The sequence below is a fragment of the Plutella xylostella genome, chromosome 28, assembly GCF_932276165.1.
Source record: "Plutella xylostella chromosome 28, ilPluXylo3.1, whole genome shotgun sequence".
Taxonomy (NCBI): Eukaryota; Metazoa; Arthropoda; class Insecta; order Lepidoptera; family Plutellidae; genus Plutella; species Plutella xylostella.
This window is the reverse complement of record NC_064008.1, coordinates 2,687,133-2,749,594: the sequence shown is the minus strand read 5'-3', so window position 1 is coordinate 2,749,594 and position 62,462 is coordinate 2,687,133. Positions and strand designations below refer to the sequence as shown.

The window sequence follows — 62,462 nt, the reverse complement described above, 5'->3', positions numbered from 1 at the left end:
TTTGTCAGCCCTACAACCGGTCATGCCGTCATGGCCATACAGCCCCCAGCCCCATACAGGGCAGGATGGCCCGACAAGTGTACGTCACACACACACACACACACACACGAAGTTAAAAAAACACTCACATATGGAATGTACAATGGTACAGTCCGGTGCATGATATAACTAGGGTGGCTTTGTAGAGTGTGTGGTAGTTCATAATAATGGAGTACTTATTTATAAATAAGATGTTAAAAAACTTCTCTACAGTTTACTACTGCTCTAAGCCTCAAGAAGACAAAACCTGAAATTGACTATATAGATCCAGAAGAGCTAATATGGCTGGATCTATAGTTCGTTCCGTTTGAAGCTATCTCGTTAAGATACCTTAAATATGGTATGTACCTACGAATAATTCCAAATATAACACTAAAAGTGAATCATATTTTTTTTTACTATTTATTTATTTTATTTATTTATTTACTTTCTAGTACGCAATAACTTTTATACATATAGGTACGAAGTACCTGCCCGACGATCAAGTTTAAAAAACTCTACATTCTAGTCATTCAATAGTGGAACTATCTGTACTTCTCTACGACTATCCCTGTGTGCAGGGGGGTCACTCTATATCACGAAACACAAACTTTTATAACACTGCTGTGCGAGCTACGACTCTATCTCGTTGTATTAAACGTGCCGATTGAGTGACAATTCTCGTTCGATTTTCGTCAGTATAAAGTAACCCCCCTAGTCACACATTCACTGCAGTCCACATGGGGTCGAAAAAAATTGACATCGCATAAATTAGGAACCTGTCCCACCGGCAGGGGTAGCATTTTGACATTTTAAGCCACCGGTTTTTTTGCCAACGTCTACTAAAGTGTCGTTTTGAGAATCTGGAGCGTGGGAGAGTGAGCAGCTCACTATAGTTATTTACTTAGCAGTATAGGTGACAATTCACTGAGTCTATAGCTATAGATTGGCTAAAGTCTATACTTAATTTTATCTCAGGCACTAAATTGACATGTGCAAATGTCAAATTAAATAAAATCGTATGAAAGTAACTACCAATTATCGATAGATAGACTTATTGAAACTGTTAGTATCTGAGATAAAAGAATAGACTTTAATATTTCACGTCTTTACTTAATTTTGGCGAATTCCGCTATCGATTTAAAACAGATTCAGAGTTCAATAATACCTTACCATATTTAACATAAAAAAAAACTTACTGACTCTAATTGGTACCTATTTGTAATCGTTTCGATTATAAATCGATAAAAATAACGACTAGTAACGTCCCCAAATTAGTTATCGCTTAAAATTCATATCGTCAATTAGATAATGGTTGGTTAGGGCACGGCTATGGTATAATTTTGTAAGTATTTAAGTAGGAATTCGAAACTTCAGTTACATTGTTGTTCAAACTAGGTAATTACAGTATTTTACTATCATTTTTTGTTACTCGTTTCAAAAGTTTTCAGCCTCGGAACATGAAAATAAGTTCATAATGTAGTTTAAGTTATGACTACCTACCTATTTCTTAAATCATGATTAGATTCATGAAAAATAACTACAGTAAACTTTACTCTATGAAGAGCTTTCCCAAGTAATGTACTGTAAGTACCTACCTACCTTATATTATGTATTGCATTACACGTCGCACACTGGGCAGTCAGTGATTGAAAGTTTATAAGCAGATAAATCTGACTGTCAAAACTTTTCACCATAGAAGAAGAAGAAGAATTAAGAATACTAAACATTCACCAGCCAGTCACCAAAAACTAAAATAAGAATAAGTTTTTTTTAAAGCGGTAGTCAACGACGCTAATCAATCAAGAAGGATTCACGCTGCGTCGAAGCCTCAGAAGAATAACCGATGTCATTCTTTCGGCGGCTGCAATAATATCTTTATGGTCACATCTATATTATCTATGGCTAGTTCTCTGAAGGAGGTAGTTAACGGATCCTGGAAATCCTTTGTGAATACTTTTACAACGCATTTGGTAACATTAGGAGGAACTATGGTTAGTCCATTCGATAATGTGATATATATCGCCTCTATCGTATACGGAATAAGAGTCTGTAGTTGTTGTTAATGAACGAAATAATATGTAGAGGTAAATTTAGTGAATATAAGTGATGTAGAGAGTTAAAGGAATTTGGTATGTTTTGTAACAATAATATAATAATACGTATTATTGTCTCATTAGCTGGAATTCTATCATACTCGGTTGGTATTTTCCTAAAATTTGATGTAAGTACGTGATACATGAAGGTCTATTGGAAGGATATTGCTGGCATAAAATTAAAACCATAATAATATATGTATATTATTGGAATGTTTATGGAAGAGAAATCAGTTAAGTATCTTAAAGTAAAAATAACAAAACTGTGCAATTACCACAACTGAACATTAGCAACCCTTAAGCAGCGTCATTCGCTTGTCAGATCTGACGTAACTTGTATGGATCCGACGCTGCTTATGGATTGATAATTGCTAATATGTCGGTGGTGGTTGGTACGGTATCTGTACTTATTACGTAATTCATACCAAATATTCCGTTGATTAATTAATTATGTTAAAGTATGACACAATCGCTTGCTGGAATTATGAATATGCATAGTGGGACCAGTTCAAACTAGAGATGCCACGAATATTCGGCAAGTATTCGGTATTCGGCCTATTCGGCCAGTTTTTTCAGTATTCGGTTTTCGGACGAATAGTAAGTAGTATTCGGCCGAATACCGAATAAGTACTTAAAAAAGTAGCAAATATCTTACAAAAGGGAATAAAAAAAAACAATTTAATCGAAACATTTAACTATCAAACAATACTTAATTGCGAAAACCTGAATACAACATCGCGCTTGCGAAGATTGCGCTTCTCTTCATAAAATATACAATACCTGCTACTGAGACACAGGTATTTTTTAACAAAATATATAATGTTTGGTATTAACTGATTCGAGTTGGTTGGATCTGCCGTAAGATTAAGAAGAACACTCTTTAAATAAAACTTCAACTTATTGAATTATACTGGATCACCTGCCGAATATTCGGTATTCGGCTGAGAGCGCCGGCCGAATATTCGGTATTCGGTATTCGGCCAAATCACTATTCGTGGCATCACTAGTTCAAACTATTGTGATTGGGATCAATCGCATAGAGGTACTTATGTCATTCATTAAGAACTATATATATAGAGCATCTACTATATTATTGTATTTTTGACGTTCCCTTGTCTGATAAGTAATGTTGGTTTTCCTTTGCAGTCATCAAATATGTATGGGATTTCGAATGTCAAAAAACCAATAATAAGATAGATAGAGTATAGTTACTATGATTCTGTGGTAATGTCTGCTATGTAAGTACAGTGGGCTGCAAGGAAACCTGACCTGAGTAGCAATATCACTCTCAGGTTTCTGTGTAAGACACTGTAAGTACATACCTAATGAATGTGCATAAGTTTTTAGCTCCCGAAGAATAAAGAAGTACTTTACCTAGGAAGGTTATAGTTATAAATTATTTAATATAAGTAAGTTTAATATAAAACTTTATAAGTAAGTAGTGTAAATTACTAATAATTTAACTTAAACTACGTATGCAGTAATAGCTCCTAGATTAGAATAAGTTAGATTTGATTTTTTACCAACACACACAATGTAATGTGAACGGTATACACTATACACAATACACATTGGCCAAGTTATGTTTTGGTGTCTATGAAAAAAGTTACACTTAAGTACTTACTTACCTACCTTTTACGAGCTGCTAACATTTTTGAAAAGAGATCCCCGACTCACGAATACTCTTTTCTTTATTGACAAGAAAAAAGTTCGTGTATCGTGCGATACAGATTTCTCTGGCTGTAAAGTAAAAAGGTTTGAGCAGAAAAAAAGAAAAAAAAACGATAAGACATGGCGGGTCCGCCTCGACGGCCGAGACGTCTCAGACAAAGCTGCACAAGATAAAACGTATCGCGAGATATTTCTTAAGATAAGGTTACAGGTTTATGTCAGGTAAGCTCGGGAAAGTTTAGTGACACGCACATGTCGCACATACCTACCTACAACAAAAAAGGACAAAATCCAAGAATATGTCGAGTTTTTAACATCAACATTTTTAAAGCCAGTACCTAGAGTCCTAGACCTAGTGTTATTTTGAAAAGAAAAACACGAGTTATAGGTAAAAACTGACCTTTCTTAAGATTTGAGAAAAAGTAGGTAAGTACTTTAGTACCTACTATAACTTTTTTTGCTGGCGGTGCCGAGGCATGTTGTGTAAGACGAAATAATGACAGAGACGGCCCTGTACATTATACCTAGTACATAGACCTCATAGTATTATAATCCATAAAGTATAAATATCTTAAGATAAATTTATTGTTTTCTTACCGTGTGTAGCATGTCTACCTGGCGGCGATCATGTTGCATTCCGTACCTGTAGATCTTACCCAACCAGTTTATTGAAGCAAAATCGTCTCTATTCCTCTCATAACAAGACTTACCCGTTATAACTTAGTATGAATATTTTTACGACGACACGCAACAATTAGAAATAGGTTTTATTACATCGCCGTTAAAGTTTAAAGTGGTTTTTCAATAATATTGTAGTTTATAATGTTCGGCGTCTTTAAATGGTCTGTTATTTTTTCATCTTTAAATGTTTTTAATTAAGTTCAGAAGATGATGGCAGCAGTGCAGTTGGTATCTGCAGAATAGCAACCACTTTTTACCTAGGTAGGTACGTAGGTAGGCAGCTTAAATACGGAAATATATAAGTATATACCCTTTTTGCAATACCCTGTATACTTTGCAGTGAAATCTAAAAATATTTTTCGTTTTTAATTAAGTATTTCTTAATTTAGATTTTCTATTAATTTAGGTAATAAGTAAGTAAGTATTAATTTTTCTTACTCATCATCGCAGTATAGCGGCTTAGCTATGCTGCACAGTTGCACACCTCTGGTGGAAAAGCACCCTAAAAGAGGTAGCAGCTATCCATAGGACTAGTATAAATTACTCTTTATTTTGCACCATGAACGAAAATGAAATGGTACCTACACCTACGAAAAGGCAGACTTACGACAACTTTTGCATGGAAGAGACAAATTATACAAATAAAAAACATAATAAAAAAACAATTTATACATAGGATAAGATAAGTAGTCTAAGTCTACCTACCTAACCAACTTATAAACATGCAAACTTTCCCATTTTATAAGCATTAGGACCACAATACAGATGTAGATATCCATACCTGTTCTTTTTATACCGGTCATTTCCAAGGCTGAAGTCGGCAACTGCAAAGGGTCTTATTCTTGTATTTATTGTCCGAAAGGGACATCGCTTATGAATATGGATGCGGTAACGGTTTCGACTAAAAACGGCCCCTTCTGGAGGGTTACTCTATACTGACGAAAAACGGACTAACGGGGGCTGTCGTGCAATCGGCACGTTTCATACACCGAGATAGAGTCGTGGTTCGCACAGAAGCGCCTCGAAACTTCGTTTTTTGTAGTATAGAGTGACCCCCCTGGACGGTCAATGTGGGTCTTGTGGCTCTACGAATTTCGTAGTGCAGGTCACTCTATATCGACGAAAGAACGAACAAAAATAATATAGGAAATATGCATGTATTTTTTTATATTCTTATTCGATAGTTTAACATCGCATTATTATAAGTAATAAAAAAATAATTATATCTATACCTAATTTAATTTATATTTAAATTGTTTTAAGTAAGTATTTAATGTAACTTAAAATTAAGGACTGATTTGAATATTTATTTATTTAAAAAAAGTATTTATAACTACTTATGGTAAAATGTTTTTTTAATTGGGTTGGGTCCATTCGTTTTGCAGCGTACTCTACCAAACAAACAATCAAATATTTCCTCTTTGTAATATAAGTAGAAGTAGTAGTCATAGTAGTCTTGCTATTTATTAGTTAGATTATAGGTTCATGGGCATTCATATTGTCCTGGTACTCAGCTGGCCACGTATCTAGGTACTTCTGTAACCTTGTGGGTCAAGTGGTTAGTCGGTATCGAAGGTTGCAGGTTCGGTTTCCGTATAGGTATTATTATACTTACTTACTTTATTTTACATATACGTAAGTAGGTACTTATAATGTTTAAGCAGTTTTTAGAGATAGTTTGACTGTTTGGTTTGTTATTATTACTATACACTGCCGGGCAATGAAATAGTTCCACTCACAAAACACCGACAACAAAAAACCCCAAATTTTTCAAACATTTAAGTTAAAATTTTAACAAAATATCACCCTTTTTGTTGAGAATATCCTGATGCTCTGTTTAATGTATCTCAATGTTGCAGAAGGCGTCATTTTCCGTTTAGGAGTAATTTTGTGCTTTTCTCAGTGGAACCTTTTCATTGCCCGTGAGTGTATTATTATAAACTACAGATTGTGATGCGTCCATATAGCGTAAGATGCCGAAAGGTGGCGCTTACCTTAGAACTCCACTCGTAGGCAGCATGCTTGTAATGGCGTTTTTGCTTTACAACCGCCAAGGTCTCACAACCGACGTACGCCCTCGGCGTTGTCAAGAGCATTGAGCAACTATGACTCTTGTTGTAGGTTTGATTCATCTCGGCACAAATGTGTCATGGCCAAACCTTAAAGAAATTATTATGGTACGTAGATACCTACAGATTTCGTTATTTTATAAAAAACGTGCTGTAGCTTGAAATAAATGGTTAATTATTATTTAAATATAAATAATAGTGTCAACTATAGCATACTAACTAAATAAGTAATGTTGAGTTTTATGAACTACTAGCTATTCCCGCGCGCTTCGCTTCGCCCTAAAAAGTTTTCCCGTGGGGATTCCTGGATAAAAGTAGCCTATGTTCTTTCCCAGGGTCTAGACCGTATGTATACCAAATTTCATTCAAATGCGTTCATTAGTTTTGGCGTGAAAGAGAAACAGACAGACACAGTTACTTGCGCATTTAACCCATATATGCCCAGAGGGTCGCTAACGACCCACTTGAGTTTTTTGCATATTTGCACTTAGAATCTGAATCTTAATCATATCCCAAAGTAAAACAACTTGATAAAAAAACTAGTTATGGGCATATATGGGTAAGTACCTATACTATAATATTAGTTAGGAGTTTTGTCCTAACTGCTGATAGGTATAGGCAGCAGTTAAGGTAGGTTACTTACTTAAATATTTAAATTAATTTGTTAACAGTTAATAACCATAATTCAACTAAATACTTAAACTTTGTTAACACAATGACATATTTTACTTACTTACACAATATAGAAAAGTAAAACTGAGAGCAAAAACTTTACGATTTTCGGCAAAATCAAAGGAACAAAAGTAAAAAAAACGAAGAATACTAACTCATTAAACTACAAAATGCCGCTAAATGTTAGCATTAAAACAATAAAATAAAACAAAAACTTAACAACTAGCCTAACAGTTAGGTTTTACGATAATTTTATTATTGTTTGTGAAAATATTATTACTTACCCCGGTTTGTTACAGGGTGTTTGTCAGATACAGGGTGATTGTTTTGGAAATTGTTTAATTGCTTCGAACAATAACTGAAAGTAAACTCAAAGCTATGCCGACACTTTGAAAAAAAAACAAAATAGCTGTAAACATTACTTGTTAACGAATTGCCGACAAAGACTTCCGTATCAAAGATGATCTTACTTTATTTGTTTGTCTCTATAGGTTAGTACCTAGGCACATAGATTTAAAGTTTCATGTAAAACATCAAAGCAAAAAAGTAGTACTTACCTACCCACACTCAGCTGAAGATAATATTATTATTATAACCATTTTCTTGGCTTTATTAAGTAGAGGTATATGGAGGAGGATACCTATGCAGTATCTAACAAAGTTTTATATTTATTATTTAATACTTTATTGCACAAATAAGTTTACAAAAGGTGGACTTGGGATTTAGGTACTATACTTAGATAAAAAAAACTTGAATATTTTACGCATTAAAAAAGGTATTTTAAATATTAACGCTCGTTATCGTCTTCTCAGTTTTGCCTTTGCCCATGAAAGACTGCGAAAATTTCTCAATTTTGCCCAAAGTACTCAAATCCTAATCCTAATCCTAACTAATATTATAAATGCGAAAGTAACTGTGTCTGTCTGTCTTTCTGTCTGTCTGTCTGTCTGTTACTCTTTCACGCCAAAACTACTGGAGCGATTTGAATGAAATTTGGTATACATATGGTCTAGACTCTGAGAAAGAACATAGGCTACTTTTTATCCCGGAATTCCCAAGGGAATACTTTTTAACTCGCGGGAACAGCTAGTGCTTTATAAAATTGTACTTTGAAACTTCCCATAACTAGGTACTTAAACACATTCTGTGCTAGCACAAAAACTTTAAACACTGTTTAACAAGTGTTTAAAACAAAATTTGACAGATTTTGTAGGCGTTTGACAGCGCTAAACATCTGTTAAATACTGTCTAAGTTTTTTTGGTAAGACCCATTCTATTCATTGGCCGTTTCTCAAGTAACTAGCCGTCTTCTACAACCAGGCCAGTGGTAATTTTCATGCGAGTGTAATATTATAATCGTGTACCTACTTTGTGAATAAGAAATTCATTTATTATGTAAATTGTATGCGAGTTCATTGTCTTAGTAGTCTTATTGAAATTTTATGTGAGAAGATTCATCGTACTTACTTACTGTATTGTGAAAACCGTGTCAATGATGTTTTTGGTTGCCCCAATTAAAGAAAGTTGCACTTTTTTTACTAAATGTATAGTAAGCAAAAGAGATGCGTACCAGCGAAAACAATTTAATATAAACCGTCGCTGAGTAGGTTTAAGCCACGCGAAAAATACTCAATCAAAATAACTAGTTTGTACCAATTTGTTGTCTACTAAGTAAGAAAGAGGAAACATTTTCAATATAAAATAATTTCGGAATTTCAAGCTTTTTTTTATACGATTGTACTCCATGACTGTATATTTGTTTTTTTTTGCCAATATGACTTTCCCCATTCATAATTTGTAATTGGCACTAAATAACTATACAACTTTATGGCCATAATGATTCCTAAAACCTTTCTTTTTGGTGTGGTGCAGGTATAACAATTTTTTTTTTTTTTTTTATAATCCGATTAAAGCACTTATAAATAAAGTTGGATACTTGAATTAAGTAAGTACTAGGTACAGCAATTTTGATGTAATTTCATATAACTTAAATAAGTCATTGGGTCCATAATCAAACTATAACATTCAATTCACTGGATGGACCCATTCTGATGGTATCGTTTCTAACTAAAACAGATTATTTACCTGACTCAGTGATGCTTTAGCTCTGGTTTCTACCTTTTTCAATGGTTCTTAGAACTGTAATTTTCCTTATTATAGTCGTCTCTTTCGTGCACGTGGTTCTTACATATTTTTGTTTCTCTCTTAACAATTTCTGTTGCTACCTGAGCATCCTACCTTGAATTTATATTTGTATTTTAAAGTTAGTCAATGTTTATTGAGTAACATGACATGCATTTGGCACCCAATATTTTCATTATATTTTTTAAACATGTAGGTGTATCAAGTTATACTTAGGTGTTATAAATATGAATAATTGTGATATTGTTTTGATTTCAATTGTTTTATTCAATTATTATATTTATTAATTACATCTCTATTGGAAGTATCCATGAGCTAGATATTCATAATAATGCAATACCAAGCTCATTAATGAACAAGTAGGTATTATAAGGAGGGGGTGTAAATGAAATTACTTTGTTTGATCATTTGTAACTAAACAATGACTTTTAATACATTCCTATAATACATTTTCGTTTTGTACAAAAACAACGTATCATTCAAGTATACAACGTTCCGTTCCCTCATTCGACCTGTGTGCTTCACAATCACAATAAAAAACACTAAGCAGTATAAAAATAACTAAATTATAATATCAAAACTACGTATAAACGAGATCCATGTAAAATTGGGAGTTTCTTAACAAAAATCAATTACAATTAGAACGACTAAAATTGAGATATTTGCTACATAACCAATAATATCTAATGCTTGGGTATTGAAACTAAGTACCTATCTATAATTAACAATCAATGTCTTGTGAGATATCCAATGATATCATATTAAAATAACAGAAATCATAAACGGCTTCCCTCTGGCTTTTGTGTTTATAAGCGCAGAAATTAAACATTCTTCGAAAACATACACTGCAAGGATAGTTACATGATAATTATAATTATTACAATATTTTTCGTGCGACAATAATTATTATTTCTTCAACATAAAAATACACTATATTTTCATTCTTGTCTTTTATCACTTCGTATACAGATAAGATTAATTGCCTTATCATTAATCTGCCTCCTAAAATTTGGCGTTTGCCTAAAAAATTCGTTAAAAACCTATCAACAATCCACTTTGCCACTAAAAGCACATCAGATCGAACCGAAAACATCAATTTGAAGAATAACTAAATGCCTATCTAAGTAATTAATTAATGGAGCAATCTCTAAGCGAAAAACCAGACCTAGTTTATTAAAATACAATTTCAAAATATGGCAATTCTGTCCACGCTCAAACACGTCATTAGGACGTTACAACACAAACTTGAATACCAACTTCCCGAGTATTGCTTACTGAATATAAAATGAACATTAAATAAGGTCTGGCTTTACATTTGCGACTAGGCTTTGGGGTGACTTTTATCCAAACTTAACTGTAAAAATATAAACCAAAACTCAATCTGACAATCTGGAATTCCAACAGAAACTGCAATCCATCAAACATGACACTTTATAACAGAACAATCATCAAAAAGCGACCCCGTATCCTATAGTTTAGATATAAGTTGGTTAATTGTTACACAGTCAAGCAAAGGTCCAGAGTATACAACCTTGAGTCAGCTCCTTCACTCTGTATTCAACATGGCCGCCCGCGCACACACACGCACTCTGACACACACTAGTGGAGCTTGTGTGGTCACCGCACATGCCACAGACCGAGGTTGAGCACACTGAGCCGCGGCAACTTCACGATATGGTCCAAGCCCTGGGGCGTGATGCTAGTGCAGCCGTACAAATCTATAGCCTTCAGATTGAGGAGGCCCTCTCCCAAAGCGCGCAGTCCTCTATCAGTGACGCGGGTACATTGGCCTATATTTAGAGTTTCTAATTGAGATAACCTTGCTACTCTTTCCAAGCCCTCGTCGGTGAGTCGACATGCGCTGAGAGATAAGGATCGCAGCCCGGAGAGGCCAAGAGTCGCGTGCGATAACGCCTCGTCCCCCACTTTGTCACAGAACGACACATCGAGTGCCCTCAATCTGCCGCTCTCGGCTAAATGCGCTACTCCATTGTCTGAAACTCCATCGCATGCCCTTAAATTTACATCTTCTAAAAGTGGAAGCCTCGCCAGATGTCTCAAACCGGCGTCAGTGACTGCAACGCAGAATGACAAGTTGATAGAGTGTAGTTTTGGAAGCCCAGTAGCGGCGTGCCGGAGTGCTTCGTCTGTTAACCTTTGGCAATCTTGTAGTCCTAAATGTTCTAATTCTGGGGTGCCTCTCGCCTCTCCCCCGCCGCACAGGTGCGCTATACCTGCATCATTCACGTGCCAGCATGATCTCAAATTCAGTCTGCGGAGTTTTCTTAGCCCCCACGCTATGAGCAATAAACCAGTGTCTGTTACATTGCAGCAACCTCCCAATTCCAACTCCTCCAAGTTTTTCAAGGATTGAGCTATCCTACCGAGGGAAGAGTCCGTGACTTGTTTACATAATGATAAATCTAAGCGTCTTAAAGCTGGAAGCTCCGCGGCGAATGCACTCGCGAGAGCGGCGTCGGTGACACTGTAGCATCCACTTAATGATAATGACTCTAATCCTGGAAGAGCGGCAACGGCGTCCCTCAGTCCTCTGCGGAGAGACAAAACCTGCAGTCTCCGTACCCCTCGTCTCGCTAGCGACGCGAACAAGACTGGAGCTGGTCTTCTGAGATGCAAGGCAGCTTCAACTCCTCTCCAGACGGATCTTCTGTCGGCAGCGTCTCTCCAAGAGCGGCAGACCTGGGCCGCGCGTCCTCGGTCCCTCACTGGCAGTCGTTCGAAGATCAGCGCCAGTATCTCTGGGTAGAGGCGGGAGACATGCGTCCCCTCGGGCTCCGGCGGCGGCTCGGGCACCTGCGAGACAGCTGGCAAGTGCGGCCGGTGCAGTCTGTAGGGCGCCGAGCGATGTTTCCTCCTCGCCGAGCCGGGCAGCTCCGTGAGACCCAGCCGGTCGTCGCGCCACGCGTGCACCTCCTCCGTCCAAGCACTCATGACGACACTGCACTATAACATGTCACGAACAGTCCAGGGCGCGGCATACGGGTCAGGACCGGTTCTCGGTGAAACTCGTATGTTTGCGAGCGCGAGTGGCGAACGTCCGTCGCGTGTGGTGTCTCCTCGTGTACTGACGAGAGTGCCCGCCCGCCCCGCCCCCCGCTCGCATGCCGGCCGCCGATTGGTCGCGGTCGCCAGCACGTGACGCGCGTCGTATCGATTCGGAGGCTCTGCGGCGGCATTTTTAAGTTGTCAGACCGAGAACCCGCCTTTGCCCCGCATTCCCCTCGCCGCCCCGGTCATAGAAGAGTAAGTGCAGAAGCTGCATAAAATCAGATTATTTATGTATGTATGTTACATCTTGGTTGATGTTGTTGTGGTTAGAATATAAATTATACGTATAATATCAATTGCAGACACGACTGGAAAAAATTAAAATGGGAAAAAAAGGATTTACATAGAAACACTGCGGGTCAGGGGCACGGTAGATTTTACTGTGGGGTGTAAAAAATTTTTGACCAATTTCAAAAAGTCTTACAACAGAAGTTGTTCAGAATGACTCTTAATTTTTTTGAGGTGTCAGATATTACTCAGGTACTTTACCTATATCTAGAAGGACGAAACGCCCATGCATATTCTCTGTGAATGTGAGGCCATCATTCACATGATAAACAGAATCTTGGCCAGCTACAAATTAGCCCCCATAGATGTCAGGTCTCACCCTACCGGTAAGATCGTCAGGATTATAAAAGGACTGGACCTGGATAGTGAGATTTGACTAGGCAAGGGGAGTCACAATAGATCTTTTAGATCGCAGTGGCGAATGGGCACTGGTTGCCCTCCCCTTTTCTACAACTATAACTGTATATTTTTGCAATAGTGTGTCTGTAGTTATATGAATACATTAGGTTTGCATTAATATTCATATGTTTTGATTGTGAGTGCAGTTTAGTAGTTTTTTATTTGAATTAATCTCCTGGGCTACACTATGGTATAATTTATACTTTTAAGTTTATAGTTATGTCATTCAAAATAATTCAATATTTTTTTTCCATGAGCTCTCAGAGCTAGTAATCACATAGGCAGTATTCCCCATTCAAATCTGTACCTACTCTTTGGCGCCAGTGATAAGGCGGCAAAACAACTCAGCGCGGCGTATTTTCGTTCCCGCTGCACTTGCCGAAGACTTCGACCAACACACCAAGACCTCCCCCTGCCCCCGCAGCTCAACTAACGCAAGCCGCGAAGAAGAAACCGCCACAACTGACAGATGTCAAACTATTCTGGTTGTTTGATAACAGCACGAACTATTACAAGGGCGACCGGTCGTCGGCATTCCGAGTATGAAATTTAAATTCAGAAGCATTCTACTTCGCGTCTGGGAAATTAGAAACTGTCGTTAGAAAACGGATGAATTTCGAATTTTGTTCTCTTTTGTTTATCATTTAAGTACTTATATTTTTTAATCTGGCTACTAAAAGTGTGAATTTCAATAGATAGGTAGGTAGGTACTTACTAAATAATTACTAAACGCCAACCTCCAGTAGTGGAGAGGCACTATAAGAAGAAGATAAGTACTAAATAAAAATAATATTTATGGATCTATGACATTATTACCACATTTTAGATTGTAGGTCTCAGGTTAGGTGGGTAGCCTACTTTATGATATAACTAAATTTAAAATAAGATACAAAAGGTATTTTAAAATATTTTTTGAAAAAAATTATTTAACTCGTAGATAGGGCAGATCTGGGCATAATTGGGAACCAACATTTTAAAAGTGCAGAAATTAAAATTATACAGTTGTAACTTTGGTAGGTAGGTATTATTTACCCAATAAGGTAGATAGATACATAGTCTACATAGATAAATAATAATGTACCTACCCGTACCTGCCTAAATTATTAAATCTAAATTTTACACTAAACAGAACTAGGGAACAAGAGCGCAAAATAGGGCAATTTTGGAATGGTTAACGACTTCAAGAATTTTTCATGAAATGCAGTTTCAAAACTAGGGAAGAAAGGTAGGAATCTACCTACTAGCCAAGAAAGAAAGGATAACCTACAAAATCGCCTTTTAAAATAAAATAAAAAATCGTCTTTCGGATACGGGAGGGTCACTCTATACTGACGAAAAACGAACGAACAAGAGATGTCGTGCAATCGGCACGTTTAATACAAAGTCGTGGCTCGCACAGGATCACCGAAACCATAGGATAATATTAGTCTAAGCCGAAACATAGTTTTTCGTCATAATAATATATAGAGTGACCCCCTGGATGCGGCTGCTGCGAAAGTCTGAAGCTGGTCGTGACTACGAGTACTCGTGACGTGAGTTCGTATGGTGGTTTTTGGATTGCTTTCTATTTTTTACAGGCGGCATACATAGGTACAAATACAAATGATATAAGCCTAATAAGTTTAGTCTGCTTGAGTTGGTAAAAAAATAAACTAAAATCTTTAGCTTACAAAATTTGCAAAATTCCAAGTCTAAGTACTTTTTTTTCTACACTATGTTGGTACATAATATTTTTATCTCCACTGTGTCCCTATTTTAATTATTCTGTTATTTATATTTGTGATGAAAATACTTTAACTCCATCTGTTGTCCAGTAGAATATTACTAGTGAACGCCATCTAGTATCGAGTAGCTAAAACAATGAATATTACTCACCACATTAAACTTTGTTCTCTGATAGTACATACAATATTGAACAGATGGCGCTGTTATGTAAATAATACATCTTGGTACAAGTTAGTCGATGTCAGATGTTTTCAAGCTGCCCGAAGGCTAGACTATCTTCTATTCAAGTTTATATCAAACTTAGTTCCTATAATACTTAAAACATTATGTTTGGTGATCGCCAGGATAGCGTCTTTTGAAGTATCACCCGTGATAAACATTATCACGGTATATCTCTACTCTGCATCTCACTGGAGAATTGGAGATGATCTCCATATCACAGGAAGGGAGCTTTTGGTACTTACCTGCTGGGCTAGCACGGGGCGCAAGATGTGACAAAAGTTTTGCATCGCGCTCACTCACATCGCGTGGGAGCCACTTTATAGACCGAACATTATTTTTCTCCTATATTTTAAGAGCCCAATACAAACAAATACATTGTCAAATGTTTATTTAATATGTAGGCAGGTAGGTAGGCACTAATATGGTAAGTAGTACTTATTAGAGTTAGAGGAATCTCAGTTAAAATGTTTTGTACTTTCAAGAGCTTCTTTATATTATTATAATATTATTTAGGTTCTTACCTACCTACTTACTTACTTACCTACCTTCGACATGACATGACTGCATTAAACTACAGGTAGGTATAAATGTTAAGACTGGGATGCTCAAGGGATCTACTAAGTCCTAACTCAATTACTTTTAGTAACCGTAGGCCGCCGATTGTACTATTTCTTTTCTATGTTTGTGAAACTGTTTCTGTTTGTGTGCAATAAAGAGTATTTTATCTTTACCTCAATAACACTATTATTGAAACACCCTGTATAGCGGTCTACTCTACTCAGTAACTCAAGACTCCCAAGCAATCTAACGGTACTTAAAACTAAATCAAAACCTAACTAAACAAGTCCTAACTGCCTAATGGAAATGTACCCCCTTATTCATAGAGAAGTTACAAAACGTTTTAACTAATACACTGTTTTGTCCCTCTCCGACAAAGAACAATTTGTTCTTTGACAGAGAGGGACAAAACAGTTTATTAGTTAAAACGTATTGTAACTTTTCTATGAATAAGGGGGTTAGACTTTAATTGCTATATTACACGCGATATCTATGCAAATTAAAACTACTTCTATGTTGGTCTGTCACCGAGGCAGGAGCTACGAAACAACAAGCTATTCCAGCATATACTTAAGTACAGGAGATGGAGGTTGAAATTAGGAAATGTTTCCGATATCTACGAGTATATCCTAATATTCCTAATACCACGAATCTCACTAACTTTCCATAGTCGGCGATGTAGCTTAGGAATCTACTCCCGAAACTTTGATGTCTGGGTTCGAATTCCGTTCCGTTTCGTGTGATAAGCACTTGTCTTTGCCTTGTATCTTATTGTCGTGTATCTATAATAATTTATGTATTTGTGTAGATATATCACCTCATAGGGGATATCTCGCACACGGCCATCAAATTGTTGTAGATGTTATGATATGAACATATCCACAGGATGTCCATAAGCTCAATACTTCTTCGTAGTTTAGGTTTACACTGTGTTTAAGTGATCAGAGCCCTTAGCACGAACTTTCGTCGAGGACGTGAAGTAAATCTGACACGATGAATTTTGTAGGGAAATATGAACAGCGCCCCTGGCGGGCAGTAGCAGAACTAAAATCGGCAGCAGGAACTTTTCGTCGTGTAGTAACGTGTATGGTAACGTGAAGTATTTTGCGGTTTGTATAGGAAATGGTAGCATGAATTTGATTTTGACATATCGTATCGTGAGTTTACTCGAAGATTTTCTCACTGCAAATTATTCAGTGACAACTATTTAAAATGGAAGTTAGAGCATTTATTTCTTTTGGTTTTCGTATTTTTTATTCATTACTAATATGCTACGACCACGTAGATACCCTACTAAACTAAACTAGTATTTATTACACGCAGCAAGAGACGTAGATGAGGAGGGTAACCCAGAGGCAAAATTTACAAAAAATCAATGGGAAATGTAGGGTTGTGATGTGTGTGATTGAAAATCGATGGCGCTGTTTGGAGCAAGATCATTATACAACTGTTCAGTGTGCAAAATCTATTAAGTACAGCGTGCCGTATGTTGCATTACGTGGCCCTCGATTTTGGCGTGTCTGACCGTGATGACGTGGTGATTGAAGCTCGTGATGAATACCTACTAGACTGGAAGTGCCGAGAATCCATCGTGACGGATGAGATCCATGGCATCCATGGCACCAATAGCAGTAAGAAGTAGCAACACAGTACACAAACACCTATACTTACTCACGTTTTGCTTTGTAAGCTATAATTCGTAAAATTCTAATGTACCTAACTGTAGTTATGTGTAATTGTATTAATAAATACCATTATTGCTACTGTCTAGATGTGTTTGAACTCTACCCTCTCTAGAATAGTTAAGGACAGTTAGTTATTGACTATAAACTTTAGTGCCAATTTCTCCATAGTCGGTTATCTAACTGACAGGGATTGATTTATGAATTATAAGTCATATCCATATAAAATTCACGAAAGATGTGTCAAAAATCAACCACTACTCCCTGGTTATGCTCAAAGCGACTACGGAGAAATTGGCACTTAACCTAACTAAAGGTAATAAGTCTCTTGGTAGGCAGGATTAATAGACTTCATTAATGATAAATCATCAACTTTCTGGGCCCACTTACTAATGTGTATACAGTTCTGGATAAATGAAATTACCACAAAATAAATAAAATATTTACATTCTGTTTAACAGTTTTTTATTCTTTATATTACAAAAAAACATATTTATCTTAGTAGGTAGTATCATGTAACATTTGCAAACATCAGCATAGTATAACAAAATGTATGATTTATCTTTTCTCCTAAATGTATTCTTCACCGAGCAATCAAAATGCACACTTATAATTTATGCCTTCACGGGGGTGCACTTGCAGGCGGTGGCCTGGTCCGTGATGCTGGGTACAGGATACGCTGGTATAGCTGGATTGGGCTGGCTCCTCGTACCAGGCACATGTTCCATGCTGATTCTATATCTCATCACATCAATTATATAGCATTCACCGGCAGCTTTCAATCTGACATATCCATTTTAGGGCTGAACCATCAACCATTCACTGTGCCCCCTTAGGCAATTTGGGAGCATTTTCTCTTTGTATTATTCTTATAATCACTCGATACCTGCAAAACAAATGATAATTGCATCATTAAGAATATAACTACTAACTATTTCAAAGAAACATGAGTACTGCCGATGCTTTATCTCAAGGTAACTAGTTAATGCTTTTTAAAGAGTACCTAGGTATTAGGAAATCATTGAGAGACGAGGGGATAATCTGTCATGACAACCTTTTATGTTTAATGTTTAATGTTATGTTTCATGTTTAATTTTCTCCTTTGCTTATCACTCCTTGTCCTCTCCGTCCCTTCGCTATTGAGCTTGGCTAGTTCCTTCCACTTATTAAGGCACCACTGGCGACCTCTCCATCCGTGGGCCTTGGCGTTGGTATCCGTAGGCAAATATCACTGCGTTGAATTCAATAAAACAATAATGACTTCAATCTTGTTTGTGGCTATATGTCGTGTGTGACTAACACAACAAATCCGGCCAATTACGATAGTGTTGAGATACACACAATGTTGTTAACTGTCTTTACGGTGGTGATTTAGAGATATTTACAAGATTAATACCTGAAACAGACGTACACAATTTATACAAGGACATCACAAATATAGGGTTAGTAAAATTTTAGTATATATAGTGAACACAAACAAATTTATAGTTTAATATTGTTAGTTTTGAGGAATTTGTACAGGATGTTAGCGATTGGAGTATGTACAAGTGTTAGTAGGTAATTGATATTTACAGGTCTTGGGATAGAAGGGGGGAGGAAATCATAGAGGGAACTTTGTAGGTTGGGACATTCAAAGAAGAGGTGGTCAACAGATCCTTCGCTGGTGCCGCAGTCACACACAGAACTATCACGCACCCGAATCCTAGCCAGGTGCACAGGCGTGCACGCATGACCAAGGCGGAGTCTGCAGATTGTCGAGGTTGATGGTTTATCTAGAAGTCTTGCTCTAAAAAACCATGGCCTTTTGGGAATGTGTGGTTGGATTAAGGAGTAATACTTACCTTTAATATTCCTGGATGCGTCCCAGGACTCTTTCCAGGAATTATCAAGCCTCGGTCCTGCGAGCGAGGCAAGGTCGTGGGCAAAATTTTGGTAATGAGATAAAACAATAAACAACTCAATAAACAAATTAACAAATAATTATGAAAGCCGACCTGTCAGTGTCAATAGATTGATAATTTGACAGATGACAGATGACAAATGTCAAAAAAAAAAAAGTTAGGATGTGCGTTCAAATCATAGTTATCATCCATAGACAATTGTTAAAGTGCGTTTATAAGGAATCGCTGCTTACTTTGAAATTATTATGAAGGTTTTGAACTTAACAATCTCAGTGTGGTAAAACCTTATTTTAACTCTGGTAACGTTGTAACGACCGGCACACGACGAAGGCTTATGCTGCCATTTCAATACGTTCAAAGTTAACGTGTAGTAATGAAATACGGATACGATGAAATGTTCGTGCTAAGGGTACACTGATCAACGCTAGATTTATTGTCGTAACTTAGACATTACTGACTTAGGGCCGATTTTTCAATGCCAGGATAAAACGTCAAATAACTATCTAACGAATTATTTTATTTGGCTCTTTATCGGCCTGGTAGTTGCTTAACCATTTTTCAATTGTGATTTATTCCATAGATAACTATCTTACCGATTTTTCTATTTGAACTCAGGAGAGATGAAACAAGTATATGGCAGACACTAGTGCTAAAGCAGGACAGACTACTATTTCAATTGTCAGTGTCAACTATCACTGTCAAGCAAAGAGCAATCAAGCTACAAGCCTCACTGACTGTTTGGTTTGGTTGTTTTGATTTTGGTATTTAAATTTGTTATTTTTGAATCACAATGGTTTCACAAAAAAGAGAGCGTTTAGCGAATTTTAATAATGCTGAAGTTACTGTGTAGTGAGTTTGGTAGATAAATTCAAACATGTCAAAGAAAATAAAAAGGCCGATGCTGCAACAAATAAAGATAAGGAGACTGCATGGAAGAAAATTGAGTTTTCTTTTAACTCCAGTGGTATAACCACAAGTGTCCGCTCATGGAAAACCCTTAAGTTAAAGTACGAGGGCATCAAAAAAACAATGAAGAAGAAGTCTTCCCTGCAAAGACAGGAGATGTACAAAACTGGAGGTGGGCCCTCAAATGCACCTCCATTTATCGATGTAGAAGAAAAGGTGTTAGGCATTTGCTCCAACAATACACCATTCAACATATCCTTAATTTAGAATTAACAAATAAAAACTGAAAGAAATAATTATAACACCTATGTTTTATTATCAAGTACTGGATGGTTTCTCTCTTTTCTCCTCAGCCTATAGCAGTCCAATACTGGACATTGAAGATCATCCCACCAAGCCGGAGGGATGTCTTAGAATCTTAGATACTTATTATATAGCATAGGTTACCTACTTATCGTAAAATGAAAAACTGTACCTTAATATTTTTTTATGAAGGAAGTGCTGCTACATTCCTGTTTTATAAAATTAATGATTGAAAATAAATCAACATAATGTTTCTAGTCTGGTGCCTTTCGGCGATGAAATTCTTTTGCATCCCCCATACTATAATGATCAGGCCTCGTTTTGACGACTGTGACTTTCCTTTCAAATGGATTAATATATTACTGCCTCTTCTTCGATCGCCATATCATCAATATCATCGAAAATATCCATTGAAAATGACGATTATTCTCTGCGCTCGGTAGTTTAGAAATGGTATAAACGCAAAAAAGAACTTACAATAACCTCAAATGTCAAATTATCAATCGAATAAGCCCTATCTGGCGGCCCAAGCAGCAGATAGCTTTATTCTCCAGGTAACTGAGTTATTGGACGAATAAGTTCTATCTGACATTTGAAAAATGTAATATTTCGCTATCTGTCGAATAAACGCTATCTATCTGTCTATCTGAGCATTGAAAAATCGGCCCTTAAAGACAGGATATTTTAGGTATCACGGGATAGATAAGCGCTTTATAGTTACATAAACAGGGTGGAATTTTATCAGTGACTTACCTACTCCACTAATAAGTAATGATTAATGCCCACAAAAAACAGTACCTAAGTATTTAGTGTGTAGTTAGTTAATAATAACTTAAATTAAACTATATTCCTTGAGTAAGTACACTGTACCCCTTTTTATATCTCTAGTCCATCCATCCAAAGGTTGTCTGGAAGATACCGCTATAAGCGATAAGGCCGCCTTTTTTACCCTAGTTAAGTGTCTATGTAAAATTGTTAATTATTTCTTGGTGTACAAATAAAGAGTACTCTATCTATCTATTTTTAAACGTTAAAATATTTACTTACTGTGTTAATATTTCTAGGATTCGATTAAATTAAAATCATGAAGCCACGCGCAATTTATGCTTGAACACAAGATGCCGGAAACGTCAGAAAACGCTCAGTCCATAGACAAGACATGTCATAGACAACTTTCTTCTATTCTGTGTTATTCCTCGAGATAAGAGTGCGGCCACAAAGCTGTAGTGAATAATTCCTTCTAACACTATCTATCTAAGTATGAGGATTTCCAATTTCTTTCTTATTTGAACTCACGGCTTGCCCGGCCAGGGATCGTATTCGAGATCTTCGGAATAGTACCTAGTCATAATTATATTTATCCGTAAATAACGAGAAAAATACATATACTTAGATAATATTGTATAATATTAGGGAAAGGTCACCGGATTCTCTTTAGGATTGACTGATTTATATTTATGTTATGTGCACCATGCGATATTTCTTGATAGCTAAGTATATGTCCTACAAAGAAATTAACCCTTCACCACTGGTGTAGTTCAGTACTGGTTTTTATAGTATACTACACGTCCACCTCTAAAGCCATAAAACATTCCAACCATTTCTATTAAGAAATTAAGATAAAGCTCGAGAGGCATAAATCTGTTTTAAACACAATAAAAACAGTTGTAACTCCGTTAACTTATGCCCTCCTAGTATCTTTTTGACAGCTTTATCAACATTTTAATTAAGCTAAGACTAATGTTATCATTTTTTAAACTGCAATCGTAAGTTATTGGAGGCATAGGGCCTTTGGTTACCCCGAAAGCTCCTGCACGTTGACTAGTAGATTTTTTTTTGGCCCTTATTGGAATAGGTAGTCCACTCCATCAGTGGATTACACAAACTATTATACAATTGCTTGTGCAGTAGCTCTGACCGACGAACTGCAGAAGTATTAATATATTAACACTGACTTAACATCGGGGTCACTTTAGAAGACGAAAAATTAAGTTTCGGAGCTTTGCTGCGTAAGCCACAACTTTATCCCGTTGTATTAAACGTGCCGATTGCACGACAGCTCTCGTTCGTTCGTTTTTCGTCAGAATATAGAGTAACCCTCCAGGTTCGACGCTTGTGCCCGAAAAATTGCAATAGCCCCTGATAATATCATAACTAGGTACCTCTGAGCAACAAAGGGTTAATATTAACTAAGAATAAGTCAATTATCAGTACAATTGACTCCATGTTCAATATCCGTCTTTTAACATCCTGTATACACGTTCTGCCATTGCTACTTTATCAGTTACTACTTACTTAAATTAAACCGACAAGCCAATTACAAAATCAATCAGCAATTTATCTGAACCGTAAAATCACAATCCAGATAACTTGATCGTCCAGATAACACCTTTTAACTAAAGCTATCTAACAGCTTACTGCGAGCTTTAAAGCTCAAAGCTCCGGCCAGTTTCTTCCAAAAGCTTGTCGCGGACACACGCTTGAAGTTATCTCGGTCTTGGGACCTAACTTAATCGTAACTTAAATCGAAGTTATAACATAAAAGTTACTTAAATTCGTAGTAAAATGTGATTTAAAACCACTAAAGAGGATGTCCAAACGGAGTGTATAAAAGTGTTTGTGAAAATGATAAGTGCGTGCGAAGTTTTGTTGTTTCCTTTGCGATTGTAGGTTTTTTCGCGCCCGGAATGCAGTTTTGGTTTTTTAATTTATTTTTATAAGTAAGTTATGTTCGGAATTGGATCATGTCGATGTTAAGTTTTTACGTGAAAGGTTATTTTGAGTGTTAGTTAGAGAGAGTGGTTTCCTTCTTAAGTGGCCATAAAAGTTACATACCACGGTCAACGAAATCTAGTATCAACTCATTTATTTAAACTAAGTATTTAAAGTTACGTGGTAAACGTACATAGGTAGTTGATGACCGAATGGTGCAGTGGTTAGTAACCCTGACTGCTATGCCGAAGGTCCCGGGTTCGATCCCCGGCGCCGGTACAGGTATTTGTTTAAAGGCAGATATTTGTACTCTGGTCTTGGGTGTCAATATGTATCTATATATATATATATATATATACCTATCTTTGGTGTGGCTCTGCCTAGCTTGGGGTCAAATAGCCGTGTGTGAGTTCAAAATTCAAAAATTGTTTATTTACACACCATGTAAGCATAGACAAATATTATACAGTATTATTATTGTCCCCACATAATATATAATTATTATTGTACTTAGTTACCTAAATAATGTTAATGTTTATACTTAGTTACCTACTTACTTATATGTAAATAAATAAATAAATATGTAAGTTTATCCGAATATTTATACTTGTAGGTACTTACATTGTACTTACATAACTTTCTTAGTTGACATTTAGCCTTGATAAATAATATAATTCTGGGCTTGGCAGAAATCCAGTAAAGTATTTTCAGCAAAACAAAGATCCTACTAAATTAATTCACAAAATCTAGAGTATACACATGGTGTAGCAAAAGTGGTAGGTATAGTGAGCTGAGAAGCATGAAAAAGTTTGTCAATTTCAGCACCTTTTGGAAATACGTGAAAAAATTTCTAGTCTATACTATGGTCACCCAAAATTTATTTTGAACCTCAAGTCACGGTGGGTACCTTTCCGTAATTCGAAATACAAAAATAACAATAGGGTTTCTAGACCCGTGACCAATTTCTTTATAAGATGTGAGCTTCCCATCCTCCAAGCTATTATTATAATAATTCTACTCGTATTATAATAATAGCATCCACTCTTATAACTTCCTTTCTTTGACATTGAATTTCTGTGATTCATTTTGGTAATCTTCGGCCTGAATGGTTAACTTCTTTACTCTTGTGAGGTCCTGGTAATGCCGACTTTTTGGAACATAATTTTTATTTATTAAATTTTAGACTTTTATTTTATTGATTGTTTGATAAGATGATAAATATTAAATGCTCTACAGTTTTGTATCACACTTAAATATTACAATTACTCAAAAAAAACTAGTAACTATGTTACCATATCACTTTTGTTAAACATTGTTTTTACTGTGTGAAACTAAGAACGAACATACTTCGTTACGACATCGATGTTTATAATTTTATTCATAAATTAAATTCCTCCAATTTAACACAAAAATAAAAAGATATTACAACTTAATCAAGATACCCAATGCCGTATTAATTAAGCCATAATCATGAATAATCTTTACCATCGTAAACTTTCACCTGTACTTAGAAATATTTAATGAAATGATTCCCTAACTAATTATGAGTAACACGGCTTATCTTGTATTTTGTTAATTGTTTTTATCGGAATATTTTTGTAGAAATCTTTATAAGTAGGTACTTATTTATTCTTGTGGAGTTATTGAGACTTCAAAGCGATCTCTGTAAGTAAGGGGCAGAGAAATCTGACCCCCCTCAGAAGCATTGTTACTATGAGAGGGGTGTCAGGTTTATCTGCACCTGACCGTACCTAACTAGTTGTTAAAAAAAAATAAGTTGAAAAGAAATATTTAAGTACGTATGTACCCTAGTACCTACACTACCATCCTAAAATTTCTTATAAGATAAAGATTTCATAAGTATTTCTTAAGGTTTTTCCTACAATCGGCAAAATACCTACCTATAATCCTGTTAATTTAATACCTACTACCCATATCCAGTGTAAAAAAAAACTACAATCGCAATGCAAACATCCAAACACTATCGAAAATGTGAAACCGAAGACAACCGGCCGCCATCTTGAATTGACTGTCAATAAAACAAGATGGCGTCGAGCTCTGTGTTCCGTTACCTGGTGCTTCTGGCTGCTCTCGTGTGGATCCTGGAGTTGGCTGAATGTGGAAATGGCACAGTGACGAGAGACACAGCCTGGAGTAATGGGAGCTGGTTGTAAGTATATCCAAATTATGTTATATTTATTTTATTTGTAGGTACACACTTCATTGTATACAAAATACAAAGTTGGAAATAGTCATAAGCTTATTGCCAAAAAGAGATTTCTTCCAGCCAACCCTTGATTAGAAAAGCAAGGTAAATATACGAAACTGTAATGTGGATGTAGATTGGGCAGATTGTCAGATTGTAATATATAAGTCTATGGGACATGGGAAATAAATTATGTGACAGGTACAGTCAAGGGCAAAGAAACTTGACCCTTTTCAGTATTGTCACTCTTTTATACCCCAGACTGCCTTACAGCTAAAATTTCCGTAAATCTAAAGCCTGTTTTTTAAACTCAGATACTAAATTGACAGATTCTGAACGGTTCATCAACAATCGATTGTCCCGCCAATAGAAAGGCAATCGACTGTTGATGAACCGTTCAGAATTTGTCAATGTAGAATCTGAGATTAAAAAGACAGACTTTAGTGTGCAAATGTCTGATAAATTTGGTGTGATTCAAAGAGGATTAATAGCTGTCTGTATTTACTGAATAAATATGCCATGGAGGCGAGGCCGTGAATTTTTGTTTTACAACTGTTTGCACGATATTCAAATTAATATTAACTATAAGTATCTCTACTTAATAGTAATGCACGTTTAAACGTCGACCACAGTTTTCAGTTTTACTGAAATCATGAAAACATCCGAACACAAATTATAACATTTAGGTGTTTGTTTTTAATTTTGTTAAATATTTCACTTTTACTAGGTGAATTAAATCATTAAAACATCCGAATGTTAACATAATTTAAGTGTGTTTTTAATTTAGTTAAATATTTCACTTATTCGTCTTACTCCCAAAAAAGTGAATTCAATGAAAATAAATTACTTAATTATAAACGGATAGTAGTAGGTACCTACCTTAAATAAAAACAGCTGAACAAGTGTGTTAAATTTATACCGCATCATATCTATTCAAATATGTTGCGAATTCAGAAAAAAAATTCAGCGATCATGAAATTATCGGTTTAGTGATCCAGTAACAGTGTAGTGTCTTGAAGGTGAAGAGTTGTTTTTAATATTAATTTATGGTATTTTACCGTAATGGTGCCACCATTAGTGAAACAAGTAAGTACCTTCTTATATACCTATCTATGGTTTTTGAAATTCCGCCACTGAAATAGCTATTTAGCTAGGTACCTGCCTAGTACAAACCCAGAACTGCATACATATAAATATAAACACATAATTATGTGTCCCGGGAATATGGATATAACAACAAATAACATCAAACGGTTATGTATTTTTCGTATTCTTAGCGTATCGGTGACACTAGAGCACTGGGCCCTTAGGGCCCTTACCTCCACCAAAAATTAGCAACCAAGAATACTCCAGCACCATTGCAGTCTCATACTAATATTAATGTTCGGTGATGGTACGGTAGCTGGTCATAATAAGCTGCCCAGAGTGAGGCGGACACGAATTTTGATATTCTGATTTCATTTTCGGGCTTAGATATAACATGCTGCACACGTAGATCTTAGCTTAGTATACCCTTTTTGCAACATCCTGTATAACCAAAATTGTATTAACTATTCCAGTGGTGGGTAGCCCTGGCGGCGCTGCTATGCCACTTCAGCACCGGTGTGATCGTGAGCTACCCCTCGTCGCTACTGCCGGCACTGATGGCCAAGGATTCTCCCATCAAAGTGGACCTTAACATGGCGTCTTGGCTCGGTAAGCAGAAATAGCGTCGATATCCGCTTTTTACCACCACCAAAGGCACCAGACAATAAATCCATAAACAGCTCGCTTGTCAAAAATGACATAGCTTGTATGAATCTGACTGATGTTTGACAGGCAAGCGACACTGCTTATTGTCGGTGGTGTACGGTACGTGGCTCTCTGTAGCCCTAGTAAGTATTTACGGATGGTGAATTTACATGTTTATCTCTGCGTACTTTTGGTTCATAAAGTCACCTTCCAAAAGTCATTGATACAACGGTTCATTGGACTTACCACTTCCTTTACCAATAGCTGCAACGACACCGCCTTATTTTTGCCATCTTTCAACCTTGTCACATACTTACCTGCCCATTTTCCATAGTTTTTTTTGTGATGAGATCATCATCACCAAAAATCTTCATGGCATCTCCAACCAAGCCCTTATCAAACAGGTTTCCACAGCTCCCCTGTCCACATCTCTGTCGGCAGACCAGTGCTTAGGTCCTAATTCTCAGAGCAATAACATCAAACCTGGATCAATTCCATATGGCTTTATAATAACCTTGTATTTTAAACTCCATTCCAGCGTCATCCATGGCAACCGCCATGATACTCGGAGACTTGGCAGCCATCTACAGCCTCCACAGACTGGGCCGCAAGTGGTCGCACGCGCTGTCCATCCTGCCGGCCGTGCTGGGCTGGCTGCTGGTCTACCTCGCCGCCGACGTCAGCACCATCATGGTGGGCAGGATCCTCACCGGCATCTCCACAGTCGCCAGCTACATCATCGGAATGTGCTGCATATCCGAATATACAGCTCCAGAAGTGCGCGGGTTAATGTTTGCGTTGAAGACGTCGTCTTTTGTTTTAGGGGGTTTTCTAGTTCATATTCTTGGGATTCATTACTCTTGGAGGACGGTGGCGTTGTTTAGTACGATACCGCTGCTGGTGAGCCTGGGCATCACGTGCACGTGGACGGAGAGCCCGGCGTGGCTGCTGGTGCGCGGCGACCACCGGCGCAGCGAGGAGGCCTTCCACTGGCTGCGGGGCTCCGGCGAGCGCGCCGTGCGGGAGTTCCAGGCCATGCTGCAGGCGCAGAGGGAGCGCGACCAGAACACCACCAAGAGGGGAAGCTTCAAAGAGAAGCTCGTTCACTACCGTGACTTTTACACGCAGAAGGAATTCATAAAGCCCTTGATTATTAGTTGTGTCGTCATGGTGTGTATGGAGACGTCTGGGCGGCATATTATACCTGCGTTTTCTAGTACGATCATGGCAGAAATCCTGCCTGATATTAATGTGTCTGATACTTCTATTTATATTTTAACCTTCGATGTCATCGCTTTAGTGGGCAATGGCGTGTTAAGTATGATTATTAAGATCTTCAACCGTAGGACTATTATATTTTTCAGTGGTTGTCTATCAGTGTTGATTCTTCTGTTATTATCACTGTATGGTTATTTAATTCATCTTGGAATAGCAGAGAGTAGACAATGGCTATTATTGACACTATTAATAAGTATGATCGTAGTGACAAATAGCGGTATAGTATCTCTACCATTGGTAGTGACAGGAGAGATATTTCCACTTCCTTATAGAGAAGTAGCTACAGGAATATCTAGTGCTGTTTCATCATTGCTTTTGTTTCTTGTCATGAAAATGAGCCTACTATTGTTCGCTTCTATCACAGTTTACGGAACATTTACAGTATTAGCTATACTTTTACTATTATGTCTCGTGTATTTGTACTACAATCTACCAGAGACTAGGAATAAAACGATGCAAGAAATTGAGGACTACTTCAAGTATGGGAGATTCATTGAGAGGCAGTTTAAGAACGGGGATAACCCAGAAACTGAAGCCATGTTTACAGAAGGTTTATAATAAATGGCACGTTGCACGACCACTATTTTCTAGACTTTTGAAAGAATCCGTTACATTGATGCAAAAGATTGTTTTGTATCAAGTTTTTTTTTTCAAAGTTATAGAAACTTGTAGGCTTATCTAGTCTACTGCAGCCCACCCCTAGTTCAGAGTGAAAATGCTACCTAATGCTGTCAGGTTTTTTTTGCCCCAGACTATACCGACCTTGGTTTTTATTCCGTTCATATTACAACTTATGATCAAGGGATTGGGGACTTTCATAATTACTTACATTATTTATAAAGTACTTTAAGTAGGTACTTAGCTATAATTAAACAGGACTAGTTAGTCGTAAGATTATGTTATACTTACAGAAAAAATAATAAATATATACAGATTTTTTATTTTTATTTTCCTTCATCATCATCATCATCACGAGTAATCACGACCCATCACGTCCCCACTGCTCGGTCATGGGCCTCCTTCCAGCTAAGGAAGGGTTTTAGGCCTAGTCCACCACGCTGGCCTAGTGCGGGTTAGTGGACCCCAACACAAGCAAGCTTGTGCTGGGAGAGTTGTCGGGTAAGTGGACAACCCGACTGTCAGATGTTTTCAAGCTGCTCGATGGCTTCTGCCTGGAGGCCATGGTCATAGGCGATGTCTGGGATACACGAGGATAATTTTCAAGCCAGGGGAGCAAGCTAGTGTCAGTACTAACAAACTATCACCTTTTTTCGTTTTTTTGTTACGATAAAAACCTGCCAGCTACCATGGAGCGTAGGAGTGTTAACATAATGACCCATAATATTGGTAAGTAGTAAAAATAAGTGCCTTTAATGAGGGTTCCAAAGAATGAAATCCTGACTGGGTTTGGCTTGCCATCTCGATCGATACCCATATGATGGCAACAACCCATTCTAATTAATATTACTAGCGTATTAGTTCAATGAATTCAGTATTCTTTGTATAGAAATTCACACAAGCGCGTCCACTTCTTCGGCTTTCAATACGCCGCCGCCGTTTCTCCATACATTTATGAAAAGATACTGACAGTTGTAAAACAGTCGAGCGATACTGCTTATGGAATGGACTGTTTAATTGCTAATACGTCAATACGTCAGTGGTGATACGGTAGCTGTGAAAATAACCTTGAATTTGTATATCGCGAACGAAGGTAAGTAGGTAGTGCTGCGATGAACCGCTAGGTGGCGGCTCCCCCACTCCTTACAAATTCACGTTATTGCTTTCAGAAATTTCAGTAAGTAATACATTTTCACTCTGTATACTTATTAATAGGGTCAGATAATAGTATAAAAACAAAACAACTGCTTTAAGTTTTCATAAAAATATATTTTCATGATACACTAACGAGCAATTAAAAGGACCCACTCACACAAACGACCCCATTGTTTTATTTTAACTTTTTTAGTTTAAAAAAAATATTTATATTACCTATTAGTTGGTAATATTCTAATGGGCTGTTAAATCTACTTCAATATTGTAGACAGACAGTGGCAGCGGCAGCCTCATACAACTAGTTTTTTCAGTAATTGGGTGATATGTCACTGGAACTATTTCGAGTACCTACTTCTATGCAAGTACTTAATACTATGCATGGCAGGAAGTAGAAAGCAATACAACTAATGCCCCTAATTATGATTTTTAGTAAACATGGCTTCCGTTTCTGGATCATCGCCGTTCTTAAACTGCCTTTCAATGAATCTCCCATACTTGAAGTAGTCCTCAATTTCTTGCATCGTTTTGTTCCTAGTCTCGGGCAGATTGTAGTACAAATATACGAGACTTATTAGTAAAAGCACAGCAAAAAGTGCAAATGTTCCTAAAACTGAGATATACGCAAACAACAGAAGGGTACATTTCAAAACAAGGAATACAAGAAATGTTGAAAAAATACTAGAAATGCCTGTCGCTGATTCTCTGTAAGCGAGAGGAAATAACTCACCTCTGATTACTAAAGGCAGTGACACTATTCCAGTATTCGCAACAATTATGTAACCTATTAATAGCGACAGCGATAGCCATGGTCTATTCTCTGCTACACCAGCACGGACCAAATAACCGTACCCTGATAAAGACAGAAGAGTCAAAATTGATAGAGAGCCGCTTACAAACAGTAGAGTCCTACGGTTAAAGATTTTTATAATAACACATAATATGCCATTGCCCACTAAAGCAATGACATCGAAGCTTAACACGTAAATAGAGGCATAGGAGGCGTTAATCTCGGGAAGGATTTCCGCCATGATAGTACCAGAAAACGCTGGTATAATATGCCGGCCAGACGTCTCCATACACACCATTAGAACACAGCCTAAAAACAAGGGCTTCAAGAATTCCTTCTGCGTGTAAAAGTCCCGGTAGTGAACGAGCTTCTCTTTGAAGCTTCCCCTCTTGGTGGTGTTCTGGTCGCGCTCCGTCTGCGCCTGCAGCATGGCCTGGAACTCCCGCACGGCGCGCTCTCCGGAGCCCCGCAGCCAGTGGAAGGCCTCCTCGCTGCGCCGGTGGTCGCCGCGCACCAGCAGCCACGCCGGGCTCTCCGTCCACATACACGTCACACCCAGGCTCACCAGCAGCGGTATCATACTGAACAACGCCACCGTCCTCCAACAGAAATACATCCCTAACACATGCATTACCAAGCCACCGACCACAAACGACGAGGTCTTCAACGAAAACACCAGTCCACGAACTTCTGGGGAGGTATATTCGGATATAGCGCAGGTTCCTGCTATGAAGCTAGCAAGAGTGGAGATGCCGGTGAGGATCCTGCCCACCATGATGGTGCTGACGTCGGCGGCGAGGTAGACCAGCAGCCAGCCCAGCACGGCCGGCAGGATGGACAGCGCGTGCGACCACTTGCGGCCCAGTCTGTGGAGGCTGTAGATGGCTGCGACGTCCCCGACTATCATGGCGGAGTGCGCTGCTGAAGCTGGAATGGAGTTTTAAATTAGGCTAGGCAAAGTCAATCTATCTATCGGCTGAACCGATTTGGATAATTTTGGTCTTGAAATATTGGTGGAAGCTCAGGGAAGGTTTAAAGGTGTGTAGGGTATGGTAGGGTAGGGTAAGGAAGTAGGGTAGGATAGGCCGTATGAAATTTTCCGGGCCAGCTAGTTACGTTATAAAATATTTAGATAAAAAACAGAGATAAAAAAACAGACTTTAGAAGTATGTAATAATATTACCTAGCCAGGATGCAGTGCTCAGATCCACCTTGATGGGCGAGTCTTCGGCCCTCAGCGCCGGCAGCAGTGATGAGGGGAAACTGATGATGAAGCCGGTGCTGAAGTGACACAGCAACGTCGCCAGGGCTACCCATGACTGGAAGAAAACAAATTCTACAATCACCTGCATACTCGTACGTAGCTGTACACATTTGTACCTTGTCAAACTCACAAACTGCCTATTCAAACATTTGACAGTTGGTCATATATAGGTAGTTTAGTTTAGTAGCGCTGTTCCAGTGCAGCAGCGCCTTAAATCACGCAGAAGCTTCGTCACAACCGAACCGCTGACTAACGAGACAGCGCAGGAGTTCAGGTTGAGCCGCTGAAGAGCCTATACTTCCCACTTGCGTCAGTTTGTCCAGCCAGCCGAGGAGCTGCCTGCTGGAGGAGGTGAAGAGTGGTCTGTATGGAAAACTCTAAACCGCCTCCGGGCTGGCGTTGCCCGGACGAAGGACAATTTAAGGCGATGGGATATGCTCCCAGCCAATGCCAGCACTCTATGCAGTTGCGGAAGCCTCCAGACTACGTCACACCTTATAGAGTGTCCTAATGCCCCAAAGTGCAGTCAAGGAGACCTGATGAAGGCCAATGATCTCGCAACAAGAGTAGCAAAACACTGGAGGAATCTAGCTTAGTGCATTCACACGATAGAAGAAGAAGAAGGTAGTTTGACAAGGTACAAAAGTGTATAGCTACGCAGCTGATCGTACATTAGTAATAATTAAGCACTTTATTCATCGGTTGTCATTAGGTTGAACTTAAAACGGTTCGACGGTAAACACAAATGCGGATAGTCTTATCCTTTGTTTTTGTATGTGACACACCATCTTGTTGGTAGGTATATTGTTAATCTAAGGCGGAATCAGAGTATACCTATAGGTATACTAATTAATGTACTTACTTGATTTACTAGCGGAGCCACCATCACTAATATAAGCTTTTAGGTATTTAAAATTAAAATCACATAACTTCAAAGTTAGTTCACTGACGACCACAAACTGTTCGGAATAGTAGGAAGTATTTTACAAATATATATTATAATTACTTAGTTAATATAATATAATTTAAACAATAAACCACCTGAACAGGTGTATGATGTTTTTCAATATATTGCAACGAAAATGGTTACTTTCACAATGGTGAAATTTGGAAACAAAAACTGAGTGAGTGGGAGACCTTTTAATTAGTTTAGTGCTTTTAGTGTGGTACTGACAGAATATCAGCGATGCAGTCTTGCAGTCTAACTATAGCTTCATGCTAAGTCAGAGCCCTTTCGCTGTCACAGCATAAAATGTACGCAAAACTGTTAAATTAATCCTCTTTATTGTAAAGTGCTTAGCATATTGTTATTTGGCATACACGTGTATGTTGTGTAACTTTGTGTTGTAAAAGTGGATAAAATTTAATGTTTAATCTATCTATCTATCTAAATTAAAGTTATCTGGTAAAGATTGCTATTACCAATAAGGCCGACTTTTTGCTCAGTTTTATTTTGAAGTTTTTGTTTTGTAGTCTTTATTTTTGGTGCAAATAAAGTGCATCGTATTGTATTGTAAATTAAAATGGTAAATTAGCTCAATGATAACGAACATGAATAACTTTCCCTAATTGTATAACAAGTTTAATTTAATTATTTTGACGTGAATGATTGTTAATTCGATACCTCTATCGATCGTGTTAGTCATGAGCTCCAAAACGCATAAGATCAAGTAAGCACCTATACTGGTACTAGAATAAGAATAAGAATAATATTTATTCAGATAACTATAGGTAGTATTTTAACAAGAGGTCAACTTAATGCTAAAGGTAGGTGAAATACTGCTCTGAACTAGGAAATAACAGAGTTTTCCTGTGTTTCAGATTAAAAAGTTACATAGAGAAACTTAAGCATCTAATTGAATAATCTTAAGTAACTGAACATCTTATGAATAAGTTTAAACAAGGCAAAATTATGTAAAAGACTGTAAATTATGTAAAATGTACTGAAACTGAATAATATGACATGGAGTCATGACGGACGATTTAAGGTAAGCGTCCACTTTTCGGCATCGTAGGAAACGAATAAACGGATGAATCTCAATTCTTTGAATGGACATTCACAAATCCATAAGTAAATTAGTAAGTGCGTCCACTTCATGGGCATTGCCGACGCCGTTTCTCCATACATTTATTTATGAAAATCTGTTGGTTTGACACTTACGATACCGATAGAGAACTAAAGTCACCACCACAGCTCACCGTGTAAGCTTAAGTGGCAGTGGGCTGGTCACATCTGTCGAAGAACCGATGACCGATGGGGTAAACGTGTTCTGGAGTGGAGGCCGCGACTAGGCAAACGTAGTGTGGGACGCCCTCCGGCTAGATGGGGTGACGACTTGCGAAAGGTGGCTGGATATGATTGGATGCGGAAAGCTAAAGATCGCATCCAGTGGCGTGCTTTGGGAGAGGCCTACGTCCAGAAGTGGACTGCTATAAGCTGATGATGAAGATAATACCGATAGGAAGGTGTCCGATTCATAGAAATTTCTGTAAGCAGTTTACCCACGAATAGTAAATAGTTAAGTACTATGTGTAGATAACTATGTACATAGCACCTATAGCTACTAACTAATATGTCAACAGTTTATCCTCAACGGTTTTATTGAATAAAACATTATTTAACATAATAACAACTTAGATTCTGAGGCAATCTAAATCTTAATGTTTTGTAATAAAAGTTAAAGTAAATCCAGTTGGTAGCTGTTTAAGTTTGATCGACCTCTGATCCAACCTCGTTACGACGGACATATTGACGTAAGAGTGGGTTTACATGCTGCTGATTAATTCAAAATTATTATTTGGCCCTGTAATATTGTAATCCTAGAAGGTATAGTCAGGGTATACCCGCTTTTTGCTGTACATTTGCACTAGTTCACGAATAATTGTCGTTTTAGGGTACACTTCTTGAATCTAGATGTGCACATGATGTTTGGTTTACCGTCGTATGATAATAAAAAAAATCCTTAATTGGGAATAAATTCCTTGTTATTCAGTCTCGGCCATGCCATTATCTCAACCCATGGCCAAAGTGAAAGCTAAAAGTCAAATATATAAAAATTCTAATGAACGTATTTTTTTTGCAAACTACTCTCCTCTCTGCTTCGGCCTCTCGCAATGAAATATTATTATTTGTGGCTGTTTGTTTGTGCCCTAGTCCGCTTATTGCATGCCGTGGAACCTCCGAAACTGGCTTGATTATGACTCATTCATCTCCAACTCCATGTAAACCCGTCTTTTCAAACCACTTCACGTACCGGTCAAACTGACCTCCGATAGACATCTCTTTCACACACACGCACCTCGCACCCTCCCTCTCCCACACCGCCATTCATTGCCCAGCGGCCGTACCCTCAAAATGTCTCCCAAAGTTCTGGCCATTTTCGTTTTAATCTTCACAGTAGTCCACGGCAAAACCGTGGTAGTCGGCCAAGTGTACGACCAAAATGGCCTAGTCAGAAAAGTGTTCGAACAAAATGTTGAAGCTACGGGAATCCCCCTGATCAAAAGGGAGAATGAAGTTTACTACGAATATCCACTAGGAGACCAGAAGATCAAGGGGATAGCCATTAAGGATCTGGAGAATGGGTTGGCTGAACCTTCAATCAACCGAGGGGGTCTCGGCTTCAACTTTGTGAACATCAAGTTGAAGAGTGAACGAGGATCTGGATACAAGTATCTGATTGAGATCTACGCTTGATTTTGTGTTCTTGTGTGTGTTAATTTTTTGCGATGGTTGTGATGATGTGAGTTGTGTTATGTGATAATAAAGTGTCTATTTTTATTTAATTGGTGTTTTGTTTGTGAAAATTTGAGTATAAAGAACTTACGGTTAGGGTATCGCTCATTTTTGTCACTTCAGTGCTTTAGGGGAACAATGCTTAAAAAACGTAACTTTTGAGTACATTACATAGCGAGTTTTATCTTTTGGTAAACTTACTATACCTACATACAAACATAATGTTCACGACTGTAATCCCCGAACGGGTAGTCGGAGATGACTCGCATGAGTCGCATCCAGGGAGTCACATATTTTGTATATGAATGAGTACAATATATTTAGGTTACAAATCTAGGAACTCGGTATGCAGGTTTCCTTACGATATTTTCCTTCAATGTTTGACTGAACATCGGTTCATAATTAATATTGTGTGAATGGCGAAAAATACTTTCCTTTATGTCCTCATGTAGGCATTACTTGTAGCTCGTTTCAGATTTATAAGATGATTTCTGTGACGTTTTTGGATACTATAGGCCAGCGGGGCCTATCACATGAACTTGTTTTGAGAACGGTTGAATTTGACACGTTTTCGCGATAGGGCCTCAGGACTTAAGTTCATGGTAAGTAAGAAAAATTAATTCCATGCCCTTTGATCTGCGCAAGCCCTAAATTACTTATCTTAAATAACCCGAAACAGTATCTAGAATCTGCACGTGACAGTATGACGTTATTAATATATTCGTATCAACCTCCGTGGACACGGAAAGATCAACAAGAGTGAGTAATTTTGCACAAACAAATGCTCAAGGTTCATTCATTTAACATTGAAAACCTTCCATAACAGAACATAAAATAGGTACACATAGCATATCTTTAATATGAATTATATGTATTATACAATATACATAATATATGTAGGTGACATGCAATGGTTCAGAGTTCTTAAACTTTACCTATATACATACTTCACTTACCTTGATGTTTACTGTACCTATTTAGTATTTTCCTGCTATCGGGCGTTTTTGAATACAGGTGGCCTTATTAAAATTAAAAGTTCGGACTAAAAATACCACCTCTCAAACTTTTCATATAAAAAAGCAACACCTTAATAATTTATTATTTTATTTTAACACAAAAAAAATAACAGAATAACTAAGTATAACATAAAGGTTTTAGGCATTTTCACCGAAACCTCTCATTTCACGTCACTTTCTCCCGTGCCATTTGTAAAACCCGTTAGACTCAATAGCATACACTTGAACCCAAAAGTTGTACCCTCTGAAAACACTCGGACTATCCAACTCTATGGTCACAAACTTGTCTCCAATCCCTCCTCTTTTCACATAAACCTCCCCCAATTTATCCTCTCTCAAATCCATGATTTGTATAGCATTTATAATTTCCGTTTTCGAACAGTTCACTGTAATATCCTCTGATCGTACCCAGATGGCTGGATTCTCCTGGTGCACTTTATTGTAGATCAATCTTGAGTTGGTGTCGAGATATCCCAGGTACAAATCACTGGAGTTCACACTGGAAAATACCAGGAGCACAAGAAATAGTAGGAGACTTGTAGCAGACATTTTGAAGACGACTTATTGGTCAGAAGGATACGTGAAAAATGTTTCAGGATGTTTGTGTGAATAGGTAATAAATAGGGCTTAATTTAATTAGCGTCTGGGTGATGTCAGGTCTGTAAAGTATGGTGTATGGGTCTTTGTCATTCCATGCTTCAATGTTTACGATAGCTGACCATATTTAGGTACTTATGCATAACTACGTCTTCCAATAATTCCAAACAAAATTAGCATATATCGATCCCGTTCGCTCCCCTCGTATGTCAGTTACATAATTAATGACCTGGCAACTGGAACGTCACTGATAAATTTCAACCTTTTTATACGTACCTAGACTACTGCTATTCCTAGTCCTTTCTGTTCTTTCACCAGAATTTCAGATATCTCGTAACCAGTTTTCACGACTGCATCTATCTCTTTCCCTCGAGAGGAGTGAAATTGAATCGTAGAGTGGGAAAGGGCTCTTTTGTAAACTTCCTACCAAAATATCGTCCGCATTGAATAAATTGTTTCCACCCCTGTTTGGTAATTAAAAATATTAATGAGTCCACCGCTTTCATTTTCTGGCGCCCTGGTACTATTTTAAGTTAATTGGAAATTGTTTTTTTGAGGGGCCGCGTTAGGTTTGTGGGAGTAGGTATAATTTGTATGTTGTCATTATTTCAACGTATTCTTTACAAAACTTTTTTGTAAGTAAGTAAATAAAAGTTCTAAGAAAATCTCGACTTATATTTAGGATTTACTGGGTAATTTCAAATCTAGTTTCTCGCAAATAAAGCGATGGACGTGATGGCCAATGACTTATTAACATAATACTACCGTCTTTCTATTATAGTGCAAGGAAGACTGAATAATTTATCTGAAGAACAATATATTAACGTCTGAAAGTAGTATAGGAAATATGTAAATGTGTTAATCAGCATTTACGTAAGTCGTTTAGAAATAAGCAAGTCCTTATTATTTATTATTATAGACCTAAACGTAGTAGCTAGTATCTACTAGATAGTTCTAGTATAATCTATCGAAAGGTGTGCTTACACGATGACTAAATTTGCACGATTTTCGCAGCACGGCAAAAATCATCGCATGCGTTGTAAATTTTCATTTCGAATGCTGATGAACAAAAAATTCACACAATGTTAACACTACACAAAAAAAACATCTTTCAGATAATCCACTCTTTTCCTTTCTCCTTTTCAAGTTTATGATCACAATAATATCACATAAATAGTTAAAATTACAAATAATTTATTAAACTCTAACTAACAAACATGGCACAAACAACAATTTCAAAAGCGCAATCTCATCCAACCGGTACCAGGAGACCAGTACCTCATAGGAGTTTAGATGTATCTCCCGTAGATGGTGACAGTGAAGTTGAACCCGTGACCTCTTTGGCTCTTCAGCTTGATCTTGACGAATCTCTGGCCGACCCCGCCAGAGGAAATACTAGGGTAGCCGCCGGTTCCATCCCGCTCGTTGTCTTTTACGTAGATTGCTCTGATGTATGCGTAGTTTACTTGACCTGTAGAACCAAAAATTCCATTGTAGTAGGTAATATAATAGTAAGCACTTTGATCTATGATTTTACCATCCAACCATCTATTGTACAAGATTGTCGCTATAAGTAGGGTGTCCCACGCTAGTCTTGTAAAGTGATGGAAGTTTTGTCACTATAGAAACACTATAAGACAATAAAATCCTAGGGTTCCAAAGTTTGATATAAGTACCTATTTATAATGAAGATATTCAATACCTTATCAAGTTATGCGAAATAGGTCATAAATGTTATGTTGGTTTCTGAGTCTGTGTGTCAAGGGAAGGGAGTGCCTTATACATACACAGACAACCAGAAATTCGTCCAAAGATAGAAAAGAGTAGTTAAGTAATTTGAATGTAAGAGTGTTTATTGCCGTGGGACGCACTTCACCCCACTGGACAGAAATCCTAAGACAGCAGGTAGATGGATGTGGATCTTAGAAAAGTGTTCGACATATCCACAGTGATCGATGAGGAAGGGTGAGGACGAAAGACGAAAGGGGATGACTCAGCTTGTAATTGTGAAAAAAATCCCCAAAGTCTACTTCTTCCTAGCCACTGGATGCGATCTATAACTTTCCGCATACAATCATTACCAGCTTATGATTAAAGGGATACTTATATTATTTTACAGTGCGTTATTATGTATATGGTAACCTGGTTCCGGGTACTCTATGATGCTGGTCCTCACGATGAAGGGAAACCCGTACTTGGCTTCGTTCGTTTTGAAGGTAACCACATCTCCGAAGTTCGCCTGCCCAAGTACCAAGTCGTGGCTCTGGCAGGCGATTTGTGAAAACACTAGGCATAATACCGTCAAACTTAGTACCGCACGCATTTTTGTAAATATTTTGTTAGGATTTTTGTAAAATATTATTAATTATGGTTAATTATGTGTTACACTTAGGTCGTAATACTGGCGGGATATTACCGCCGTTTTGGTTTTATATTATGAAAGGATGGGTGTATGCGGTAACTAGCCAAGATATAGAGCAGGTAAGGTAAGGTAGTACATAAATACGGAATTAACTATGGGACCAGAAAGCCATTAGACATTATAGATTGCAGCCATTGGCGTGCTTTGGGAGAGATCTACGTCCAGCAGTGTACTGCTATAGGCTGATGATGGTGATGGAACCATAGTAGGGTAAACGGCTTTATTATTTCCCGCAGTATTTAAAAATTATTTCCCCGGGCAAAAAATAGCTATTTTAATGCCTATTTTCGGGAAAACACACTACTTTCAGAGCATGAGTGATGAAAATATAATTAGCTTTAGCTTAAAACACTTGAGTTGGGCCTTTTTCACTGAGAAGATAGGTGGAAGAATAATTTCTCTTTAAATTATACATTAACTATAATTCATACCTTTAGTTTATTTAATAAATTTTAACATTACATATATAAATATTGCATGGTTCATTTCTACATGACGCGTTTACTTACTAAAGGCAAATATGTAAACAAGACACCGTCGCCCATCCATCACAAATCACAAGAAATGTTGCCATGTGAAATAAAATGTTTATGCGTAAATTAAGGAAAAATACAGTTCAGTCAAACCTGGGCACAAAAAACGTCAGCGTCCCATATCACTGAAAGGTCTGAAATTATTTACGTCACGAAATTAAAGTTATTGGACGAATTGTCATTCAGTAAATTTATGAAATTTTGGCATAGACTTAGGAAATTAGGCCAGACCATAAAGCTCGCCAGTTAATGCGTTCACAAAGCTTGCTTCATCATCATCACGACCGCGCATTCCCCACTGCGGGAGCACGGGTCTCTTTCCAATGAAGGAAGGGTTTTAGGCCTAGTCCACCATGCTGGCCTAGTGCGGGTTGGTGGACGGTGGAAGCTTGCTTGTTGAGGGATAAATAAAACACAAACACAGTAAAATATTATATTTTAGTTGGTGTGTAGTATATTAAATAATCTACATTCCTTTTTAACATGTACTTGTACACTGCACCCAATCTTTATCTCTGTTTCCCTCCATCCAAAGGTTGTCTGGCAGAGATTGCTTTTAGTGATAAGACCGCCTTTTGTACCCTAATTAAGTTACATTTTGTAAATTTTATTATTCTGTTTTGGTGTACAAATAAAGTGTATTCTATCAATCTATCTATCTATCTAATATATTTTAGTGTAGCAACCCAAGTCACACATTCCCTATTCATAACTCGCTACGTTAGTTTACTGGATGTCGCAAATTGTTTGCTCATTTCGTGACTAACATTAGAAAATGTCACCTTTTCTGGCGATATGGAATTTGTAAAATGATAACGACCGTGTTTTTGTTATTTTCTATCACTATCATGAATCATGATGTTATACTCTGAAAACCCTGAAAACAAAGGCTTGTTTTGGTCTTTCTATTGTAATTAAGAATGCATATTATTACCTGTGTATTTCATAGTTACATAGGTTTCAATAGGAGTTATGTAGGTACGTGTATAGTTCGAATCCCGTAATTTGACAAATTTTCCTGTGAAAAATTGTTTCATGAAACATACATAGACATGCAGTATTCCTCTTACGAGCTACTATTGACAATATTGTGTCGCCATGGTTGTCGTCATCTTTCGTGAATCGCAGTATAGATGATGCCAACCAAGAAAAACATTAATATTGTAGACCAACCAATCTGAATATATCATTCTCACATAAACCTCTCTTTGTTTCAGTACCATGGGCCTCCTAGATTTCGAAAAGTGGTCGAACCAGCCAAACCTATTTTCACCAAAATTTCGCCTTTGCACAAAACTACCTGGACTTACAGCTGGCCAAAGAAGAGTCTGTAGAAGACACAAGGACCACATGGCTGTAGTCAGCCAAGGGGTCAAGGTCAGCATCGACGAATGCCAGTACCAGTTTAAATATCGAAGATGGAACTGTTCGGTGATTGGTGATGGCACTGTGTTCGGCCCTCTGACGCAAATTGGTGAGTTCCTCGGTTTTATGCTATCCTGGTAGGCTGAGTTCAGTTTGAGCATGGCGGTGGCTTGGCTTCGCGTTTCAGGGTCAATCAAGAGAAGGAAAATCTTACGTTTTCCCTATTTGATTCGTAAATATCTAAAATACATGATAAGGACAGGGAGATAGCGTAAACGTGGGGAAGTTCTGAATTGCCTTCCAAATATTTACAAAACGATATTAAATTTGAACGAATTCATTTTTTTACCCATCACATTAGTTTCCTGTTCCTGTATGTTGGTAGGAAATGCTTATATGAGACCTTTTCTAAACTTGTTTAAAAATACAGGGTGTACTTGTTAATTTCTTGCGATACCGAGAGAGATTAAAAATAAAATTATTATTTTGTTAAGAAAACAATGTAAGTATACATTTTTCTGGATCTTATTCAACAGAAAACGTTTCACACATTTTAAAAGATAACTTTCTCGAAGATAGTTGTTGAAAAGAGACATGTGTAGCGTCGTGCCCCGATGTACCAGGGAACCATAAATCTTTCAGTGTCGCAGCAGCCGCCAGACTGTCTAGGTCTAAGATTTAGAGCTTTCCCGGGACCTATCACGGGTCCTACATTTTCTTTAGCCTGCTGAAATTCCCACATTTTTCATTGCCCATATTTCAAAATTATTGTACACTGTTGTGGAAAGAGTGTGGTATCGTAAAGTTGTTTACCATTTATAATATTTCTTTATAATTACGGATATACGGTATATATACCTAACCTACGGATAAACATAATATTTGTAGTTTTGTACTGGGTACTCTGTATGTTGCTAATTAATTTATATTATCAAATTTACACTCTACAATTTAGAGCCAAATAATTGCTCTTAAATTCAATATGCTTGATAAAATTACTGGAAAGGTATGAAAAATTAAATAACATAACCAACTTCACATCCAATACTACGAAAGCTCGTGACGTAATTTCAGTACGGGAACGCAAACACCTGAAAAGCACCTGAAAGCTTCAGGTAGCTCACCTGTTTCACCTCGCCCCCGAGTACTAGGGTTGCAGGAACTGTAGGAGTCAAATTTTACCTGTCGCTTCCCACGCACCTTCTACAACCTCAATTTTCCAAGGACAGTTTTCCCTGAAAGCCGTGAAACGAACTCTTGTCTCTTTCATACCTGCGTAACGCAGTATAGTATGTTTCACTCTATACCTGTTACTCACGTATACCTTTACGCACACCTTCAAATGTTCACACCTTCGTAGCCGTGTGAATGAATGATATTAGGGGTAGGGGTGGTTTTCACACGAATTTCTTCGAACAGAATAATAGGTCAGGTTGTATTTTGTATAGCAATATGTGATCATCCATTCCATTGCCAACATAAAATAATTATTACAACTAAAAATTAAAATATTTTGATGAAATTCCAAATGAAATGTTTAAAAAAAGTTGTAACTGGAACTTTTACATTGCACGTGAGTGTAATTCAGGCTTTCAAAACTGAACCTCTCGTTTTAATTATTCCAGCTTCAAGAGAATCAGCGTTCACGCACGCCATCACAGCGGCGGGCGTTTCTTTGACCGTCAGCCGCGGGTGCCGCGACGGCCGCCTCGCCAGCTGCGGCTGCGCCCGGGCGCCGCGCCCGCGCTCGCTGCACCGGGACTGGCTGTGGGCTGGATGTGGAGACGACCTGCAATACGGCTACAAGTAGGTCATCATCATCAGCCTATAGCAGTCCACTGCTGGACGTAGGCCTCTCCCAAAACGCGCCACTTTCCGCATCCAATTACCAAGTAGGTCATGTTGTCCCAACCCAGATACACGGACGAGTTTTTGACGTACATTTAATAAACGTAACTATGTCATGATTCGCAATAAATGGAAAGGTGTCCAGCAACAGTACCATAAAACAGCAGGGCGTCATGGCTGGTGAACTAACTATAATAATGTACGAGTTGATTAGTAAAAATTACATAAGCGTTCGACGCCCTCGAACCCGCTTTACTTATACTTTCTTAGAGACGTTGTAGTAGTGGCAGGATGATAAAGGCCAAGCGCATGCATATTATAATATTACACGCATAACAGCCGCGCGCGTTTATTTAACCGTCAGCCGCGCTGCACCGGGACTGAGTGTGGGCGACTGGTAAGTATGGCTACAAGTAAGTTATGATTTCCTGGCAATTATTGTCTGATCTATGTGAGGAAATGGAAGAGAGGTCCGGATGTCCAGGAGTTAGAAAATGAAACAATCGTTATCAATACAAATTGCTGGAGTTCTAATACTACATGGCGATTGGCGAAAAGATCATAAACAGTATACTTACATAGTTAAACCTAAACCCGCCGTCTTCCTTAGCGTTTCAACCATGGAGTTGCAAAGTATACCTGATAAGTATTTTAAACAAAGTCAAGTCTTCAAATCCAGATGCAAAAATTTCGTGAAAGTAAGCGGAATCAATTTTTTTTATACACACAGTAATAACGGTTTTAATTGCTCATTTCATTCACTTAAGTATTTTATATTTGATATTTAGTAGTTATCATTTAATTTCATCCGTTTGAAGTCAGTTGAGGCAGAGAATCGTCATGACGAATGTCCAATTTTCGATTTCTCTCCGATTATTATTTTAATTAAAGTTTAGACGCAGCAAGAGAATTATCATGTTGTAGAGAAAGATTCAAAAAAGTCCCTACTACCTGATTACTCCTGATATCCTGGGTGCAGATTATTATTTTATTTAAATACGTTCCACGACATCGTGGTGCGACCCCGATACTTCCTAGCGAGCTATGTCGTCCTGGTACTATTCCCCCACTTTATCGAAAATTTCCCCGCGGAAAACGTTGCCAATATTGGTGCGGTTTTCCTTTTCCCTCTTATGCTAAAAATTAACTTTCTAACTAAGGTATACCTACTGATTCACGAAAGATGACGAAAAATGCAGACACATTATTTTTAGCTGCTTTAAAGACGACAGTGGATGTTTCAGTCCATGCACCAGCACCATAGAAAACTATCTGAAGTTGGCTGAAATAATCAATCCGATTACAGCACATGATTTTTTTAAAGTTACATGAATCAAACTCTACCTTCCTTCATTGACGTCCAAAAATTTACGGAAATCTACCTAAAATTTTTATTGTTATTGAAAATTTTACCTGTTTGAGAAACTGAAAATCGACTGAAAGCTTCAGGTAGCTCACCTGTTTCACCTCGCACCTGTATACTAGGGTTGCATGAGTTTTGGGAAGTTAAATTTCACCTGTCGCTTTCACCACCTGAAAGGTCAGTTTTCCTGAAACGTGAGAAAGATTTTCCTCAAACTCTCATTCACTCCTTCCTGCGGAAATTTGCAATTGCTGTCTTTCTCACTCTATACCGTACAACTCTTATAAGTGTAAGGGTAAATTTTTATTGTTTTCAACTAAAAAAATGTTGTCTACGGAATTTAAAAGAGACACCTTTATATTTCGTTCACCCTTACTCATCGGTGAAAATTCATGTATTTTGCGTTTCATCACATTTTTTTTTCGAGTAACAAAGAAAGAGACAAGTAAGTTGAGTTTCTATCCCCCTTCCTCTTTGGGAAAATTGGCTACGATTTCCGGATTGCGTAAGGGAGAAACACTATGGTTGGAAAAGAGAGATGGAAAATGATAAGGGTGATAGAAAATGGTTCTCTCTCTTTTCATTGTACGCGGACTCTGAATTTACTAAATTGCGTATGTGTGTGTTTACGGCGTAGTAGATTGAACCTGTGTTACCTTTACTACCTGTCACTGAATTTTCACGTGAAAGGTGTTTTCTCTCCTGGTTCATAAAGTCCTGGTATACAGGTGAGAAGCAAGATAGGTGAAATTTTACCTGGCGCTCTCTTCAGGTAGAAATTAAATTACAATAAAAACACCTCAAACAAATAATTCAGAATGTCTGTAATCTAATATCTAATTATTATTATGAGTTTAGAAGAGACTTGTAGAATCAATTTTATAGATTTTACTTTTAAGTAAATCCGAACATGAGGGGTAACCTTTTGATGTGTTATTAATTTGTTATAGTGAACAATTACAATTACTTACCTACTAACTTATTAATAATTTAGATATTCAAAGTGTTGTCTTATTTCATACTACTTAGTAAAAATAAATTACTATGGCATTGGTACGTCTGTACAAAAGCCATAGTAATTTCATAATAACATTGCAATTTCATAAAGCGCCCAAACCTCTCCTGTCGAAGCCCGATCAAGCCCGATCATTAATCAGCTGTCAGAAGTGCTTCACGGTTGTCAAACCATGGCTAAAGACAGGTCGGGTACCAGGGCCGCAGAAAGCTGCTAGGGGTGAGCTTTCAGGTAGCGTTCCTCCAAAATCTTGTTTGTGTGCGTGTGGCGCTTCAAGTATTTTTATCACAAACTTTAGATTTTTTTTACCGAGCAACAATAAATCATAGGGAGTTATTATCTTACAAGAAAAGAATAATGTAGGAAGAACCTATAGTCAATTGATTAATAATTATTTAATGTATTTAGTTATTTAATACAAATAACGGTAAGTAAGTAGGTATGTTATTTCCCAGGTGTCCATTTATATCGGCCTTTCTACATCGGATCGTCATTTCCACAATATGAAAATAACGCAATATTAGCTGCATGAAACAATAACAACAGTACTTGAAGGTAAATACCCACACACATGCACTTCACACATGTTTCTACGGCATACAGTATACAAAGTACCTACGTCACGTAGAAGGCAGTCGTGGAAAACCTCCTTCTCGCCTTGCGGCCCTAGACATTTTTCACGTACAGAAAGGGTTAGAGCGACTGAAACAGGGTTCTTCGTCTGAAACTCATGAAAAACACGTTTAGTTTTGAAATGCAGAAATAACTGGCTACCGTCCATCACTAATAAAAATAGTTAAAATGTGTCGATAAAATACAGCATCATTTTAAAGCTGTATAAAATGCTACTGAAGTATGAACCGAATGAAGTAAAAACCAATGAAAGCGAATTAATTAAACCTTTCGAGTAAAACTTTTCCAATAAAAACATAAAATTGTTTTTCTTCGGCATAAATTTCCACAAAAACATTGAATTTTCTGCATATTTTCAGCTACGTTCACCAGGGCAACAAGACTAAGAGAATCCTAAATGGAACATCGAATAGGCCTACAAGCTTTATTCTACTGTTGCGTCACACTTCTGAGGCGCAGACAACAGGAAACCATGAAACCATTGCTGTTTCAATTTCACATTTCTGAGGGGATATTGCGTAACTGGTGAACTTTCCCCGTTACCAGGATATCAGTAACTTGCAGGAAATTGTTTTAGCTAGTGTCTGTGTTTAATACAGACAAGAAACTCACACACACAAACAAACTTCCCCTAACACCCCCTCTATTCCCGCTACGATTCCCCGCCGCTGCGGTCGTGTGGAAAAAGGGAGGGCAAGCTTCGATACCGAGCTTCGGAAAAATCCGTGTCTTAAATACTAGGCAGCCAGAGAGGGATGGAGTTCTATGTATCTTCCTGATATTGATTTTTCTTCCCTTTCAGTTGGTTCTTTTTCCACCAGTCTACACAAACACACACACACATACACACCAACCAGTTGTTTTTTCTCCTTTTTATGACGGAATATTTTAAAAAAGCTTTTCCGATTTGCGAGTTTGAATTTTCTTCACTAGGACCTTATGGACTTAGGAACGTTGTGGAATGCCGGGAACGCTTCAGAATGTGTCGAAGAGGGATGCTCGCGAAGGAAAACCTCCCCTTTCTCAACCAGTTTACTTCATAGAGAAGATTTTCGCGCATTCGAGCATTTTTACTACCAGGTTCGCATAGAAACTGAAGAACGTCTCAGGAATTCGGCTGAATTCCTAGAATTACTTTCTTGCTTATTTCTGTGTAAGTATTTCGATTAAGTTATTCCATATTTTTGGGATACAAAACTACGGTGGTTAAAAACGCCAAAAAACTGTAGATCTATGTGTGTGCCATAGCAAACTTTGTACATGGACTAAATTTAAGTTTCTGCCTTTAAAATGCAACAAAATCAAAAAGCTGAACCCCTGAAACACAGATTATCCGGATAACCGGTAGCTTAACCGTGTTAAGAACGCTCAAATCCGTTGCGAGATACCAGGAAAATAGGAACTTACAGGAGTTGTTAATCCCGCCCTACCCAGAATCGTGCCGACCACCCCACGATTACCCCTCCGCCATTCACGAATTTCATATGACATGGCTATCCTAAGCGTAGTTAATCCTTACCTTACTTAAGCAAAATACATTTAGAAACTTCAATGCCTAATTAATATCCTCAAAAAGTACATAAATAAGTACTTTAAGTACGCATAAAGTACGTCGCATATGAAAGAACTATCAAAAAATATACATCCGTATTTCACAGGAGTAAGGCGAAATTAGCTTAGCACTACTGCTACGAAAATCAATACTACGAACGATTTCGTAGTAGTGACGCAGACGGGAAATGTTGTTGGGGAGAAATTTCATACAACAGACGATGCTGATATCCCTGAGGCTATCCTGTTCTCTCCCTATGTTATCTCCCTCACTCTACAGGGAAAACTTTTACGGACTTTCTATTCTAACTTATTTTAGCTCTGTAAATGACATGACCTTAAAATTATTGAAATGTGTGGACTGTGAGTGTTGTCTTTTGTTTTCTGTTGTGTTTTCATGAGTTTTGTAATTTGATAACAATGTTTTTCTCAGGTTTACTGAAAGCTTCATTGACATAAGAGAGAGGGAGCGCAAAGTCAAGCGTGGCAGCCGGGAGCAAGGGAGACAGCTGATGAATCGGCATAACAACGAGGCTGGGCGGAGGGTGAGTCACTTCCTCGATTTCATGCAGCCCTGGTACTTGGGGTCGGCAAGTATACTGCCTTCGAAAGCCTCTACGGAATAAGGCTTACTTTGCAGACCCCAATTTATTTTAAGCAATTACGATAATGCTAAAACATAGAGCCCTATTTATCCACGATTCGATGTCTGTTGAACAGATTTAAACTTAATTTAATTTAATTATTAAAATAATACATTATGTAATAGTAATAATACATAATACATTATAATATATTATGCGTCGTTGCAAAATGTGACTTTCTATAAAATTTAGTGCCAATTTCTCCATTGTCGGTTATCTAACCGACAGGGATTGATTTATAAATTAAACGTCATCTCCATATAAAATTCATGACAGATGTGTCAAAAGTTAACCACTACTCCCTGGTTATGCTCTAACCGAGAATGGAGAAATTGGCACTTATTAAGCTGCTTAATTTTCTTCAACTTGGCGTGTAAACGTACCACCGACCACAACACAACTACTGGCTGCCAGCGACACTGTGAATCTTTTTATACATTTTGTATAGACACACACAGTCATGTAGCCGGGATCGGAACTTAAAGTATGAAAAGTCAGCTGCCGCTTAACGGGTTCGTTATCGACGCAGATAAACGTTACTCTATATCGCGGTTCGCCATAAAAACGGCGCTGTAAGTAGTGCAACGCGTGTTAAACAACAGAACTTTATCGACGTCGATAACGAACCCGTGTATCGGCCACCAGTGGTCCGTTTGCACCGATCTACCCCTCCCATTTCCCCCAAGATTTACGTAACTTTCATAACACCAGCTCCGTTCTACCAGGCTGTCATAAGCAAGTCGAAGGTGACCTGCAAATGTCATGGGGTCTCCGGATCTTGCAGCCTCATCACGTGCTGGCAACAGCTGCCCAGCTTCAGGGAAGTGGGTGAGTATGTTGCCTGTAAGATATTACTCTTAGGCATGAGGCCGCCTATTGTACAGCTTCATAAGTGTAGTTACTATTGTGTACCTTGTCAAGCTCACAAATCACCTAGGTATGTACCTATTATTCATTAAAACTTTGACGATATTAGTTTGAATACTAGCTAATAATATGTATAAAAGTGTATATATGCTACTTATGAAGCTGACCGTACATTGTTCCTAGAGTGTAAACAAGTATGTATATTTTTCGATGGTGTTGGTTTTGGTAACTACAATAAAGTTCTAAGTATTTTATTCTATTTTATGTATTCCAGCTACAGGGGTGCTTTTCTTACTTGAATTATAATATAATTATGGGTAATTTGGAAGTGTTGAAGAGCTTTTATTTTACCTAACCACGACTTTATCTTATATTGCTTTATTAGTACCGACTAACGGCTCTCCAAAACTAGGTATTTCTTCAAGCTAGAAACCCGCTAGCTAGATCGCTTATGGATAGCAGGAATTACTGTGGTTAGTCGAGGTAAGTCGGTAAAGCTGTGGCTAAATTAACTGCTAACCTAAAAAGTGGAATAACTTATACAGTTCCCATTGTGAGCCATAAGATGCAAACACTTTTTTTTTACAATCGTCTTTGAAATCTATTTCATAACCAATATAGACATCCGGACAGTCAAAGTATCCTTTGGACAATGTGAAATTAACTAACAAAGGTACCAGGGCCACACAAAGAGTGAGGAGTGATAACCACTAATTAAACTCGTATTATTCTGACACAGTGAATTCGAATGCATGGGTCAAATGGGCGATTTAATTATAGGCCTCAAAATCATTCGATGGAGACTATGGAGAGCCCCTCCTCTTTTATCTATCTTGTATCTTATCTACCTACCTAGTCCCTACACGTCTCTTATGGACTAGATTTAACTTACTTATCAGATCAGCTGCCAGATCTAGTACCATAGATATACCTAACTAAGGGTGGGTTGCATCAAGATCCCGGTTATCGTAATAGTTAAGGTTAAACTTAGCAATGACAGAGTCGTTACAGTTAACATTTTACTGCAACGCGTTGCACCATCAAATCTTCGGTCATTGTTAATGTTATTAGGGTTGCCAATCGTTTGAGACATAATTATCCCCAAAGTTATTGTGGGAAACGTTTTTATGTAGGGCAATACCAAATCTAGCTGTCGGACTGAAGCCGTCACAGAGTACATTGTAGCCGTCATTCTCTGTCAAAGCACTCAAAGTCAACATGTCATAGGACCTAAGTCTGTTATTCCTCCAAATATTGACCAAAAGATTATCATCAATAAAACCCGCGACAAAGTAGACTCAGGTTTATTATTAATTAATTCTTAACAAGTTGAATCGAGCAGGTAAACGCAGCGTGGGACGCCCTCCTGCCCGCTGGACTGATGACCTTAGGCGGGTGGCGGGTAGTGGTTGGATGAGGAAGGCCGAGGACCGAGTGTTGTGGCGCTCCTTGGGAGAGGCCTATGTCCAGCAGTGGATGATTATTGGCTGATGATGATGATGATGATGATGAAGTTGAAATTAAACAAAGTTAAAACTAACGATGTAATCTATTGAAATATTTTATTTTTATTAACATTCCTGTTAACTGCATAGACAGGTTCCTCTTCATCAGATGATGAATCATCATAAAAAAACCTAGCTGGTGGTACAGGGTCTCTCATTTTGTTACATAATATATGTATTATGCAGCTATGGCGTAGCCACTATAATGGGCTGCACTCTTCTTAGTTCTGTCCTTATTTTCATTGATAAATTGCTGTATTTGAGTGATTGCAAAATTTCTGAAAACAAGGTTATTCAATTAAAGAGTTACGTAGGTTACTTTGATATTAGATTGCTGCGCTGGACCGGCAGCCGGCCGGTAGCTGGTAGTGGCTGGATAAGGAAGGCCGAGGGCTCCTTGGGAGAGCCCATGGCTAGAAATGGACGCTTATTTGGTGGTGAAGATGATCATTACACCTACAACATAATAATAGGTGCATTGGTACTTACTTCGTCGTTGGAGGCAGTAAGAAAGGTTCTAGTTTTAAAGCCAACACACGAGCCACAGTTTTGAGACCTGGAACCTATCCAAGAACGAGTTCTCATCCCAAGTTGCGAATCTATCAGTTCTCTGAAAGTACACCTTTCTCTTCATATTTCGTAAGTTCCGTACTTACTCCACCTCAATCTCAATTTCTGAGGAACTTGTTTCAAGCTCTATTTCACGTAGAAGCGACATGATAAGAATTATTTAATATTAATATTTGTACGTAATACTGTTACTTTGAGGTTATACAATGCGTTTGACAGCTACCTGACTTTAACAAAAGCAGTAACCGGCCAACATTGGGTGGTTATGGTTATCGTTAAAGTTATGACGTCATTTTAACCATAGTTGAATGGTGCAACCAATTTTTCGCTTAACCGATGCTTTGACAGACGATGTGACGTTTGTAATAGTTAAAGTTAAATGGTGCAACGCACCCTAAGATGAGGAATGCTGAGGACAAAGTGATGAAGATCCTTAAATCCTTAATTATATTGGCTTATTAAGTTATTAGTTAATGATTAAGTTTCCCTCTGAAGGAAGTCTGTACAAATAAGTTTTAGTTAAGTATCTAGAGGTAATAGTTAGGGTCCTGCTATTTTTCTTACCTTAAATTTGAACCTTTTTAGTTTTTACTTCATAAATCATCATCCCACGCATGATGCAAGGGAACAAAGGCCCAAACAGCCACGTTTTATTTATTGTCCAAGCATGCTAATAACTGCTATTTGTAACAGCTTGAGGTGTGTAATTATTTGTTATTTATTGCTATTAAATAGCTTCATTAATGATGTTTAGGGCGGCTATGTAAATTTATAGCGCTTTCGTTTCACATTGTGATTTCTTTGTGGTAGGTAACTATTATAACTACTCTCTCGTTTGTGGAGACCATTTTAATAGGCATTTAAAGTTTATAAGCGCTACAAAACATCGTTTTTCATCGTTTCTTGTAAGCTAGAGTGCACCCTGTCCCTGCTACATGGGTCCGTTATCGACGTTATAGATAAACGTCACTTTATCGAGATTGCGATTCACCATAAACCATAAATACGTCAACATATTTCTTGGAACGAACAATAAACAAGTTTATCTACGTCGATAACGGACCCGTGCCGCAGGGTCTGATATAAATTTAAGCCTCAATTATTGACAGGTGACGACCTCCATGAAAAGTACGAGGGTGCCACACAGGTGAAGGTGTCTCGGCGAGGCAGGCTGCGGCTGGGGCAACCGGGGTAAGGGCAACGGGAAATATTCTTATTCTGTTTTTTTTTAATAGCCTGATTTATGTCTCACTGCTGGGCAAAGGCCTCCTTATATTTGGTTCAACGATCGCGATCCTCCGCCACTTCGGACCACTCAGGGAGGAAATTGTCCAAGTCGTCCCGCCATCTCCGCCTAGGTCTTCCTCGGCGCCGACGTCCGTCACTCGGCACCCACTCGGTGACAACTCTGGCCCACCGGTCCGGGTGCATGCGACAGACGTGGCCTGCCATTCTGAAATAAGGGTATACTGAAAGGTTTCATCTGGGAAATCCAGTGGTTCTAAGCTCTAGCCGATGATTTTTCTATGATGCCGCCGCTACACGGGTTCGATATCGACGTAACTATATCGCGATTCGCCATAAATACGGCACGGTGTTGGTGGAACGCGCATTAAACTAGTTTATCGACGTCAATACAGAACCCGCGTAGCAGCTACAGAACTAGCTTGTAGGTAAAGCTTGCACCATTTCCCATGTCGACGTTATTTCGATCTTTATGGATCTGGAGGTTCCATAATTATGTTTTCCTTTGTATTTTGGAAGTCTAATCTATGTAGGTAAGTATACCTCCTAGCTGTAATAGTTGCAGTGATTTATTTTATGTTTATTGTCAGGTACAGCGTTCCCACTGCGCAGCACCTCGTGTACCTTGAGGACTCGCCCAACTACTGCGTCAGCGATGATGCCCTGGTACTTACTTCTCATTCATTGTTAACTTAAAAGTCCGAATAAACGCTGGTTTTCGCCCTTCCACATCCCACCACTACCGGCTAAATATCTATGGTCGTCATTCTAGCTTATACATTTCACTTTTCGTGGTTTCCACTGGAAAACTCGTCTATCCTAACGGTACCTATTTTGCATGCCAGATGAAATCCACTTACTTATACATGTGCATAAATTTATATGGATCAAATCATGAATTAAGGAATTTATGAAGTGAGCGCGACGCAAAAAAAATGACAAGTGTTGGCGTGCGTGTCTTGCGCCCCGTGCTAGGACTTCAAAAACAGCCCCAGTCCAGCCTATCCTTTCGATTCATCCATACTTTCTCCATACACGGACACCCTGTAAAATGTTTCATTACTTCCTCAGGGTTCCCTGGGCACCGCCGGTCGTCAGTGCAACAAGACCAGCCAAGGCTTGGACGGGTGCGATGTGCTTTGCTGCGGCCGAGGCTACAACACCAAGAAGGTCGTGTTACGAGAGCGCTGCGAATGCAGCTTTAAATGGTGCTGCCGTGTGGAATGTAATACGTGTGTCATTACAAGGGAAGAGTTTACGTGCAAATGATATAAATTTACCCTGTTCATGCTTTCATTTTCAAAGTCGGATTTTCAATCAAATCGTAAGAATCGTATTAAGCTGCGTACAGACCGGCCAAACGAACGCCAACGAACGGGTATCGTTGACCTTCGTTGCTGCAATCTGCCCTATATTATGTGTGATAAATATCCATCGTTAGGCGTTCGTTGGCCGTTCGCTGGGCCGGTCTGTACGCAGCTTTAGTTACAAACTTTAGGCGCTCGAGCGCTTTTTTCGTTATTTGGACATGTAATGCATTTATGAAGCTCATTAATTTAGCAAAGTTACATACTTGATCAATGTTTGACTCTTTGACTTGAATCTCGAGTAGATAATTATAGAGATAGCATAAAAATATTGTAAATAAATAAATTTACTTATGTAAGTGAAATTGTTAAATTTTAGATAAAAGGATAGAGGCTATGTTTAAGTATTTAATAAAATTAAGTTTTTAATTGTATGTAGGTAGGTTAGTAGATGGTAGAAACACCATTAAAATCTTTTAAAAAAACTATGTTGTGATTTTATTTACTCATGTCTTTTCCTTATTAAAGTTTATAAAATGCAAATGTACGTAGCGTACTTCTAAAATACTTCGGTTGTCATTTGTCAATTTTGACAAAATCTTTTTCCGTCCGCCATTTTTATTCCGTTTGTTTATTTTTGGTTTGATTCGTTTGTTGACATTTTATATGCGAAAATTAATAAATTCCTCCTCCTTTGTTGTACCTATCTCATGAAATTAATCACCTGCTGTGAAGACCTCTTTTTGCTGAGAAGAAAGCTTAAAAATGGGCAAGCCGTCACGTTCCAGACTTTCTGTTAGTTAAAAGTTTAAGTACTTTGTAGTAGTCTACAGTAATACTTTATTCCACATTATTAAGTTAGGCCCAAGGCATCCACGGTTCAAGTAAGACGTTTCGATATATTATTGCATCGTGTCGTGGCTTTTGGTTGATGCTGAGCTGTTATAACTTTTCAGTAAACTAACCTCACACAGTCATGCTTTGATAGTCTTGTTTTTCAGGCTGCCTGCACTGCATGAATGTTTTGTTGATTAGTTATTTGTATATAGGCTTTTTGGGTTGGGTTGCATGCAAGCACTCTCCCATAGTAACATATTCACCATATCCCATTTAGTCAGCGGCTGACAACTTTAGTGATCTGACTGTCAAATCCTTTCACCACATAGGCAAACTGTAAACTACTTTAGTGTTTGTCACCTAGACACTAAGAAGAATACAACCTATTTTTAGATTAGGTACTTACCATTGTCCACCTGTGAATCGAGATCTAATTTGAATATACGGTATGATATTTTTAAAGTAAGTGTGTGTATTGGTGAAAAAATTGTGACTATAGTGCCAAAGGTCCAAGTTATTTGTCTCAGACTGAGACACCCTGTTTTACATGTCTGTGCTATAATTAGGGTTACACCTCTGTTCCATGCAAATGACTGAACCATTCTAGAGATAACAATAAAATAGTTCAAGTCACTGATTTTTTTTTGTTAATCTTGGATAAGTTATTAGTTCAAGGTTACAAATATTATACCTTTAATTTAAGATCATGCAAATGACAAAATTATAAGTGATTAAATTAGTTCATAGTTATAGGATTACATTAGTAATAATAGTACTTAATAACAATATGTAATTTTGTGATGATGCAAAAAAATCTGCTTTACTTTTGTGTGTTTGTTTATGCTCAGCTCATTCTACTAACTGAATCAATCTTTTGGTAATATTAAATAGCAACATAAAAAAACAAACTTATACGTAAAGTTAACTAGTTTAACAGTCTAGTTTGCTTGTATGTTGTATAGAAAAGATAAAATTGAATATGTTCCCCTATTCTGACATAACATTTTACAACTTTTCAGCAACCTTCAAATCACTCTTTGCTGTCCAGTAAGAAAAGCCTGCATTTAGACATGAATCCACACAAGAAAGGAAAGAAACTACGTAAAATGAGGGAAAAAAACAGGAAATCCATCCAAAAACTTGTAAAAGACCTTCACAGAAAAAGTCAAGGGCTAATCCATACCGCATCTGACTTAAGTGCCTCTGAACCCACGGTAATCTGCCTTGATGATACTACTATAGCTGGGAATGAAACGAAAAGAAAGCTATCAGATTTAAGCATTGATTTGCCTAACAGTGCTAAAAAGTCTTGCAACCGAACCGTAATAGAAATCACAGATGAAGAACTAGTAAAAAACCATGAACGCTGCTCCACAAACTTTAAAACCCCTCGTAAAGGTTGCCCAATATCATGCTCTACTCCCATGTCAAGTAAAAAAGACGAATCCCTTCCATGCAATATATCTCGGCTTTCAAATGAAGAGAAAGGCACCAACAATAACATAGATGCAGAGAAAAACTTACAAGAAATACAAGATTTAACTAAAGAAATAAATGGAGACTCATTTGTAACAATAGATTTAACTACAGAAACAATATCTAAAACGCACTCTACTAGGAACACAGTAATAGATCTAGACGATATTACAGATAATAATGAATGTACCATGTCTGTTAGTAATACTAGTACAATGAGTGGTGATTCTGATGTGACAGTATTGAATATGTCTCAGTACAAAAGAAGGCAAGACAGGAAAATGCAGAAATTTGCCAAGGGTATCGCTAAGATGAATGCGTCAGAGAAAGGAAGACTACTTGAGTTGATTACACAGAAAATATTCACCGGATGCAAGGCCCCTGTTAGTGCTAAGGATAGTACTTTGGTTAAGGTAAGTTGGATGGCTGATCAGTTATCCTTGCCTTCAATCTTCTATCCTCTGCCTTCTACATCCAGTCACTATAAGCAACCTGTTTAAGGTTTCCAGCCAGCCATAGCAGTTTCCCAATGCTTGTATGTTTTAAGCCTCCATTCAAGAATTCGTTTGAGGCGAGGCTCCATTGGTGCGTTGCGTTGTCGCTGCCATATAATATTTTTTATGAACGTACCGACCGACGCGACGTAGCGCATCAATGGGGCCTCACCCTTACCCAGCAATCAATAGCCTCGTATCCAACTATCGCACACAATGTGGGGGAATTGCCTCGGGTTTGCTAGAACGCGATGCGATCCAATGCCCAGTTTGTATAAAAGAACCCTCGGTGATGACTATACAACCACGGCTATTCACGTGTCTGGTGCAGCAGGTTAATATTTTTTTAAATAAAACAGCTAATACTTTAAGTATAATTTTATTGATTTCCAGGAAGTGGCTACCAGGGCGACCGAAACTGCTGAAGATACGTACATAAGAGAAGTGATCTTAGGCCAAGTACAGTCAAGAAATAGCATCGGAAGCAATATTTACAACCCGGAGACTGAAATTAAGAACAAATCTGGATTAAGGATGATTGTTATTGATGGGAGCAATGTAGCTATGGCGTGAGTACTTCGTATTTTGTTTTAGATTAGGTGAATTTTATCAGTGGCTAGCCTGCCCTACATCCCTACGAGCTTTTCCCATTGGCTTTCACAAATTTTATGATCCATTATTATATTATCCCTTACGTCGACTTCTCCTCTCCCAATATGCTCTGCAGTCATCGAAATATAATAGGCCCGTTTCGACAGCTACACAAATTTGCTATTTACTCTTGTTTTATTTGATGAAATACATAAAAAGACACATAATCTGGCTTATTATTTAACGGCCGAAAGAAAAAAGAACTTTTATTCTAACTGAATAGACTCTGAAAGTACCTACTACAGGCCCGTTTGGACAGCTCCAAAAGTTACTTAGGGCCTTACCACAAAAACTTAGACAGTATTTAACAGGTGTTTAGCGCTGTCAAACGCCAACAAAATCTGTCAAATTTCGTTTTAAACACTAGTTAAACAGTGTTTAAAGTTTTTTGTGGTAGCACAGTTAGCGTCAATTCACACGTACCACAACCACACCACGTCGCAGCGACAAAATGTGGTCAAGCTGTGGTTACGTGTGAATTGTGTGACAGCGGCTTTTTGCAGTTGCGTTGTGGCAGCGACAAAATGTCGATGTGGTTGCGTTGTCGCTGTCATTGCGATGTGGTAACCACGTCGTCGTGTGCAGTTAATATGGAAAACAGGTTGCCGCGGTGCCGCCGCCGCGTGGCGGCGTTGCCGTTGCGATGTGGTTGCGTTGTGGTTGCGATGTGGTCGTATTACACAGGTGGTCGATAACAACGGCAAAATGTGGCACGTGTGAATTGGATTATTCATTGTCAATACAAAATATACGCCCGACCACATCGCGTGGTTGTGGTGTGGTTGTGGCTGTGGTGTGGTTGTGGTACGTCTGAATTGACCCTTATTGTTTAGATTTTTCATGATTTAGGTTTGACACCAGCTGTCATCCCATACATTTTGGAGCTGTCCAAACGGGCCTGTAGTAGGTACTTTCAGAGTCTATTCAGTTAGAATTATGAAGTCATAACTCTTTATACCTAATGTTAGGTATATGATGTGTAGCTGTATAGCTGATAGCAAAATATATAAAATAGTATTTTATTAATGTTTCAGGCATGGCCAACACAGGTTATTCTCAGTCAAGGGATTGCAAATATGCATCGACTACTTTGTGAGACGCGGGCACATAGTCAAGGCTTTCGTTCCACGGTTCAGGTAAATTTCAAAATTATTCATACATTATTGAGTACCCCACATATTTCGGATGGAACTCTTAAACATACGTTTTCCCTTTGGGGTAGGCCAGTTCCTTCTCGAGTGGAGGCAAACAAAATTTATCTACTACCAATTTGTCCGTTTCAATATTAAAGAATTTAAGTACTAACTACATTATGTACTCTAACATCGTGAGAAAACCAGCACATCTAAGATTCAAGTTGGGTTCTCTAAGTGCATTGTATTTATTCTGTATCACGTGACTCGGTGAAAAGCTCGCTTTGGAGTCACCTCTGACTGTGAAATCCCCTTCGGGTCCCAGTCGTTAGCATAATGTTTGTTTGTGGTATGCTAGATACCTTGACCTGGCTTATTTGTTTTTGTTTCAAGGGACTTCATAACATCACTAAAACCAACATAAATTAACCTTCAAGACTACGACAATTTCCAGGTGTAAATTCGGCAAGAGCTCTGAGCCCAGGGTACTTGATTCTCTGGAGCGGCGCGGGCTGGTGGTCTACACGCCCTCTCGCGAGGTGCAGGGCAAGATGATCACTTCCTACGACGACAGGTGAGCTCTTGCCGCGTTATGGACGCCTGGTACTTTTGATTTCAAGTTAGAGGTGATTTGGGACACTTGAAGTGAGCTCTTGGAGTGCTATGGTCGCCTGGTACTATTCACTTAAATTCAATAGCTAGTTTTAACCCAACAACACTGTTTAGGTGAGCTTTTGGTGTCTTATGGTCTCCTAGTACTATTCCGGAAGGTGCAGGAGCATCTTTTGACGGAAAGGCATGTGGTATGTAGCGTGGGACACCGATCTTTCTTATATGCTTCGCATAATACTAGTACAGTCGCATGAGACACCTACCCTTAGTAATACTTCTTGGTTCGATTCCCGGCCGGGGTGTATATTCTTCAAGAGCTCCTCTCCCCGAGTGCTGGATGCTCTGGAGCGGCGCGGGCTGGTGGTGTACACGCCCTCGCGCGAGGTGCAGGGCAAGATTATCACTTCCTACGACGACAGGTGAGCTCTTGCCGCGCTATGACAGCCTGGTACTTTTGTTTTAAAGTTAGGGGTGAATGGTATCACTTGTTACGAAGATTGGTGAGATTCGTTATGTGATTTGGGACATTTGAGGTGAGCTCTTGACGTGCTTTGTTCTCTTACTACTAATCTATTCTTAAACTACTCTATATTCTTAAACCACCATATACTAAAAACGTTGTTTTTAAATACTATGTGGAGACACGCCACCTATGTAGCGGTAAAGTATTAGCTCTACGCCATACAAATTGGCTATTCCGATTTCACTTCTCGATAGGTATTAAAACTCTTACTTGAGCTTTAACATTTCAGAAACCAATGATTTAAATTAAATATCTCTTCTTTTACAGATACATAGTGCAATGCGCGGCAGAATTCGACGGCGTGATAGTATCTGGAGACAACTATAGAGACTTGCTATTGGAGAATCCTAGATGGCGATTCGTGATAGAAAACAGATTGTTACAATTCACTTGGGTGAACGATATGATAATGTTCCCTAAAGACCCTTTAGGTAGGAACGGTCCGACGCTAGAAGTGTTTTTGAAACATACTGGTAGATAAGAAATATTTGGCGGGTAATAATAAAAAGTTAAGGCTTGGACACACCAAAGGTGTGATTTTCATGACCGATTTTGCAATTTTCAAAAACGAAAAAGTTTAGGTTTTCTTCAATCAAATGTATGAATACATTATGTGTCAAAAGTTTCATAAAAGTTTCCGCTAGAGGCGCCACTTTGTATGCGAGAAACAGTACTAGCACAGCTGTAGCAGGGCAAGTCAATTCGGTTTGTATATGTGACTATACTCTGTCCATTTTATTAATGGTTTTTTGACGTTCGCTTATGTCTGGTAAGTTAAGTTGGTTTTCGTTTGCAGTCATCAAATATGTATGGGATTTCGAATGTCAAAAAACCATTAATAAGATGGACAGAGTATAGTCAATATGGTGATCTACAGGTAATACAACGCAGACTGCTACTGCCCTGTTGCTGCTTTTGGGGTGTCCAAGCCACTCTCTCTATTAAATGCTCAATTATTTAAGTGACTTTGTTGGCCATCTGCTACAAGTTGTAGCCTACAATCTTAATATGAAAATGGTGTGAGCAGAGGTATAATAAACCCAAAATAAGTCTATAAGATTAACTGGTGACACTGAAACATATCTTTGATACAACGCACTGATGATACAATGTCATTACTCTTTGTTTTTTTCGGTGTGACCAGTTTATATTTTGTGCAGACTTATCTTGGGTTTACTATAGTCTTGTTTTCATTGGCTGGTCGAAAAGCACATCATAACGTTCAATGTCATCACTGTAGAATGTGCCCAATGCCTGGGGTTACGTGATAATAATAATTATGTAAATTATTGTATATAGAGATGATTTATTACTATATTTTGTTAAATATAGCACGAGTCCTAATGACGTTTGATTGACAGATGCCTGGTAAATAAAGTGTTTTCTCTAGAAAATTTACAAACATAACATCATGGAAGTAATAATACAACAGGAATGCGCACTCACCAAAATGATGCAAACAAAAATAAGCTTAACGAATTCACCTTAAGATTTATATTTGAAGTGAAAGAGGCCGCGAGCCGATAGAGAGGGTCACCACAGAGCCCTTCCTCTCTTTCTGACAATTGCCAGGATTTAGTTGTGTAAACTTTAGTAGATTTTGTACGAAGAGAGCTATGCAAAAAAAATATGTAATAAACTCATAGACTACTGAATATCATATCATTTTCAAAAACAAATTTATAATAAATCATTATAAACATGTAATTTAAAAGAAATATTTGGTATTTGTATGAAAAATAATTTCATAAAAAATATTGGTAGTTTTTCTAAATACTTTACGACAAGACCGAAGTTGTCAAGATGACGGATGACGTTTAATACTGTTGTGAGAGACTTTATGGTTAGGGTGACCATTCATTCGTACTTTTGAATAGCTTTCCATTAATTAGGACCTGTTTCATTCAACTATTTGTTTTATTTTATACCTAAGTATCATAAGGTATTATTGTGGCTGTTATCTTATGAGGCTGGTAAAGAGTTATGAGCTGTTGATTTTTTTGGTGATAGATATGAGTATTATAAGATAATTTATCAAGCTTAAAACCGGCGGAAGCACTTAGGTTGAGATATTTTTTTTTGAAATCTTATGATTTTCATCAACTAGACTATTATGTAAACAGAACACCCACAGAGTAAACACGTTTTAGGTACATAGTTGCGTTTAATGTTAAATACATTGTATTATACTTATTATAAAAATGTGTGTTGTTTGATTTCGCTCATCTTATTTTTTACGTCAATCCTAACTCTCTAATTAAAACCAGCCCATCTTAGAATTTGGTAAAAAGACAGATTGTTGTTGTTAGTATAAACCTTGGGAATATCTAATTGATATGGAAAAAAAAACATATCAATATTACATT

At 38.0% G+C, this 62,462-nt stretch overlaps 7 protein-coding genes and 1 long non-coding RNA gene across 9 annotated transcripts; 4 read left to right on the top strand and 4 right to left on the bottom strand.

Annotated features, from left to right (window-relative positions):
• Positions 1-9,748: 9,748 nt before the first annotated feature.
• Positions 9,749-12,488, bottom strand: LOC105386007 (F-box/LRR-repeat protein 14). Its single transcript, XM_011556484.3, has one exon. It carries the CDS (start codon positions 12,299-12,301, stop codon positions 10,967-10,969), a length of 1,335 nt encoding a protein of 444 aa, XP_011554786.1. The 5' UTR covers positions 12,302-12,488; the 3' UTR covers positions 9,749-10,966.
• Positions 12,489-18,073: 5,585 nt separating this feature from the next.
• LOC105383551 lies at positions 18,074-18,543 on the bottom strand. The gene is made up of 2 exons (XR_007267969.1): positions 18,347-18,543; positions 18,074-18,178 (listed from the first exon to the last, which is right to left on the bottom strand). It is a non-coding gene; the product is annotated as an uncharacterized LOC105383551 (long non-coding RNA).
• Positions 18,544-22,849: 4,306 nt separating this feature from the next.
• On the top strand, positions 22,850-54,396 carry LOC105383060 (protein Wnt-5b). Its single transcript, XM_038111101.2, has 9 exons — positions 22,850-23,122; positions 25,056-25,284; positions 41,675-41,931; positions 43,448-43,628; positions 48,666-48,777; positions 49,602-49,704; positions 52,928-53,009; positions 53,654-53,729; positions 54,135-54,396. The coding sequence occupies exons 2-9, from the start codon at positions 25,160-25,162 to the stop codon at positions 54,330-54,332; spliced, it is 1,134 nt and encodes a 377-aa protein (XP_037967029.2). The 5' UTR covers positions 22,850-23,122; positions 25,056-25,159; the 3' UTR covers positions 54,333-54,396.
• Positions 26,304-29,264, top strand: LOC119692033 (facilitated trehalose transporter Tret1-like). Its single transcript, XM_048631294.1, has 3 exons — positions 26,304-26,406; positions 26,880-27,015; positions 27,590-29,264. The coding sequence occupies exons 1-3, from the start codon at positions 26,383-26,385 to the stop codon at positions 28,885-28,887; spliced, it is 1,458 nt and encodes a 485-aa protein (XP_048487251.1). The 5' UTR covers positions 26,304-26,382; the 3' UTR covers positions 28,888-29,264.
• Positions 30,278-33,522, bottom strand: LOC105386036 (facilitated trehalose transporter Tret1-like). The gene is made up of 3 exons (XM_048631293.1): positions 33,016-33,522; positions 32,073-32,208; positions 30,278-31,816 (listed from the first exon to the last, which is right to left on the bottom strand). Exons 1-3 carry the CDS (start codon positions 33,037-33,039, stop codon positions 30,516-30,518), a joined length of 1,461 nt encoding a protein of 486 aa, XP_048487250.1. The 5' UTR covers positions 33,040-33,522; the 3' UTR covers positions 30,278-30,515.
• LOC105386011 lies at positions 35,457-35,939 on the top strand. The gene has a single exon (XM_011556488.3). It carries the CDS (start codon positions 35,509-35,511, stop codon positions 35,848-35,850), a length of 342 nt encoding a protein of 113 aa, XP_011554790.3. The 5' UTR covers positions 35,457-35,508; the 3' UTR covers positions 35,851-35,939.
• LOC105386009 (probable salivary secreted peptide) lies at positions 38,680-39,907 on the bottom strand. The gene is made up of 2 exons (XM_011556486.3): positions 39,645-39,907; positions 38,680-38,973 (listed from the first exon to the last, which is right to left on the bottom strand). Exons 1-2 carry the CDS (start codon positions 39,823-39,825, stop codon positions 38,792-38,794), a joined length of 363 nt encoding a protein of 120 aa, XP_011554788.2. The 5' UTR covers positions 39,826-39,907; the 3' UTR covers positions 38,680-38,791.
• Positions 54,397-54,960: 564 nt separating the features above from the next.
• On the top strand, positions 54,961-60,896 carry LOC105385183 (probable ribonuclease ZC3H12B). 2 transcript variants are annotated; one of them, XM_048631435.1, is made up of 6 exons: positions 54,961-55,165; positions 56,227-57,096; positions 57,571-57,746; positions 58,863-58,964; positions 59,416-59,535; positions 60,364-60,896. In XM_048631435.1, exons 1-6 carry the CDS (start codon positions 55,136-55,138, stop codon positions 60,575-60,577), a joined length of 1,512 nt encoding a protein of 503 aa, XP_048487392.1. In that variant the 5' UTR covers positions 54,961-55,135; the 3' UTR covers positions 60,578-60,896. The 2 variants fall into 2 exon arrangements, with proteins under 2 accessions (XP_048487392.1, XP_037967030.2); XM_038111102.2 differs by having other exon boundaries at positions 54,962-55,254; positions 60,364-60,891.
• The last annotated feature ends 1,566 nt before the right edge of the window (positions 60,897-62,462 follow it).

Excerpts from the sequence above, each read along its gene's own strand:
- LOC119692033 (XM_048631294.1), top strand. The coding sequence starts at position 26,383 with ATGGTGCCACCATTAGTGAAACAA. Across the intron at positions 26,407-26,879 it reads TGCCACCATTAGTGAAACAA|TGGTGGGTAGCCCTGGCGGC; the intron begins GTAAGTACCTTC and ends TAACTATTCCAG. Across the intron at positions 27,016-27,589 it reads TAACATGGCGTCTTGGCTCG|CGTCATCCATGGCAACCGCC; the intron begins GTAAGCAGAAAT and ends ACTCCATTCCAG.
- LOC105386009 (XM_011556486.3), bottom strand. The coding sequence starts at position 39,825 with ATGCGTGCGGTACTAAGTTTGACGGTATTATGCCTAGTGTTTTCACAA. Across the intron at positions 38,974-39,644 it reads CATAGAGTACCCGGAACCAG|GTCAAGTAAACTACGCATAC; the intron begins GTTACCATATAC and ends TTGGTTCTACAG.
- LOC105383060 (XM_038111101.2), top strand. The coding sequence starts at position 25,160 with ATGGCGTCGAGCTCTGTGTTCCGTTACCTGGTGCTTCTGGCTGCTCTC. Across the intron at positions 43,629-48,665 it reads GACCTGCAATACGGCTACAA|GTTTACTGAAAGCTTCATTG; the intron begins GTAGGTCATCAT and ends TGTTTTTCTCAG. Across the intron at positions 48,778-49,601 it reads ACAACGAGGCTGGGCGGAGG|GCTGTCATAAGCAAGTCGAA; the intron begins GTGAGTCACTTC and ends CCGTTCTACCAG.
- LOC105386007 (XM_011556484.3), bottom strand. The coding sequence starts at position 12,301 with ATGAGTGCTTGGACGGAGGAGGTGCACGCGTGGCGCGACGACCGGCTG.
- LOC105385183 (XM_048631435.1), top strand. The coding sequence starts at position 55,136 with ATGGGCAAGCCGTCACGTTCCAGACTTTCT. Across the intron at positions 57,747-58,862 it reads GGGAGCAATGTAGCTATGGC|GCATGGCCAACACAGGTTAT; the intron begins GTGAGTACTTCG and ends TTAATGTTTCAG. Across the intron at positions 59,536-60,363 it reads ATCACTTCCTACGACGACAG|ATACATAGTGCAATGCGCGG; the intron begins GTGAGCTCTTGC and ends CTTCTTTTACAG.
- LOC105386036 (XM_048631293.1), bottom strand. The coding sequence starts at position 33,039 with ATGGTGGCTCCGCTAGTAAATCAA. Across the intron at positions 32,209-33,015 it reads TGGCTCCGCTAGTAAATCAA|TCATGGGTAGCCCTGGCGAC; the intron begins GTAAGTACATTA and ends GTTTTCTTCCAG. Across the intron at positions 31,817-32,072 it reads GAGCACTGCATCCTGGCTAG|CTTCAGCAGCGCACTCCGCC; the intron begins GTAATATTATTA and ends ACTCCATTCCAG.
- LOC105386011 (XM_011556488.3), top strand. The coding sequence starts at position 35,509 with ATGTCTCCCAAAGTTCTGGCCATTTTCGTTTTAATCTTCACAGTAGTC.